Below are 55,129 nucleotides of genomic sequence, written 5' to 3' on the forward strand. Positions count from 1 at the left end.
CCCACCACACAGAATTCCAAGAAGCCATCAAAATACTAAAAAAAAACAAAAAAACCAACCCTCCACTGGCAATTTTAAACACATAAAATAAAACAATTGCAAATATTTACCTTCCACCACAGGATATAAACAAGCTGTCATCTTTTAAATGAAAGACAAGCATAATTTGAGTTAGTATGACACCCTGCAAACTATTAAACCCCAACCTCCCCCAGACCTATTACCTGATAACTCTAGCCCCTGGCTGGCTTCTTGGAATTCTGTGACCCACAGAATGACTGGGTCTACACAGGAACTCAAACTGGCAAGACACAAAGCCACTGCATGAAATATTGAAATCACATTTCGGGCATGTGGGTTTTTTATCTGATGTGATTTAACAAGGAAATCTAAAGGAAAACTGATATGGTAAGGTGCAAAGCAAATCGGAAATACCACAGCACAGGTGAGGATCATCTTTAAAGCCTTTTTTTCCTCTCCAAAGTCATGGGAAATGGAATTCTTTTCTTTTAATGATAGGATAGTCTTCCAAGAGCAATACAGAATTTATCAGCAGAGGGGTTACAAACCCAATCAGCTCACCTATGGTCATCATCACAATGGAGTTGGAAAGTTTAATATCATTTATGGGGAGGTCTGCAAAGCACTTATTACTGATATTCATCTCACTATAGTTAAATCTTAGAAGAGGAAAAGGCAAACAGCCAATGCAGACTACAATCCACCCAGCGATACTGATGTACACATCATATATGCGTTTGCAGTCACTGAACTTGAAGGGGTACACAAGAAACAAAAATCGTCTTACGCTGATGCAAACCATGAAGTAGATGCTTGCATACATATTTACATACTTAAGGTATTAACAAAATATACAGACGCCTCCTCCAAAGGGCCATGTTCTAGACACGTAATAGAAAATCCTTAGAGGCAGGGATAAAACTTGTGTTAAATCAGCAATGGCTAGATTGATCATAAATATCACAGCCCTTTTAGTTTCTTTCATGTAGCCATAAAAGACCCACAGAGCTCAAACGTTCCCTATTAATCCAGGGACCAGAATAAAAGTGTATGTAATTACATAGTAACACTTAACGTCAGTATTGTTGTAACAGATTGAGTTGTCAATTGTCTCGTTTGTTTTCATTTAGCACAGATGCGAACTCTAATGAGACGTTTAGGTTATCAATGGAATTTTCAGCTACCTTCACATTTCTTAGAAAGAACGATTAAAAAATATTGGAGAAGATGCAAATTTAACACATTTATTTGTCTTGTTCCTTTGCATCCCCTTGCTTTCCTGTCCAGCATTATTTTGCTCTTCACAGTGTGTTTTTTTTGTCTACTTTGTGTTCATTTAACTATGTAAGATTGTTGCTTACAAGGCTTGAAAACATTATTCCTCTGAATCTTCTTGCTGACCAGGTTGTTCCGAGGTACAAACTGCATTTGACATTTCCTTCAGCCTTAACTTTTACGTTAAGGTTTCAGTTTTTATGTTTTCTATTCTGATTTTGGAATCATGTTCGTTCCTTTACCTGCGACCCGTTTCTTCCTTCGGCCTGTCCCGCCGGCGACTCCCGCGACCCGCCCTCCTCCACGGGCATGGACAGCGTGAGGCCGTCAGGCTCGTCGGGCTCTCAGGTTTCGGGCTCCGGCATGTCGAACAAAGCCTGGGCCAAAGGGGTGTCCTCCTCGGAACTGTCGCTAATGTAACGCTTTCTACGGCAGGGGGCCAAGAACTTAGGAGCCAAAAGAAATTTCGAAGGCCTCAAGGGGGTGGTGAAGGCGTCCATGTTCCCCTCTTGGCGTTTTTCCACGAGCTGTGAACCACATGTTCTCGAAAATGAGATGCTTTAAAAGGCCCCAAAACTTCCGGGGGGCTGCGCTGCCGCCGCCCAAACATCCCCATTGGTGCACCTTTCCCTTCTGGGACGGCCTAAGCCCGTTCCGCTTGTGAGTGGGGGCGCCCCACTCCTCCCCGTAGCCTCGCTGGGCCAATCCCAGCTCTTGGTGTGAAACACCCGCCGATTGGTGGAGGGGTCGCACCGACCGCTTCCGGTCATGTGACCATCTGGGGCCCAATCCTGCTCTCGGGGCGAAACCCTCTCCCATTGGTGGGGAGCGGTCAGGGGGCCATTCTTGGAGGGCAATCACACCATCCGCTTCTGGTCAGGTGCCCCATCTTGACCAGGAAGTCATAACTTGAGGAGGGACCGGATGTCAGGTGACCGGATGGTACAGGGCTTCCGGTGATAGAGGTGGGTAGGGTGGGGTTTATGGTCACATGGACATTTGATTGAAGGTAGGCCCTTTGTACTACTGTTATAGACCGTTCTGCTCCTGTTCCCTCAGCCTGCCTTTGTCTTCCTCTGTTCCTGTCCCATTGCCCTGGTGCTGCTCCCCACCCTCTGGTGCCTGCGTCCACCCCTCCGTATACCACTCTAGGTGGCTTTCTTCTCCTCCACTCCACCTGGGTACTATCTGGGGCACTAAGAGCACAAGAGCTCCTAGTTTCATGGGTGCTGGAACAATTTGTACAGTGTAGCTGTAGCTGTCCGTGAAACAAGTAAGTCTCTACTGAGCACATGTGCCCTATGATTTTTTTCTCAGAGGCTTATAACTTGGCTAAATATGGTTGAATTTTCATAGGGATAGCAAAAGGCACATCCCTGATATTAGGATGACTCCCCAGCCAAATTTCACGTCCCTTCTCCAAAGAATGGATGTGCTAGAGCTTTTCGATGAAATGGTTGAGATTTTTTTTTTTACATGGACAAATCAATGAATTTTCCCTAATTTCATCATTAGAAACAGCTGAACCATTTCAGCTGAAATTTTCCAAAAATATTCAATCTAAGACAGACACCCAGCACTGAAAACTTCAACTTGAATGGTTAAAGTTTACCAAAATTAAAAGCAACTGAAAATGGAGTCATATACTAGAAAGTACTGGGCAACTTTAACTATAGGAAGTCCTGTTAGCTCCAACTGTAAGTATTTGGTGAAAACTTAATTTGGCTTACAGTGGGCTCACATTTCTCTGGCTATGCAGGGTTAGTCCTGGGCAGGATTTGGGGGAGAGTCCTCCAAAATAAATGCAGGGTCTTGCAGGAAGTGGAGATGATGATTCATTAGGTGGCACTCTTCCAGCTGAGTCCATGTTGGCTTTAGGGCACACCATACTATTAGAAGTATGCAGTGTTTTGAGTAAGATATGAACCAATTTCTAACTTTTTGAGGCTGGTGGGGTTGGGGAAACTCAAGCAACAGCATTCACAATAATAGGTCTGAGTGTATTGGTTTTGACGGGAGGGTGGGATTGGCCAAATTTGAGTTTGGGTAATTATATTCTATCTACTATCTCAAGTCCCTCTGCAGTTTTGAGTGGATATGGTATTTGTTTTCATTTTCTGCCCTGAACTGTTATGCATTTTGCTATGTTAAACATCTGCTGTGTTCCATCCCAGAGTCATGAGTGAAAGAGATTCCTCTGTACAGTAGATCATTTATAAAGAGCTTGGGCATCCTTCAGAGTGAAAAGAACTATGTAAATGAAGGATGATACTTACTACATTTCTTTAAAACTACCTTAGCAAGAACATTACCAGGAAGAAATTGTGTGCCACTTTGACTTCCATGTGAAAAAACAACTTCAGTAATTTCTTATGGTTACAAATCTGATTAAATAAATTACCTCTTCACTCATTAATTAAGGAGCTTTAATTAAACTAACTTTCTTGGACATCAGCAATAATGTGCTCTTTGTGTTAGGTTTGGAAACCACATGATGCTGAAGAATTCTATCTTGCCTGATTAGCACATTCTAGTCACATTTTAAATAACCTTGCTATTGAACTGTTGACAAAATGGACAAGCTTGGTAAAGTAGCTGAATGGCCTCTCTGAACATTGTTCCAAAAGTTTACAAGCAAACACAAAACGAAGAGGAACAAGACGCTAACAGAGATCAATACCATATGTGCCCATAATCATATATCAGAAAACTACGTTTGTCTGTAGGATCATGGTCAATAAAAGGGCTGGTTTTCATGGGGGCAAACTCAATAGTTTTTACCCGATGACCTTTAACAGGAATATCTGTTAACTACTGGGGATGCATGCTGCCTTTATCCTGTTTTCTGTTCCTGGTTGCAGTTAATTGTAGCGCAGGGTCAAACAACTCATTACTCGTGCCTCACTCCACTCATGAAAGGTATTTTCTCTAACAAAGACTGAAAATCTCTTCCACTGGCACCTGAACTAAACTGAAACATTAGGAGGTTTGTCTCTTCTAATGAGTATCCACATGCCTTCACATAGAAGATTTCCTTCCCCACAATCCTCTCCTTTTTCCTGTGGTCTACATTATAATACCGAATGTATAGACTCAAATCATGGTCCCATATACAAAGCAGGAAATGGGCTTTCAAGGTTTGGGATGAAGGTGTCTTTTGATCCAGGGGCACAGCCTCTGTGCCACCTCGGGGGCAGCCTCAAGGCTTCGCTGGCAGCTGCGGTCCCACTGTGCTGTCAGTACTGTATCTTTGGACAATGGATTTGAATGGTTGCTTTTCCTGGCATGTCCTTCTCTCACTATGAATCTTCTCCTGTTGTAGAAGATGCCCCCACAGAGTAGTGCTCGATGTTACAGAATCCCCCGGCACAGTCTTTCCCCATTCAGACTGATTCATATGAAATGATTTTGTCAGTATGTGTAACATAGTATGTGTTTGTATCCCAAAAGCAAATTCTAAAAATTGTCTAACGATATTTTGGCTCTACAAGGAGACTTGTTCTCTGAATGCCCAGGTGCATTACAGATAAATGGGACATACATTTCTAATCAGAATGACTTTAAAGAGATTATTCCTTCCCCAAACATCTTGCCACACCATAGCTAAAATTCGGAGTCCATTTTCCTTGGTTGGATGAAAGAAATGTAAATAAAAAAGTTGACAAGTGTGCCCTGAGGTTCTCAGCTTACACAGGCTCCTGCAACAGGTGCCTAGGGATTGTGCATGCTCTAGACAAGATTATTCATTGTTTTGTTTTTGTTTAGAAACATCATCTCAGACTGCCCTCAGCATCTGAGAACATTCATCCCTTTATGATTGGGTAGATCAGTCAGGAATAGCCTTTTCTAGGTCTCTGTGAAGAATCTTAAAGATCCCTACTGTATGTTCTTCTGTCCTGAATATTAACTTAACTTATCTCTTTCTTTCTCTGTGTGCATGTGTTTAGTATTCTTTTCTTCTAGATATTGATTCTAATTGCTTCTTAAAAGATAATATAATTTGTACTGTTATTTGCTACTTCTGCACACTTCTTTTTTATGAGTTTGCTCTGATAAGGGCTTTTAGAAACTCTCTAGTAAGGAATGAGTCTGTACCATTTTTTAAAGTTTAATTACAGTGCATGCTTTTCAAAGTCTGATGAAGTTACTAGATACTAAACAATCCCAGATGGTTTCCCATTAACCAGAGGCCTCTGGTAGAACCATGCATAAACAAAGAAGTCAACATGTATGATTGTTTGCTCCTTTCTCTTTCCAGATACTAGTGAGAAGTAACAACCTCTCTGATAAGATCATAGTTTTATCCGGTAAAATTGAGGAAATCTCTTTACCTGAGAACGTCGATGTGGTTATTTCTGAACCAATGGGTTACATGCTGTTCAATGAGAGGATGCTGGAAAGTTATCTCCATTCCAAAAAATGGTTGAAGTCAAATGGTGAGTGTGCCAACACGGTTGCCCAGTGATGGATTAGGAAAGATAACAGTTTTCAGAGAAAGGAGACAAGACGGACCCTTCAGACAGTGGCCCTGGACAGTGCTGGTTTGTGTCTTGTTTTACCATCACCACCTCCTATAGGCTCTAAGAGAATGAGAGTTGAGTTTTCTCCCTTCATTTGAATGTATTGGAAGCACCACTGTTACTGTTTCATGTTGTGATTTGCCAGTGAGCTCAGCTATTTCAGCACTTTAACTGCATGTGCCGAGGTGTTGCCCTTGGCTGCCTCTTGTGTCTTTGAATTTAATGTGCCACAATATGCATTATGGGTTGCCTCTCAGTTCAAATTTAATAATGCAAAAATATGATGGCAATCTAAACTAAAATGCAAGGCAGGAGAGGAAATATAAGATAAGGTCAGACCTAGAGCTGGTCAAGAAATGGGAAACATCATGAAAAATTTGTCCTTTTTTCTTTGAAAGAAATTTAAAATGTTTTCACCAGCTCTAGTCAGACCCCACCCAAGTCCAGGGCTTCTTGGTAACCCGCTCTTCTCTAGTGATGTGTCCAACCCATCCAGCAACAACTGATATCCACAGGTCAATTCAGTGGGTTCTGTGTTTCAGTCTATTATTGGTTGGAGAAGTTTTGAAGGATGCTTCTAAGTCTGGGGGCCTACTGAGAAATTTCCTTGTAGGCAAGTCTGAGTACCTCCTGTTGCCATAAGTTACATTTCACTAGGTAAATTCCTGAAAACAAACCAAAAGATCTCTAATATAGATTTTGTTAAAAAGAGAGAGACTTTCTCATATAACACCAATGTGAAAGATGGGGTGTAGAAGTTGAAGACTTGTTTTTACCATGTTAAACTACATAGTGAAGCATGGGCTAATGGGCTGAGCACAGGACTGGGAACTTCTAAGTGTTAATCTTGATTCTGCTACCAATTTGGTCTATGGCCTTACAAAAGTCACATAGGCTATTGTTTTAAAAAATGTCCATTAATTTAGTGCCCCTGGTTTTGGATGCCCATCTACAAACTCTTAGGGTAGATCTATACTGCAGTGTAAGCTCAGAGTTTGTGGACTTGAGTCCACAGACCCAGGGCTTGAGTGTCTACACTCATTGATGACCCTAGGTTTACATTTCACTTACATCTCCAAACTTGTGGCTCCAGTGTCCACACAGCAGTACGCAGACCCAAGTCAGAGCACCATGTCCCACGGTTCCTGGCACCCTCCACAGCTGTGGCCACTCTAGCCCTCAGTTCATGGTACAATGTGGGAAAACTTGACTGTCTACCCCACATGTAACAGGAAATTGTTGCAGCCTGCCAAATTCCCAACATAACCAGCCATGCTGTCTTTTGGGTCTGCATACTCCCAGCAACCAGAGCCCGCAACGTGGAGGAGTCACCATTCGAAGAGCTTCTCTTGTTTGTGCTTTCACTCACATTTCAGCAAATGGACAGAGCATCCATGAGATTCTGGTGGACATTCCGGCAGCGGTTTCTGACCTACTGAAGGCACCTGACAGAGAAGGAGGAGGATACACATATGGAATACTCGAACTAGCGGATGCTGCTTGTGACTCTCAGCATAGCTGCTGATACCCCCTATGTAGATCGGTACTTCTGGAACAGGGCCACAAGCACAGACTGGTGGGACCACATTGTCATGCAGACCTGGGGTGACTAGCAGTGTGTCCAGAACTTTTGCATGAAGAAAGCTACATTTCTGGAGCTTTGTGAACAACTTACCCTGACCCTCCAGTGTCAGGAAACACAAATGAGGGTGGCCACATTAGTCCAGAAGCAGGTTGCTGTAGCTGTCTGGAAGCTGATTGCCCCAGACAGCTACAGATCTGTTGCTAACCAATTCGGCATTGGAAAGTCAACTGTTGTTAAAGTGATGGCAGAGGTTTCTGAGGCAATCAGATTTGCTCAAAAGTGATGGGCGTAAACAATGTCCCTGAAGTAATTGCTGGTTTTCCAGAATGGGATTTCCAGACTCTACGAGGGCCATTGAAGGGACTTGTGTCCCCACAGTTTGTCCTCCTCAAAGAGCACATGAGTGTGTAAACCACAAAGTGTACTACTTCATTGTCATGCAGGCCCCTGTGAACCACAGATGCTGATTTATGGCTGCCAATGTTGGATGCACTGGAAAAGTTCATCACGCTAGGGTTTTTTGGCAACTGGGAGTCTACATTCATGTCTACAGGTTGGGACACTATTGTTACCAAACGGCATTGTCATAGATAGTTACTGTCCCCACTGTTATTCTGGGGGACCCTGTGTACCCCCTTTTGAACTGTCTTATGAAACCATATCTTGATCTCCGAGGCCCTTGCAAAAGAAGGTTTATTTATGATCTGAGCAGCTGCAGAATGGTGGTTGAATGTGCGTTTGGCAGATTGAAATCCCGCTGGTACTGTTTGAAACCCATTTGGATTCCAGTGTCATCCGTGCTATCCGCATCATTGTGGCTTGCAGTGCTCTCCACGGCCCTCGTGAAGCCAAAGGTGAGCCATTTGCCTCTGAATGAAGCTAGGCTAGTAATGGATTGCAGAACCAGAAAGTGCATCTATCACATCTGTGACAGGTAACCCAGGTAACACAAGTCAGGAATGCTCTATGCTCCCACGTTATGGATTTGCATGGGAGAATAGTGTCCTTAATGAATGTGCTTGTACAATGGTTAAAGTAAATGAAGTACAGCCACATCATGTAATGAAATGGGGCTGTGGGGGCAGGGATTGATTGCCATGGATTGTACTTATGAATGATATAACTGCTTATGAAATGGGGGAGGGGCATGTGGCAAGAACTGTAGATTTACATACAGTATAGATTTATAGTATGGCTTGATGTAGATAAATATATTGAGAAATAGGCTTTGGATACAACTTACCAGTTGTCCCTTATCATGTGTTTGTCTTTATTATGTGAAATACACATTATATGATGTGATGCAGTAATGGTTATAAAATGTCTTAATAAAAGAAAAGCCTTTATTTTTTAGCATAAATTAGAAAAAAAAAACAACATGTTAAATCATTGCCAGGCTGGCCACCTGTCATTACCACACCAAAACACCGGTGGTAAACCAGCATCAAAACCAATAATAAAACACATTGCATAAATCAAACATTCAACAGTGAAACAGTGCTAACAAATAAACCCCCTACTGTTGTGTGTCCCCTGGCACCCTCTTCTCCTTTCCCTTCCTTCCACATTTAGCGCTCTCCAGGCACCACTGCAGGGGAGGGAGTGTCTGCATGGGAGTGGGGGTCTTCATGGGGTGGAGGACTGCATGGGTTAGATTTGCTCTGTTCAGCTTCTTTTATGTCCCAATTGCCCGGGCCTCCCAACCATGGGATTGTTCAAAATTGTTCAAAATTGATTGTTCTGGTCTACAGCATATGGTTCTGTGATGGGGACTCAGGACATGGGGCAGGTGCAGCAGGAGCCTGTACGGTGGTGGCCATAAGCGTAAGCAGCCTCTCAAACAGGTCTTTCTGCTGGGCTCTATCATCTCCCTCTGGTGATGTTCCTGCTACAGAAACTGCGCTGCAGACCTCTCCCAGTGTGCTGAAATTCTGTCGTCTTGCTCTGCAGACTGGCTGCTTGCCAGGAGTCCTTCATCCTCTGGTACTGCACCCACTTTTTGGCACTGTCCAGAATGTCCATTATAAGTTCATCACGGACACACTTCTGCTTGGACTGGTCTGTTACAGTTCTGCATCCCAACGACCTACAACAGTGGGCCCATACTGCTGAAGTGGAAGAAGCAGCAGAGGTTGAAAGGCCAAAAAATGCATTACTATTTCAGTGCTTCACAACGGGTTCAATGCATCTGTAGGCAAAAGTGCCTTGTGGAATTACCAAGGCCAAAATATGATACTTTGAAACAGTGAGCTTTAGTATATTCTGAGTGGAATGGTTCAGCTCGCAGGAACTCTGTGGACACAGCTGTTAATCACAGTGAAAAAACTGCACCAGCAATGGTGAGTTACTATTTACAATTGTTTTTTGTTTAAAAATTGCAGACCTGCTTAGTCCTTGGGGGTGAGGGAGATATGCCACAGAGGTTATCAGGCTTATGATGACAGAACTGCACATCTACAAGTGGAGTGACCTGCAGAAGAGGGCCTGGAAAATATGCCCTTCCCTGAAATTTGACTACTTATTTAGAGTTTCTACTACAGGAAAAGTTTGTGACTGTTAGTGCCCAAGTCTGCATCAAAATTTATGGAGGAATCAGTAGGATTCTGCATTGGCATTCAAATGAATGACTGCCTCCCCATGTCTGCTGATGCAGGCTGCTCTAAACACATCTACCCTGGGACTACATGCAAATGCACAGGGACTCTCCAAGAACTAAACAGCCAATCCCCACCCCCAGGAACATTTCTGGACTACATAAAACCCCCTGGCTGTACTTTGGACATAGATTTCATCACCTATGGACTATATTTAACTTTGCCCACTCCTAGCCCAGGCAATTTTCTCTTTTACAGGTGGCTCTGAATGTTATGCAATGCTGATTAGCATGGCACGGTATACTAAAAGGGAAGGCAATATGAACCTCTTACTTTTAACACCCCAGCACATCTCTGTAAGAACGTGCAAGTTTCTAGTAAAAAGACCATTTTAAATGCTTGTTTTACTATTGTTTGCACGTCTCAGTCTCCATTTTGAATTCCAGCTGGTGATTGGGGGGAGAGGTGATGTCAATGCATTGGCATGCAATCCACCATTAGCAGATAGATGCTGTTGTCCGCAACTTGTAATACATTTTTCATTGGGTCATAAACCAGAAAACCTTCCAAGCCCTATATTAGTAACAACAAACACGGATCCAGAAACTTACCAGGCTGAGGGGTTCCTGCCTCTTGTGTTTCTGCTGCCAGTTCTGTGGCAGGTTCCTTCTCGAAGTGGGCATCAGAAAGGTCCTCTGAGTAGGAGCACAGAATGTGCTGCAGCTGCTCTGGCAGCAAAGCTTCCTTGGGGGCCAACTTGAGCACAAAAGTCACTTTGGCAGCCTCATCTGGCACCTGCTAGCTCCTCTCTGGTTCTAGAGTGGATTCAAAGGTCACAAGGTCACTGTCCTGGCTGATCAGGTTGTCGTGAAGCGCTGGTGGCTCAGTGCTCAGCACAGTACCCTGCACCCTGTCAAACTCCTTGTAAAAGGGGCATGATGACAGCGAATTCCCATCGCTCTTTGCTGCTTAATCCGCTCCCTGCACTGGTCACTGGTCCAGTGAATCCCCAACACTGCAAGCTTCTTTGATATTTCTTGGTACATGTTGTCATTCCTGGAACTCTTGCTAAAGTCAAACTGTTTGCTCACCTTGCACTAGAGATTAACCAGAACCTGGCTGTATTCCCATGACTAGCTAGCAAAGTGATTGGCAAAGGACTTCTTCATGTTGGTGGCCATTACAAATGAAGGAGAAGATACACTATGCTTGCAGCTCAGTAGTCAATAAAATAATAAAATGGAACAGTTAAATGCTGAGCAGTTGTACTTGAACTAAGGGGTGGCTTCCCTTTCCTGAGAGGTGATTGGCCAGTCTGGGAATAGAAAGGACAAAGGACACCCTTCTATGGGATTGTGAGAGAGTGTTTTCAGACTCCCGAGTCTGGGGGGTCTGGGCCTGGGCCTGGGCCTGATCTGCGTCCACACTGCAATAGATGGAGTTTGGACCAAAGTGCCCACAGGGCCTGGGCTCCAACCCTCCACCACTGTGGGGTCGTGAGAGCTGGGCCCAGCCCTGAGTCAAACAGAATTGTGTGCAGATGGAAGATGGGGTTGGGCTTGAGCCTGAATCTGAGCCTGGGCTTTCATTGCAGTGTAGACGTACCCACAGAGATTGGTTTGCAGAAGTGTTGATGATTTGCAGGTCCTATTGTCTTGAGTTAGAGTTGTGGGTGCTTAGCACCTTTGAAAATTGGGCCCTTGGAAACTCAAGTTGGTCCCTTAAAGATATAGACCTTAATTTATCTGTATCTGTTTCCCCATCTGTATAATGGAAATATTTATTCATTTATATCTCTCTCACATGTGAATGGTTAGAATTAATTATTATTTGCATTGTTATTGTAGCGGTGTGCGTCCCAGGATATTAGAGAGACAGGGTGAGTGAGGTAATATTATTGGACCAGTTTCTGCTGGTGAAAGAGAGACACTTTACAGAGCTCAGATTCACCAACAGAAGTTGGTCCAATAAAAGATATTATCTGACCCACCTTGTCTCTCCAGAATTAATTATTGTTTATAGAGCACATTGCAAATGTAAAATGCTATATAAGTGGTAAGTATGTAGTAGCAGAAGCTGCAGCAGCATGGTCTCATGAACAATTTTAAAAACCTTTTGTCCCCATCCCCAGGTTTTACTCTGCAGAACTGTTAGTAGTCTCAAAGCAGCAAATCTTAAAAGGGACATTTATTTACTGAGTGGGTGTGTGATTCTTTTTGAAATTCCTGTGGTCTCTTGCTACATGTTGTATTTGCAAAAAGGAAACTGTTTGCTCTTTCATCTGTGCACCACATTTTTCACCAGTTAAAACAGATGTTGGGAGAAACACGTTCCAGTCAAAAAATGACTGCTGTTTGACCCCTGCTCCCCACTAACACACAAATTACAGTGTGAAAAATCTTTCTTTATTATTGTTTTGAAATCTTGTGAACCAGCCTAATCCACTGCCCACTGAAATCAGTAGAAGAACACCCATTGACTTCAGTGTCTGTTGGATTCGGTCCCTAATTAATATAGGTCTAGAAGTCAGGACCCCTGTATCTGCTCCTGGTTCTGCTAATAATTTGCAGTGAGAGGTATGTAAACCTCTCAATGTCTGTTTCACCATCTGTAAAATGGATATAATACTTACCTTTGCATGTTTGAGGTTTACTTTATTAATGTTTTGTAAAGCGTTTTGGGATCTCTGGATTCAAGGTCCCATGTAATTATTATGTCAATCTGCTAATGCTAGACCCCTTGAGGATTACCTACTCTGCAGTTTGTCTTATGGTGTTGACATATTTTCTGTGATATTATCTGTGGAAAGTGTTATGTGTATCTTGTCAGCTATAAATAAGCATGTTTCTCCAATTGTGGGAACTGGTGAAAAGGTATTTTAGAGTAACAGCTAGCAATTTACTTAATTCAAAGAAAGATAAAATTATTTAAGTGTCTAATATAGGGACATAAAGTTTATAAGGCTTTATCATTCTTGGCTGGCTTCTGAAATATCCTGACCCACTTCATAAGTGGGTATTTTTTGTTATTGATTGCTTTAACATATAATTGCATTTCAGTAAACTACATAATGTTGCCTGTAATGAGATTAGATGTTAATCTGTTTGAAGTGCAAAATAATTATTGCTGCTGGTGTTATATATACATGTTTCTATAGGACTTAACAGACATTTGATCTTTGCTGCTGTATATTATCTTTTGTTTACTAGGAATGATGTTTCCAACATTTAGTGACATTCATTTGGCTCCTTTTTCTGATGAACAGCTCTACATGGAACACTACTCCAGAGCCAATTTTTGGTAATGATTGTTACAGTTTTTTAAAAAATGTTTTGCTCAGTAAAAGTTTTAAAATGAAACGCATTCTTGGAATCTGAATGAAGCTGAGCAAAGCACATGGCAGAAAATTCTTCTAATTTTCCGTGCTCACTTCTTTTAACCTGACACGCAGCTATACTGTGTGAACATATCAGATCTTGAAAGAGGAGTAGGATTTAGCTGGGTCAGAGCTAGGATGTCAGACCACTTCCACTGAGCTACCAAGTGCTGCAGAAAAAAATGTTTGAGTCCATAGTTAGTACTTGCATTTCTGTGTCAGTAACAAGCCAATGCCCCAGTATGGTGCTTGGGGGATGTTGAATCAAATCAGATTCCTGATCATACACAGGTGCCAAAGATCCAGTGGCGCTTTTCATAGAGAAAGGGTATTAACTTCCATATCATGGTCAAATTCCAAGTCAATAATTACATTCTGCCTACCTAAATTCTTCCTGCAGCTTCAGCTAGAAACAGCAGTCTTCATTTCTTGCCCAAAATTGCTGTTAATGTTGGGACGCACTGTTAAACAGCTTCTGTGTTTGACATCAGAAGTGGCTCCATTTCAGCAATGGGCAAGTAGTCTCTACACATTGCTCACATACCTCATGTGGTGGTAAATGGGACTCAATTATTAACAAAATTCTTGGATCCTTGGATAAAGATGTGCTATGAAAATATAAAGATTAATTATCAGTAATCTTTTTTGGAGACCACAGATACATCCTCACTTCCAACCATTCCTTAGGTTTGTAAAAGAGAAAGTGACAGAAGTTGTAAAGGTTAAGTCATTTGCTTTAAATCAGTTCTCTAATCGCCTGGATTTAGCAATAATCTTTCCCTATAGATACATTATTACATAATTATCCATTAGGGAATTTCTTCTACCTTCCTCTGAAGTATTCCTTATGGAAAGGTCTTGTACAGTTTAACAGGGATTAAACCAATAGGGTTCCATAGAAATCGTCTGTAAATCATGTAAAATTTAATAGAGACTTTTGGGTCAGATCCTCTGCTCATGAAATCACCACCTGCTGATTTACACCACCTGAGAATGTGGCCTATATCCTTTCTTTACATATCTCAGGCCATCCTATAAAATACCACAATAGGGATATAGTTCTAATCTTCTAAGAAACTCCATAGGATGGTTCAAAAATTGTTCTCTATTTATATTCTCTTGTTCTCTGGTAAAATTCTATAAGACATTTTTATAATGTACCATGTGGTACTGGCCAACGTCAGAGACTGGATTAGATGGACCAGTTGTCTGATCTGGTATGGCAACTTCTATGCTTATATGAAATGCTCCATCTGCTTCAGAAACAAGGGTTGCTTGTCAATGTTTCTATTCAGTGTAGAAGCCTAATGCTCTGTGTCTAAAACACTGTGTTTTAGTTGAAAATGTAGGGCCAGAATCTGCTCTCAGTTACACTGATGTAAATCTCGAGGTGCTACAGACTTACATCACTGTAACTCAGAGTAGGGTCTAGCTTACAGCTTTATATGTGAGAAAATTGTAATTCGTTTTATGTATCTAGAGTCTAGAGAAAATAGAAACAACTTCAGGTGGGTTTTTCATAGATTCCAAAGCAATTGTGATCATCTAGTCTGACCTCTTGTATAACACAGGCTACAGAACTTCGTTTCAAATTAGAGCATGTCTTGATTTAAAAATTGTCAGAACTGGAGAATCCATCATGCCCCTTGATAAATTGTTCCAGTGATTAATTACACTCAGTGTTAAAAAATTTAGTCCGTATTTCCCATCTGAATTTTGTACAGCTTCAACTTCCAGCCGTTGGATCTTGTTATACCTTTGTATACTAGACGGAAGAGACCATTTTTAAATAATTGTTCCCCATGTAGGAACTTATAAACTGTGATCAAGTCAACCTTTAGTTTTCTCTTTATGATAATAAAAAGATTGAGCTCCTTGATCCTATCACTAAAAGGCATGTTTTCTAATCCTTTAATCATTTTCATGGCTCTTCTCTGACCCCTCTCGAATTTATCAAGAATTTTCTTGAATTGTGGGCACCAGCACTGGACATAAGATTCCAGCAGCAGTTACACCAGTTCCAAATACAGTGTTAAAATAACCTCACTCTTCCTACTCGAGATTCCCCTGTTCATGCATTCAGGGATTACATAAACTCTTTTGGTTACAGCATTGCACTGGGATCTTACATTCTGCTGACTATCCCTTATAACCCCCAAATCTTTTTCAGGGTCACTGCTTCCCAGGATAGAGTCCTGTATCTTGCAAATATGGCCTAATTTTTTTTGTTCCTAGATGTTTATGTTTATATTTAGCTGCATTAAAATGCATATTGTTTGCTTCTTCCCCAGATTACTCTGTATCAGTGACCTATCCTCTTCAGTATTTATCACTCCCCCAATTTTTGTGTCATCTGCAAATTTTGTCAGTAATGACTTTGTTCTCTTCCAAGCCATTGACAAAAATATTGGATAGGTTAGGGCCCTGTACGACCTCCATAGAAACACACCTGCTCAATGACAAATTCCCCATTTACAGTTACATTTTGAGACCTATCAGTTAGCCAGTTTTTAATCCATGTAATATGTGCCATGTTAATTTTGTGTCGGTCTAGTTTTTTATTAAAAAAATGTCATGTGGTACCAAGTCAAATGCCTTAGAGAAGTCAAAGTATATTACATCAACACCGTTACCTTTATCATTCAAACTTGTAATCTCATCAAAAATGTTTTCAAACCCCATCTATCATTTCAGTTTCTCCCACTTAAAGATTATCTTCTGCTCTTTTTGTTTGTACTCAAGAGTAAAAAAAGATTATATTAAACTACAAATTGGGTGGAATGGGGTCCAGTATTTTGTTTTTGTTCCGTGTGCCAGTTTCCTTGGAAAGCTGTAGTAGAAACTCAGGGATTGATGAATAGGGATTGTTATTGCTTAGTAAGGGAAATGGATGCCGAATTAGCAGTCAGTCTGAAATAGAAACATATCAGCTTTTTCACAGGGCTCTCTAAGACTCGATGTTGCTACCAGTATCCAAGCATTTCACTTTGAGGGAGGGAATGTAAGATCTCTACTTGACAGCTTACAAGTGAGGAATATGAATGTGAGTGATGTACACACAAATATTCTGTCTGTATATATCTTTACATATTCAGTGTGTATATAGTATCTGAATTAATGGCAAAAAAATCTACTTATCCTTGCCATTAATAAATGCCACAAGTTCTTAACTGCTTATATTCTGGTGACATTCTTTACATACAGTTTCTTAACATAAATATCCAACCTGCATTTAAGAGCACCTGCAAAATGACATCTAGATCTAGTACATACATTGTGTCATAGAACATTATACACTGAAACAAATATTCAGGTGAATACTCAGAACCATTCACTATAAGGTTGCTAAAAGAGTGAGAAAAGTGGAAAAATCTAATTGTTCAGATGTGGAAGTCCTTCACAGATAACTGGCTCTGGAAACTTATTTCGCTTTCCCCATTATTATTTGTTTGTTTGTTTATTTATTTTTTTATTATTTTTATTACCGTAGCGTCCAGGTCAGGATTAGAACCTCATTGTGCTGGAAGCTCTACAAACATGAACTAAGAGTCTCTGCCCCAAAGAGCTTACAGTCTTTGTAACAGGATCCTTTTTCCAGGGTTTCAACAGCTCATTTTACTATCCTTTTCTTATTTTTGGTAAATAAGCTTTGTACCAATTTGTCATGAAAATGAGGGGATAATAACACTGGATAAACTCTCAATATATTTTTCATGAGCTTACATAGATAAATCAATGCACCTGCAATACTGGGGTTTTTCTAGTTCTGGAAGTCTCCAGAGCAGAAGTCTTCATATCCTAAGTTGTCCTAAATCATGCAGTGGTTTTTCAGTGTGGATGGATATCCAGAGAGGATTGCTCATGCAAGGTATGCAGCAACTCCTGGAGTGTCTGAGCATTTTGCAGGACCAGGTGTTTAACTGAAATACCAACAAATTAACTTCACTTGTACCCTGAGCCAAAAATTGAAACCAAGGTCTCTAGAGGTGAAAGTGTAATTTTTGCTACTGCTCCATTTAAGCCCCAGGGCCTTTCTCTTTGTACTAACGTACTGATATACCCATACCCATGACTGTCCCAGAGCTGAGCACAGTGTCCCTGGCAAATTTAGGCAGAGTGCTGTCTGTCTGCTTTTTTTTAGTCATTTAAATTGTGCCAGCTTGTGCTGTTTAGTGCTAGCTAGCACCTGTATAAGCAGAAAATTCCATGTCTCAGAACTCCCTTTTCACTCAACAGAAAATCTGCTTCCTATATAGCTAATAATGTCAGAAGAGGGTATTGCTGCATAGCTTAAGAAGCAGATGTTACATATTTTTGTTTCCATTTGCTGTAAGCAACAAAAGGGTAAAAGAAATGGCTGGAACTACGGTTTGAGTTGGCTGTCATGAAAACATCAAGTCTGTGAAATGGTCCAAAAACCTGATCACAGAATCTTGGTGTATGTCATATCACTAGTTACTAGGAGTTTGCATAGTTTGTTTATTAATGAAGGGATAGAAGGATGAAATAGTTAACACAAAAACAGGATTATTCCTATCCAAAGCCAATAATGGCCATGAGCCCATGAGGCACTGGCGGGTTTTGTTTTTTCTGACTTAAAGGTTAGTTTACCCTGATGCTTGACAGATGCAAATTAACTTGTGTTGTGTCAAAGTCAAGGATGGCACACTTTCCTGGAAAGGATAATTGTTTGCAACATATTTTACAATAGGAAACCATTCTTTATGTTGTAAAAAGCTTTCTGAAGCTAGGTCTGAAACATAAATATGCAAGTAGTTAAAACAGTCTGTTCTTTGCCTTTGGCATACTTTGTGACTACCCCCAAATGAGAGACAGACTTTCTTCTCTAGTCCAGCTAATCCATTTCATTGAAGGGATTTTCCATTGAATGATACTGCACAGATTTAATTTTAAGGGGGAGTGGTCCAGTGTTTAATACCAACCACTGACGTATACAAAAATTCTTATATTCCTTCCATATGAATGGGGAAGGTTGCAATTGTTTAACTGATCTTTCTGCCCCTTACATTTTTTCACCAACAGATAAGAGGTTCTCTAGTTATGCAGCAGTAATCGTGCTGAAAAGCGTAGATGATCTCTTCTGCTGCGTTTATTATTAAGGGGAGAAGTAAAGTACTCCCTTTAAGCATCTTTCACTTAGAAATGATCATGATGAACTCTCCCTTTACATAGGACACAATTCACACTGTAGCAGATTAAATAATTATTTAAATTAAGAATTTAAAGCAAAATTAATACATCTTAAAGGAGCACTGTCAATCTATTTTAAGCATACAAATTTTATTTTGGAAAAAAAAAAACCTAAAAAAATCCAAACAATATTTTAAATACTTATATGATGTCTTTGTTTAAAACCTTAAATTCCTGTTTTAATTTATTCTCCTAAGGTGTTTCCAGAGGCTGCAATAGGCTTGAGGCCTTGATTTTGCACCTGGATGATGATTTCATCATTAGGAATTTGCCTAAGTTGCAGACATCTTTTTGTTTACATTGCCAAGGAATTGCTGAATCTGCCTAGACTTTAATGAGTGTCATTAACCTTTTTCAGCTCTCCACTGGATTGATAAGAGGGTCAAACCTCAGATTCTGGGTAGTTGTTGGAGGCAGGTATTTTTAATTTCAAAGGAGATTTTACAGGTGGGCTGGATTTGCTGTCATTGAGGGCATGGAACAGTTTGGTAGTGGAGCATTTAACTCGTCTCTGTTGAAAAAAATTTCTATTCACTTAGGGTGAGATCCTCACACCCATTCTCCCCCTTTATGCCTGGTAAAAGGGCCAGTGCCATGAATAGGGACCCTAAAAGCCTTCAGTTTAGCTAGGGGTCAGTTCCTCTCAGCACAGGCACTGTGAAGACAACCATAAGCTGCAGTCAGAGGACACCCTGGAAAGCATAGGGGACATGGTGAGGGCTGCAGGGGTGTGTCAGGGTGGGGCTGCACCCTGCAGTGCTGTAGAGTTTTTGGGCAGCGCTGTTATAAGTTGTTCCAGGAGTTTCTGCAGTTCCTAGAGCAGCCCAGGATTGGGAGGACACACGGGTAGCGTAAAGCCACTTTAGTTCCCCCTCCCCTGGTCTATGGATTCTGTGCTGTGCCATTAAGAGGTGAAGTACGGAGCTATTCCTGATGCTGAGAGGTCTCTCGCCAGTTCATTTGAGGGCATCAGATTCCTCGCCCTGGAAGAATGCACAAGAGAGTCTAACCGGCAGTGGATTTCACTGATGCTGTGGGAGATAACCTGTAATGTGCGTATGGGTGTGTGGGGGTGAAGAGTGGGATTGTGAGGGAGGTGATTTGAGCTCTCCGCAAATTCTAGGAAGAGATTTAAGTATTCCGCCACACTTCACATTCTGTTTGGAGATAAAATTGTGCCTGGGTCCTCTGGGTGTCAAAGCCCAGAGAGACTTCTTCCACTAAATATCTTACTACAGAATTACTGTCTCTAGGTACCAGCAGTGTTTTTATGGGGTCAATCTGTCCAGTCTCCGCAGTGCAGCGGTGGATGAGTACTTCCGACAACCTATTGTAGTAAGTATTTTCTCTCTCTTGCCTACCTCATCCCCTCCATAACGTTTTGCAGGTACAATACCCTGTCTAGGAAAGCTCTAACCATAGCTGTATATTGTCATTTGGTTTGTGTACAGAACTTTGGCTTCTAGTGACTAGTTCTTTTAGAACATAGTTACCGTATGTACTATGCCCGGCTTCCTCTTTGTCATGAATAACAGAAGTCCAGAGTTGAATGTCCCTGTGGGAACTACTTCATATGTAGGATGCCAAACTGTCATGATTGTTCCTCACGGCATCGTGTCTCTTTCTGTCTTATCTGGATTTACTGATATGGAAGCCAAAGAGAGAGATTGTTCAGAGGCGATGCGTTACATGCCTCCCTCTTGGGGGGAAAAATAGAGGAAAACTCTGGAACAGAAAGTGCAATGAGTTTACACTTACAGTTTCTGCCCGATTCTCCCCTCAAGGGGTAAGGGGGCAATGCAGTTTCTAGGCCATCCCCATGAAAAGCCCAGATATTTTTTTGGCTTACCTGTCCCTTTTCTCTCCACACTACTTCCTGGGCAGCCTCTCTCCCTTAGAAGTACTTCTGTCCCCTTCACCTGCACCTTAATAGTATTTAGCTAGAAGAGATGTTAGCATGCAGATGGAACAGAGTTGTTATGTTAGGGTGAGTGCCTGAGAAAACAACTTTTCAAAGCAAAGTTGCAATTCAAAGAACTCCAGGTGATACTCTGCAAATTGTCATGTGGGTTATAGGACTGATTGCACTTGGTTTTAGCTTTGAAAATTAATATTTTTGAGTTCTCTGTAACCTAAACTGCCTCTCTGTTTCTCCAGGGGTCACCACTTATGCCCATGTCGCTCTGTTCTGTGCTCAGAACTCTGTACCCAGTTTGGGATAATATACTTGAAAAGCATAACATGAATATCAGTACAATAAATTCATGTGACCTAATGTAGAGACGCAGAGCTTTCCCAGCTGCAGGCATAAGCTCAGCATTAGCTGCTCACCTCTTGTGTGCCCTATTTAAAGAGGGAGCCTAGCTTGTCCCTCTACCTTTCAATTTGATTGCGCTCAAACCATTGCCCTCACAGTTCTACCTTTACAAGCTGCTGCTGATTTTTTAAACAAACGTGCGTGGGTTTTGTTACAGAATTAAAAGAAGACTAGATTCGAAGCTCTTCTGTTTTATTAACTTTCTTGTGTTTGGTTTCTTGGCTACTTATCATAAAATCACTCACATCTTGCAATTTCTAGTTTCTTTTCCTGGGTTTTAGGGATATTGGTGCCTTTCCAAAAGCATAAAACCTGTAAATTCCATGGTTTCTCTGTTCTGAACAAGTCCCTTCCTTGTCCACTGCATTAAATAGCCGTCTCTCCAACTGCGACCTTCACAGGGTCAAATCCCTAAAAGATGCATGGCAGCTTTCAACTGGAATTTACATAATATCTTTGTTTCTCCCTTCCCTTCTCTACCACACAAATTAAAACAAATAAAATAAAAAATCAAGCTTGTAGCCAGGTTTCCATATAAAGACAACCATTCTTTTTTTTAAATATATGTAACTATTTCTATTTACTGGCTGCCTCAGAATGAGCCTCTTCAATTCTGTTCTCCCTTTGGCATGAGTCCTAACTCCATTTGGATGAAAAATAGCAAAAAGTAAAAAAATGCATTTTTCATTTAAGTTTTGAGCTTTTCAATTGGCCACCAGTCCTGGTTCAGGCCCTTTGTGAGCTCTCTGCAGCTATTCAACCTAACATTCCAACATGTGCACCGTGTTGGTTTTATCAAACTTTGTGGCAGTCCACTACAGAATGAAGCCAATCTGTAGAGGTAAAGCACGTCCTATGTAAAATATATATAAAGATGTGTGCTTGGTTTGTAAGCCTTTGTTTTCTTAATTTATGCCCTTCCATTAAGATCAAAAATAGAGTGTATAATTAAAAACCATACACAATTGTTAAAAAGAAAAAAAAAAAACCACCCTGAGATACGCCTTATCCCCACACGCAGACTTCACTTCCCAGTGGGATTCAGTTTTTAAATAGTGTATCATCACAAGCAGCATTTGTGCTAAGATTTTGGCATCAGCTGGGATCTTGTGATCCCTGGAGGGTCTGGATTAGTGGATGTGCAGAAAGAGGTGGGGAAAAGATTTCAATTACTGATGTACTGACTGCTCCTAGCCTGGTTACTGTTGGGGCATTCTGCATAATTAATTTCGCTTCACATGTAATTGTAGTTCACTCTTCCGCATATCTCCCGAATTCTCTAATTTGGCAAAAATTGTACATGTGATGATGGAGGCCATATTTGACTGTTTGTTTAAAAAGAGAGACAATTTTTTAAAAAATAAAATGAAAAGCATTCTTGTGTGATTTATCAGTGTCTTTTTTTCCAAAGTTTAAAAAAGTAAGCGTTGTAACATAAGTGAGGTATCAAATGCATTAATTCCAGATAATAGTAATACAAACTCTAATAGAATGTTTTTAAAAGCTGTTAAGGAGAATGTGTCGTTAAAATAAATAAAGGTATCATCTTCTTTGTCAGATACCTAGTTTACAAGGTGGCAAGTCAGAAGCATAACTTTGTGACTTTTTCTCTCAGGACACTTTTGATATCAGAATTTTGATGGCTCGGACAGTGAAGTACACTGTTAACTTTACAGAAGCTGAAGAGGAAGATTTGCATAGGTTAGTATACATCAGTGTTATATTCTTACTAAGTTTTTTAATTCTTGGTGCTTTTAGAAGAAGCTGATGGCTCTGGCTGGAGCTGTGGCCAGAATAGGCAGGATCCATGGAACATTACTTGCGTGGCTCTAGTGATGTACCAAAATTGTCACCTGCAGTGCCCACTTATCCAGTACAATAGCGGTACATATAGAACATCTGGGGTACAAAATTAGTTCAGTTACTGGAATTGAAACAGCAGGATTTTCATTTAAGGTAGTTTATTGGGAAAGAAGCTAAGAAAAGTCCCTCAAAAGGGGAGGGAAAATAATAGCTGGGGTGTTTATTTTCTTCAGGAAGAAGGACCATTCTGCAGGGTTTAGGATGACATGTACTGATATTTAGGAACATTCAAGTCCCTCAGATATGCCAAGATTCAGGCCATTGGGGAGATTATTATTCATGACGCACATCCCTATTACATAGGAAAAATGAGAGTTCTGTGGCACTTTAAAGACTAACAAATTTACTTTTAGCATGCATAAGCTTTCATGAGACTCAGCTCACTTCATCAGATGCAGAGGTAGAAATGAGAAACATAGGATCATCATATACATATACAAGTGCAAAGAGAACAATGGGGGAGGTGGATGAAAGCTGGGTACTTGAGGTCTAATGACAGTCATTGAGTAGGAGGTGAGAATGGGTGAACAAAGCAATTTAACTCTTGTAATGAGAGAGCCATTCCAAATCTCTGTTTAAACCCAGTTTGAATGTGTCAAGTTTGCAGATCATTTCTAACTCAGCAGTTTCTCTTTGAAGTCTGTTTTTGGAGTTTTTTTGGAGAAGTACAGCAACTTTCAAGTCAGTGACAGTGTGCCCTGGGAGACTGAAGTGTTCTCCTACTGGTTTATGGAGGTTATTATTATTTATGTCTGATTTGTGTCCATTTATCCTTTTGCGTCGTGATAGTCAAGTTTGGCCAATGTACATGGCAGAGGGGCATTGCTGGCACATGATGGCATATATAACGTTAGTGAATGTACAGGTGAATGAGCCCCTTATGGTGTGATTGATGTGGTTAGGACCAGTGATGTTGTCACTAGAGTCGATGTGTGGGCAGAGCTGACAACGGGGTTTGTTGCAGGGATAGGTTCCTGGGTTGGATTTTTTGTAGGGTGTATGGTTGCTGGTGAGTATTTGCTTCAGGTGGGGGGTAAGCCAGGATGGGTCTGTCGCCCACTGCCTGAGTGAGAGACGGATCATGTGCTAGGATAGGTTGTAGATCTTTAATGATGTGTTGGAGAGATTTTAGCTGGGGACTGTAGGTGATGACCAGTGGGATACTGTTGTTTCCTTTGTTGGGTCTGTCCTGTAGTAGGTGACTTCTGGGTACCCGTCTGGCTCCGTCAATTTGTTTCTTCATTTCTCCAGGTGGGTATTGTAGTTTTAGGAATGTTTCATAGAGATCCTGTAGGTGTTTGTCTCTGTCTGAGGGATCAGAGAAAATCCGGTTGTATCTTAAGGCTTGGCTGTAGACAATGGATCGTGTAATGTGTCCAGGTTGAAAGCTGGAGGCATGAAGATACATATTGCGGTCAGTTGGTTTTCGGTATAGGGTGGTATTAATGTGACCATGCTTTATTTGTATTGTAGTGTCCAGGAAGTAGATTTCTTGTGTGGACTGGTCCAGGCTGAGGTTGATGGTGGGATGGAAGAAATCCATTTTTTGAAGAAAATCCTACAAAAAATCCAACCCAGGAACCTATCCCTAAACAAACCCCGTTGTCAGCTCTGCCCACACATCAACTCTAGTGACAACATCACTGGTCTTAACCACATCAATCACACCATAAGGGGCTCATTCACCTGTACATTCACTAACGTTATATATGCCATCATGTGCCAGCAATGCCCCTCTGCCATGTACATTGGCCAAACTTGACTATCACGACGCAAAAGGATAAATGGACACAAATCAGACATAAACAATAATAACCTCCATAAACCAGTAGGAGAACACTTCAGTCTCCCAGGGCACACTGTCACTGACTTGAAAGTTGCTGTACTTCTCCAAAAAAACCTCCAAAAACAGACTTCAAAGAGAAACTGCTGAGTTGGAAATGATCTGCAAACTTGACACATTCAAACTGGGTTTAAACAGAGATTTGGAATGGCTCTCTCATTACAAGAGTTAAATTGCTTTGCTCACCCGTTCTCACCTCCTACTCAATGACTGTCATTAGACCTCAAGTACCCAGCTTTCATCCACCTCCCCCATTGTTCTCTTTGCACTTGTATATGTATATGATGATCCTATGTTTCTCATTTCTACCTCTGCATCTGATGAAGTGAGCTGAGTCTCATAGAATCATAGAATCATAGAATATTAGAGTTGGAAGGGACCTCAGGAGGTCATCTAGTCCAACCCCCTGCTCAAAGCAGGACTAACCTCTGCTATATCATCCCAACCAGGGCTTTGTCAAGCCGCAGCTTAAAAACCTCTAAGGATGGAGACTCCACCACCTCCCTAGGTAACCCATTCCAGTGCTTCACCACCCTCCTAGTAAAAAACTTTTTCCTAATGTCCAACCTAGACCTCCCTCCCTGCAACTTGAGACCGTTGCTCCTTGTTCTGTCATCTGCCACCACCGAGAACAGCCTAGCCCCATCCTCCCTAGAACCCCCTTTCAGGTAGTTAAAGGCCGCTATCAAATCCCCCCTCACTCTTCTCTTTTGCAGACTAAACAAGCCCAGTTCCCTCAGCCTCTCCTCATAAGTCCTGTGCTCCAGCCCCCTAATCATTTTTGTTGCCCTCCGCTGGACTCTCTCCAACTTGTCCACATCCTTTTTGTATTGGGGGGCCCAAAACTGGACACAATATTCTAAATGCGGCCTCACCAATGCCGAATAGAGGGGAATAATCACTTCCCGTGACCTGCTAGCAATGCCCCTCCTAATGCAGCCCAATATGCCATTGGCCTTCTTGACAACCAGGGCACACTGCTGACTCATATCCAGCTTTTTATCCACTGTTACCCCCAGGTCCTTTTCTGCAGAGCTGCTGCCCAGCTCCTCGGTCCCCAGTCTATAGCTGTGCATGGGATTCTTTCTTCCTAAGTGGAGGACTCTGCACTTTTCTTTGTTGAACCTCATTAGATTTCTTTTGGCCCAATCCTCCAGTTTGTTTAGGTCACTCTGTATCCTATCCCTACCTTGCAGGGTATCTACCACTCCCCCCAGCTTAGTGTCGTCCGCAAACTTGCTGAGGGTGCAATCTACCCCATCCTCCAGATCATTAATAAAGATGTTGAACAAAACCGGCCCCAGGACCGACCCCTGGGGAACTCCGCTTGTGACCGGTTGCCAGCTAGACATGGAGCCATTGATCACTACTCGTTGAGCCCTATGCTCTAGCCAGTTCACTATCCATTTTATAGTCCATTCATCCAACCCATACTTCTTTAACTTGCTGATAAGAATACTGTGAGAAACCATATCAAAAGCTTTGCTAAAGTCAAGGTATATCACATCCACCGCCTTCCCCACATCCACAGAGCCAGTCACCTCATCATAGAAAGCAATCAGGTTGGTCAGGCATGACTTTCCCTTGGTGAATCCGTGTTGACTGTTCCTGATCACCTTCCTCTCTTCCAAGTGCCTTAAAATGGATTCCTTAAGGACCTGCTCCATGATCTTTCCAGGGATTGAGGTGAGGCTGACCGGTCTGTAGTTCCCCGGATCCTCTTTCCTTCCTTTTTTGAAGATGGGCACTATATTTGCTTTTTTCCAGTCCTCAGGGACCTCCCCCTGTTGCCACGAGCTTTCAAAGATAATAGCCAATGGCTCTGAAATCACCTCAGCCAACTCCCTCAGCACCCTCGGGTGCATTGCATCCGGCCCCATGGACTTGTGAATGTCCAATCCTTCTAAATAGCCTTGAACCTGTTCCTTCAGCACTGCGGGATGTTTGCCTCCTTCCCATTCTGTGCCACCCAGTACAGCAGTCTGGGAGCTGATCTTGTCTGTGAAGACAGAGGCAAAAAAGGCATTGAGTACCTCAGCCTTCTCCACATCCTCCGTCACTAGGTCGCCTCCCTCTTTCTTTAAGGGGCCTACACTTTCCCGAATCTTCCTCTTGTTGGCAACATGCCTGTAGAAACCCTTTTTGTTCCCCTTCACGTCCCTTGCTAGCTGCAACTCCAATTGCGCTTTGGCCTTCCTCATTTCATTCCTGCACGTTCGAGCAGTGTTTATATAATCCTCCCTAGTCATCTGACCAAGCTTCCACTTCTTGTAAGCTTCTTTTTTGCGTTTAAGTTCACCAAGGACATCTTTGTTAAGCCAAGCTGGACGCCTACCATATTTGCTATTCTTTCTGCACATCGGGATGGTTTGCTCTTGTGCCCTCAATAAGGTCTCCTTAAAATACAGCCAGCTCTCTTGGGTTCCTTTCCCCCTCATATTAGCCTCCCAGGGAATCCTGCCCATCAGTTCCCTGAGGGAATCAAAGTCCGCTTTTCTGAAGTCCATGGTCCGTATCCTGCTGTTCCCCTTTCTTCCTTTCATCAGGATCCTGAACTCGACCATCTCATGGTCACTGCTGCCTAGGTTGCCACCCACTTCTACTTCCCCTACCAAATCTTCCCTGTTTGTGAGCAGCAGGTCAAGAGAAGCACGGCCCCTAGTTGGTTGCTCCAGCACTTGCACCAGGAAATTGTCAGCGACACTCTCCAAAAACTTCCTGGATTGTTTGTGCTCTGCTGTATTGCTCTTCCAGCAGATGTCAGGGTGATTGAAGTCTCCCATGAGAATCAGGCCCTGTGAACTGGAAACTTTCCCCAGTTGAGTAAAGAAAGCCTCATCTACCTCATCCTCCTGGTCTGGTGGTCTGTAACAGACACCCACCATGACAGCACGCTTATTGTTCTTGCTTCTAAGCTTAACCCAGAGACACTCAACTGACTTATCTCCAGTTTCATACTGGAGCTCAGAGCAGTCATAGTGCTCTCTTACATACAGTGCAACTCCTCCCCCCTTCGCCCCTGCCTGTCCTTCCTGAACAGTTTATACCCATCCATGACAGCGCTCCAATCGTGAGAGTTATTCCACCAAGTCTCAGTTATTCCAATCATGTCGTAGTTTCTTGACTGTGCCAGGACTTCCAGTTCCTCTTGCTTGTTTCCCAGGCTTCTTGCATTTGTGTACAGGCACTTGAGATAAGTAGCCGACTGGCCTACTTTCACAGTATGAATCGGGAGGCCTCCCCTGCTGCCCCCTCCTCCTTCTGCTTCCTTGCGGTGTCCCTCTTCCCCACTAACCTTCGGGCTTAGGTCCCCGTCCCCCGTCAAAACTAGTTTAAAGCCCTCCTCACTAGGTTAGCCAGCCTGTCTGCGAAGATACTCTTCCCTGTCTTCGTTAGATGAATCCCGTCTCTTCCTAGTAGTCCTTCTTCCTGAAACAACATCCCATGATCGAAGAATCCAAAGCCCTCTCTTCGACACCACCTGCGTAACCACGCATTTACTTCCACAATGCGACGGTCCCTACCTGGGCCTTTTCCCTGAACAGGGAGGATGGATGAGAACACCACTTGCGCTTCAAACTCCTTTATCTCTTTTCCCAGAGCCACATAGTCTGCAGTGATCCGCTCAAGATCATTCTTGGCAGTGTCATTGGTGCCCACGTGGAGAAGCAGGAAGGGGTAGCAGTCTGAGGACTTGATAAGTTTTGGCAGTCTCTCCGTCACATCCCGAATCCTAGCTCCAGGCAAGCAGCACACTTCTCTAGTTTCCCGGTCCGGACGGCAGATGGATGACTCATGAAAGCTTATGCCTGCTAAAATTAAATGTGTTAGTCTTTAAAGTGCCACAGAACTCTTGTTGTTTTTGTCTTATACAGACTAACACGGCTACCCCTTGGAACTCTATTACATAGGGCTTCTCATCTTCAAAGCACTTTACAGATATTCATTAATCCTTCCAATATGCAGGGGATGGAGGTAAAAACACGGCTTGGAAAGGTTTTCTTGGGCAACAGGATAACTTTGGAGCTAATACCAAATCTGAATGGGAAAAGTATGCTGTGCAGAGATTGCCACCACTTGTGCAGAATTATGTGGCGATTTTGTTTGTACAGACAGTTGCTGTGGTATGTAGCTTGCTTGAGATTTGTATTTCAAATATGTATGGTTAAGAGGTTTTTTTCTGAATTCTCCTATTCCTGATGTTCTTTTTGTTTTGTTTTTAATATGCAGTGGAAATTATGAGACTGAGTGTGTTGCCAGCTCACTCAGCATCTTAACAATGCAGAGCCTTTTGTTTGGCAAGCCTAAGAAAATCACTGCAATTTTGTACTAGATTTTATTATTATCCTGACTCAAGAATGTATTTTCTCTCTCTTTTAATAAGGTTTTTGAAAAATAGTTTTGTACAGCAATGTTTAAGTGATAACAGTCATTGCTAAAGGTTGGTGGTGTAGAAACAACATTCATAACAGCTCCATTATTTTCTGCAGTACCTCCAGCAACAAGAAGAATCATGCCATATAGACAAAATGCTGGGTGAATGAGGGGGCCAGGGAAGGTAGTTACTATTAGTTTTAGATTATTCACTGTAAAGGGCATTAGCGGAGCAGCCTTTGTATATATTTTCATTCCTATAAAGAGAGAGAGAAATTAGGTCAAGCAAGTTCATTATAGAAAGACATTATCTGTATAATGATATACCTTGACTTTAGCAAAGCTTTTGATACGGTCTCTCACAGTATTCTTATCAGCAAGTTAAAGAAGTATGGGTTGGATGAATGGACTATAAAATGGATAGAGAACTGGCTAGAGCATAGGGCTCAACGAGTAGTGATCAATGGCTCCATGTCTAGCTGGCAGGCGGTCACAAGCGGAGTGCCCCAGGGGTCAGTGCTGGGGCCAGTTTTGTTCAACATCTTCATTAATGATCTGGAGGATGGGGTAGATTGCACCCTCAGCAAGTTTGCAGATGACACTAAGCTAGGGGGAGTAGTAGATACCCTGGAAGGCAGGGATAGGATACAGAAGGACCTAAGCAAACTGGAGGATTGGGCCAAAAGAAATCTGATGAGGTTCAAGTGCAGAGTCCTGCACTTTGGACGGAAGAATCCCATACACAGCTACAGACTGGGGACCGACGAGCTAGGCAGCAGTTCTGCAGAAAAGGATAAGTGGATACGAAGCTGGATATGAGTCAGCAGTGTGCCCTGATTGCCAAGAAGGCCAATAGCATATTGGGCTGCATGAGTAGGAGCATTGCCAGCAGATCGCGGGAAGTGATTGTTCCCCTCTATTCGGCATTGGTGAAGATGCATTTGGAGTATTGTGTCCAGTTTTGGGCCCCCCCACTACAAAAAGGATGTGGAGAAGTTGGAGAGAGTCCAGCGGATGGCAACAAAAATTATTAGGGGGCTGGAGCACAGGACTTATGAGGAGAGGCTGAGGAAACTAGGCTTGTTTAGTCTGCAGAAGTGAAGAATGAGTGGGGGATTTGATAGCAGCCTTTAACTACCTAAAAGGGGGTTCCAGGGAGGTTGGAGCTAGGCTGTTCTCAGTGGTGGTAGATGACAGAACAACGAGCAACGGTCTCAAGTTGCAGTGGGGGAGATCTAGGTTGGACATTAGGAAAAAGCTTTTCACTAGGAGGGTGGTGAAGCACTGGAATGGGTTACCTAGAGAGGTGATGGAATCTCCACCTTAGAGGTTTTTAAGCTGCGGCTTGACAAAACCCTCGCTGGGATTATTTAGCTGAGGTTAGTCCTGCTTTGAGCAGGGGGTTGGACTAGATGACCTCCTGAGGTCCCTTCCAACTCCATGATACTAGGGAGCAATTGTTTCTTTCTAGCGGTATCTGCAGGGGCCCTTTTCATCCTGGTGACAAACCAAGCCTCTCTGTGCTGTTTGCATACTGTGAAAGAGTCCAGTCCCTATTTGACTTGGTGGCATCGCCACAAACCCCGTCCTGCACGTCCCTCTCCTATATTAGAGTAACTTTCTGCTTTAAGTTGTTCAGCATAAAAAGGCTCAGCTGCACCTTATTAGTGTCTTAAGGGTGCCTCCTTGGCTGCCTCTAAACGTTTGGTTGAGGATTCCCCTGCCCCAAACTCTAGGCCATTGAGCAGCTTGGCAGCCCCTAGGTACACAACTGGAATGAAGTGTACCCTACTGAAACGGGAGAGTTTTAGGGTCTCTTCCAGTGAACAGCACAGGAACTTCATAGACACACATCTGCCAGGCTCTTTTGGGTGAAACTCAGACCTCCTATAACTTCAGTATGAGTTGCAGTCATTTGTATTTTATGGCACAATAGCATGGTCTAGGGAGAGAGAAGAATTGCTTCCTGTTTTCGCCTGGTTAGTATGCTGGCTTGCTTCAATGAGTCTCACAAGAAATATTTAAGTACAGTAGAACATCAGAATTATGAAAACCTCGGGAATGGAAGTTGTTCGTAACTCTGAAATGTTTGTAACCCTGAACAAAATGTTATGGTTGTTCTTTCAAAAGTTTACAACTGAACATTGACTTAATACAGCTTTGAAACTTCATTATGCAGAAGAAATATGCCGCTTTTAACCATCTTAATTTAAATGAAACAAGCACAGAAACAGTTTATTTACCTTGCCAAATCTTTTTTTTAAACTTAACCTTTATTTTTTTAGTAGTATATGTTTAACACAGCACTGTACTGTATTTGCTTCTTTTTTGTCTCTGCTGCTGATTGCATACTTCTGGTTCTAAATGAGGTGTTCGTAACTCTGAGGTTCTACCGTGTGCTACCCATACCTTCCTCTAAACTGGTGAACATCACTATTTTGATTGTTACCATTGTCTCCAAGTGCTAGTATTATGGATCTTATTCACAGGAATGGCAGAGATTTGAGTGCAACTACTGAGCTAATGATACGTCATTCCCAGAAGTACTGCCTCAATTAGTAATAATCCTGGAGGTGAAGTGAAGTATTGTTCTACTGCCTGTTGGCTCAGGAAAAGACTGTTTAAAAAAATTCCAACAATATTTTCTTACAGGAAATCTGACCCTAGTCTGACTAGAAGTTTTCCCACAGGAAAAGATAGATTTTGGTGGAGTTTTCCATTAGGAAAATTGAAACGTAATGTTTCAAGTCAACATTAACTTCTGCATCTGCCTGCACTGCTGAGGGCCTCTTGGGAGTTGTAGTTCTAGGTCTCCCTTGTCCCCATTCTTTTCTATGGGACCTGCTGTCCAACCAAACTATATCTCCCATGAGGCACCACAGTCTGTCTGTGCACTGAACTACCATTTTGCATCATGAGAGTCTGATGGCTCAGGCACATGCAGAGATTAATGCTGACTCAACTCAAAATGTAACATTTCAGTGGGGGAGTGATGACATTTTTAGTTTTAATTGAAAAGCCTAAATGAAGACTTTCAACATTTTTTAATTTAAATGTTTCAGAACATTTTGTTCTGCAGAAAGTTACGATATTTTGACTTTTTGTCTTGATTCAAGATGGGGAAAAGATATTGAAATATCTGAATTTTCTGCAGGATCAAAATTCCATTTTTTGATAAGCTTTATTTAGAACATTGGTTTTCAACCTTTTTTCATTTGTGGATCCCTAAAAAATTTCAAATGGAGGTGCAGACCCCAGTCTGAAAACCACTGATTTAGAAAGTTGTGTTCAAATTTCTTAGAAAAAATTCAACTTGTAGTCAGTGCTGACCCTGCTGTATGAAACTTTAGAAGAGATGAGAATGCATGTCTCATCTGTTCCCTCTTTGGTAGCTTTCTTTGTGGAACATAAAGTTCCCAATGAATCCATTTATATGCTTAAAGTCAAGCACATGCTTAAGTCTTTTTAGGACTGTTGCTTTTAATAGTGGGAGAAAGGCTTTATCATCTAGATTTTTAATGAAAGTTTTGAGAAACATGGCAGTGATTGAATTTGAAATAGTATTACAACTGTGCTAATTGTGTGGAAAAATAAAGCAGGTACATAGAATCTCTCTCAGCACCCCACCCCTTGTCTTCATTTTAAAAGTAGCACGGACCATTGCAGGTGTTATGTAATCCTCCTCGTATCAACTTCCTGTCATTATTCTGGATTTATTGCATCTGAGGAGTGAATTTCTGCAGCTGATGTTAAAAATTGAACAGACCTCATGTTTGTAAACCATATTTGAGCATCTCTTATATTAAAAAACAAACAACTCCTCACTCGAACTCCTCACTAGATTACTGTCCTCAAAAATGCAGTAGCACTGGTTTAAGCTGCAGAATGCCTGCAGAACTTTGAGATGCTGAACACTTGGATTTTTCATGGGTTTTCATTAGGAATTGGAGTTGCTCAGCTCTTCTGAAAATCAAGCCGTATGTTTCTATATGATATAAAAGAGTTATCCAGTGTAATTTTTTTACACTGATTTTTATCTGGGAGGTGCTTGAAAATTCAAGCACAAATTGTGACTGTACAGATATAAGTGTGGAAAACACCATCAGGCAGGTTTCAGTGGAATGTTTCTGTTGGAATTTTGTCTGTGTTTGTATGTTACCCTATCAACATTCTAGTTTTCTTCCTGCAGAGTGGAAATCCCCTTCGTTTTCCAGATGATGCAGTCTGGACTAATCCACGGCCTGGCCTTTTGGTTTGATGTGGCATTTGTGGGATCACTGTATGTATTTTTTTTTATCATTCCCATGAAACATTAAATGCAGAAAAAAATTGCCTCCTTATTCACGCAGGAAAGTGTGATCTTACTCTGATGTTGAACTTGTCATGTTATTCCCAGTAGGTAATGCCTTCCTGAGGTAGCAACCATGGGAATGACCACACAGGGCTGACATTATCACTCAGATGGCAGTATTCTTGTCTCCAGCAGTTTGTGGGTTAGGGTTATTCCATGTCACCTTATGTTCAGGAATTGTTATAGTTTGGGATTTTTAAGTATTTTTTCTGTTAGGTGCCATTCTCATAACTTTCTGCATAAAACCACTCCTTAATTACTGTCCTGTTTGAGTCTAATTGTTCAGTGTAATGGGGAAGGACAGGAACACGTGCTGTAATTGCTCACTGTGGGCTTGGGCTTGCTTGGGAGCCAGAGGCATCTCACAAGAGTAATTGGGACCTGCTGTGCTTGATGCTGCTACTTACTATTCTGGAAAGTAAGTGAGGGAGTTGCTCAGTGGAAAAGGAGTGTAAACTTAACATCAGAGAGAATGTCATCTCAACTCTAACAAAAAAGCATGTCCAATAGGGACGGGGGGAGAGTTTTTTCTTTTATATTAAATAACTTGGTAAGAATTGGACATGTCTTCATGAAACAAAGAATAATTGAAGACCCTCAAAAGCTAATAAGGTTTTAATTATTTGATTTTCTACTTTTTGTCTTTGATAAATACCCTTCATCAGCACCTGAGTAGCTCACTGAGTAAGGGTTTTACTCAGAACATGACATTCCCTTTTTTCTTTTTCTTTTTTTTTAAAGTAGTAGTTTACTTTAGAACTCGAATTTTACTAGCAAGTGGATTTGGAATAGAGCCTCGCTTTAGCCCCACGTGGCACAAAGCAGCAGAGGTTTCCTGTTATGTGGGAGCTGATTGAAACATATCAATTGAAAAAGCCATTTTGGTGTAGAATGCAGCTGACAAGAGTGGGACTGATCTCTGCACCAGCTAATCTATTAAATATCGAGTCATGTTTAAATTCCTGTTCTTAATATTCAGAGCTCTCAATGGGCTGGATTAGGGATATCTCACAGGCTGCCCCTTAGAGATGCAGGCCTTGTCTACACTACACAGGTGTGTCAACAAAAGCTGACAAAACAGTCGAGGTATACACACTGAAATGCTCCTCCCTCTGATATAAGTCCCCTGCTATGCTGACATAATAAAATCACCTCAATGAGAAGCGTAGGGATTATGTCCATGTAGTTAGAGCACTGACAGACACTGCATTGCTTACATCAGTTGTTGTCTGTTGTTCTTGTCAATTTCGTGCTCCAGCCTGGCAGCTACAGCCCAATTGCCCCCACCCCCGCCTTTCTGGAGAGCTGGGTGGCTGGACCCCGCCCACCGGTGGGAAGTTGGGGCAAGAAGCCCAATGGGGAGCTAGGGCGAGAAGTTGCACCCCACTCTCTGGGAGTGAGAAGCCCCAGGAGGCTTCCCCCACTCCCAGTGAGGAACGGGGAGATGGGGGTGGGCCTGCCGGGAGCCTACAGGGCAGGTGGAGCTGAGAGATCAGGCTCTCAGCTGCCTCTTAGGTTGGTGGACACGCACCACCGACCCAAGGAGGATAGTATGGACATCAGCCACCACAGTAATTAATGCAGTGACTGTAAGTCAACCTAACATAGGTCAACTTACCTTTGTAGTATAGACATAGCCTTATGAAAATCTCATTGGCAAGAGGCATGAAAACTGGAAACAGAACATTCTCAGTGGTGGTCCTCTTTAGTGGAACTCCTTGCCAAAGTAAAAAGGAAAGACCACTAACCTTACTGCTTTCAGGACAATTCCCATCTCTTTGCCATCATTTCTCTTAATTAGATCAAAAGAAACAGAGGGAAGATCATGGAGAAATGAACATTCTACTTTCTGGAAATAGAGAGAATAGAGAATACAGGTCCTAGAGATAGTGTCTGTTTTGAATCAACATTGGGTAGGTGCACAGATACCATGGTGACAAACACAGTATAGATTAGAATCATAGAGTTGGAAGGGACCTCAGGAGGTCATCTAGTCCAACCCCCTGATCAAAGCAGGACCAACCTCAACTAAATAATCCCAGCGAGGGTTTTGTCAAGCCGCAGCTTAAAAACCTCTAAAGATGGAGATTCCACCACCTCCCTAGGTAACCCATTCCAGTGCTTCACCACCCTCCTAGTGAAAAACTTTTTCCTAATGTCCAACCTAGACCTCCCCCACTGCAACTTGAGACCGTTACTCCTTGTTCTGTCACCTGCCACCACTGAGAACAGCCTAGCTCCATCCTCCCTGGAACCCCCTTTTAGGTAGTTAAAGGCTGCTATCAAATCCCCTCTCATTCTTCTCTTCTGCAGACTAAACAAGCCTAGTTCTCTCAGCCTCTCCTCATAAGTCTTGTGCTCCAGCCCCCTAATCATTTTTGTTGCCCTCCGCTAGACTCTCTCCAACTTCTCCACATCCTTTTTGTAGTGGGGGGCCCAAAACTGGACACAATACTCCAAATGCGGCCTCACCAATGCCGAATAGAGGGGAACAATCACTTCCCGCGATCTGCTGGCAATGCTCCTACTTATGCAGCCCGATATGCTATTAGCCTTATTGGCAAACAGGGCACACTTCTGACTCATATCCAGCTTCTTATCCACTGTAACTCCCAGGTCCTTTTCTGCAGAGCTGCTGCCCAGCTCGTCGGTCCCCAGTCCGTAACTGTGCATGGGATTCTTCCGTCCAAAGTGGAGGACTCTGCACTTGTCCTTGTTGAACCTCATTAGATTTCTTTTGGCCCAATCCTCCAGTTTGTTTAGGTCCTTCTGTATCCTATCCCTGCCTTCCAGGGTATCTACTACTCCCCCTAGTTTAGTGTCATCTGCAAACTTGCTGAGGGTGCAATCTACCCCATCCTCCAAATCATTGATGAAGATGTTGAACAAAACTGGCCCCAGCACTGACCCCTGGGGCACTCCGCTTGTGACCGCCTGCCAGCTAGACATGGAGCCATTGATCACTACTTGCTGAGCACTATGCTCTAGCCAGTTCTCTATCCATTTTATAGTCCATTCATCCAACCCATACTTCTTTAACTTGCTGATAAAAATACTGTGAGAGACCGTATCAAAAGCTTTGCTAAAGTCATGGTATATCATGTCCACCGCTTTCCCCAGAATAGACACTTGAGGGCTTGTCTGTCCTATGTAATTGCAAAGTTGTTACATTTGAAACCTCACCTTCATCATCACCTTCAACAAAATCAAATTGGGTCTGTCCAAGATCAGTCACTCTGCAAGTTCAACACATGTTTACTCTGGCTTTTTAACACGGGGAAGAGTGTCCACTAAACTAATAACAATTTATGAATGAAGGAAAAGGGATGGCAACTGAATTCCTTTTTAATTCAATCTTTCCTGCCCTTCCTCCTGTTACCACTGAGACAAACTACATCAATAATAATCTTTCCAATTCTCTCTTATGGAAAAAGAAAATGCTCTCTCCCTCTTTTTCTTTCAATATCCATTGCATGGCTTTCCAGTGAGCTGTTTTACAAAATGGTATTTCAGTGAGGAGAAAGGGAATGGGAAGAAAGCCCCTTAAGTTAGAAAGAAAGCACTTATCTGATATCAAAAGGCAACAGCTTCCTTCACAGCAGGACTATATGAAGTCCAGCTGTGATGTTACTTCTGGAGGAGAAGGTGGAGCCAGGCCTCAGGGCAGCTATCAAGTACTTTTTAATTCAGTTGCTGCCTGCAATCCTGCTTAGCATGTATGCCCATTTCCCATTCCCTTCAGATGCAGGATCGAGCCTTAATTTTATGGGTCTGTCATACTGGATACGAGAGGGGAAGAGGTGTGGAGGTAATTCAGTGACATTTATAAATCAGAAATGTAGCTCTTTGTACAGCTTATTCATAAGTGGTTTAAAGTGTAAAAGAGACTGTTATGGAACCTATCATTCATAAATTCCCTCCCAAAATTATGTTGCTTTCTAATAGAACAAATGAGAGGGAGCCTATGTATTGTATTTTGTTTTAGGGTAACTGTTTGGTTGTCAACTGCTCCAACGGAACCTTTAACTCACTGGTATCAAGTACGCTGCCTCCTTCAGACTCCCCTCTTTGCCAAAGAAGGGGAAACTCTCTCAGGGAAAGTCCTGTTTGTAGCGAATAAACGGTAAGTAGCAAAGCAACTCCAGGAGACTTCTCATTGTGGTGTGCCTCTGTTGCTGAGGTTCTCCAAAATGTAGCATCCATTAGGGTAATTAGTAGTATAGAGAGTGGAAGAGGGTAAAATCAGAGATAAATAAATATACAGAGTTTAGAAAGCTGTGGAAATGGAAAAATCAAGCTGCACGGGATTTGTTTGAGTGCTTCCCATCTCTACATCCAAGATTGCAGGGTATAAATTCACCCTTCATTGTGGTGCCCAGAGGAAACATGTCTTGCCAAAATGTAGAGGGAGTATTTCCAAGGGAGATTGTAAAAACTACTAGTTCAACATACCTCTGCCAAATGACTTGATTTATCAACCAATTTAAAGATCAGATTGACTTTCATGCCTATAAACATCTGTCTATCCACACAACCCCAAATTTAGCACAGCAAAATTGATTTTCATGGAAGGAAAAATGTTGTCAGAAGCAGCATTTTCTTTGGTTTGAAATGCACAGCTGTCCCAATTTGTTAATGGTTTTAGAGATTGTGCATTCATCACCCTCATTTTTTTAGTGTAACATTTTTTCTTTGCAGATTTTGAATGTTTGTATTTTTTCCATTAGTGAATCTTGTGTAGGGACGATAAAATGGAGGTGGTGCTATATCCTTGCAAATTTTTACTTCTGAAAAGGATTTCCTATGGAAGCACTTTTCCCTGTTTACGACACTACTCATATATTACTGAGACACAGCATTCCCTTTTTAGTGTGGCTAGTGAAGAGGATGGTTCTCTAAGAGGTACATTTTTGTCAGAACAGAGTTATTTAACTGTATTACTACCCTTTTGCTGTCAATGGGAGTTGAGACGCATCACCCCTATCCCTGCTATGAAAACATTCCCTAAAGAGACTGGTTTGCACAGCTGGTTCATTTCAATCTAGTACACCTCTGTGCCAGAGAGTTCTCAGAAGATCAAAGGTTGTAGAAGCACTCTCAAAGCACTTCATTCACACCTGCAACAACTGCCCAAAGTGGGACTTTTTCCGTTTCCAAGCTTTCAGGTTAGGAGTTCTTCTTAAAGGAGATAAATAACACAAGTCACAATACATCCCTTCAAAAGTAAAAGTGTCAGTTACTAAATGTGTAAAGAAAACCAGTGTGCTCCACAAAGTGACTGTATAGCCACTACTCTAATTACATAGTCCTATAGTCTTCCTTACAATTCTGCCTAGGCAAATATACTATAGTAACTTTTGGAAGTTCCAGTGTATTTTTGCTTTCTTTGATGGACTTCCTTTGCATCAGTGTTTGGCCCAGCTTCATTGGTAGTTTTGCTGGATTGAGGACTTCAGGACTCGATTTTATATTTATGTCAAAGACTAGTAGAAGCAAAATTGATACTTTGTGAATCCTTAGGATTGATTCTTTTTTATACAGTTTTTATACAGACCTGTCACTATGGTGTCTGAGTGCCTGGCAACATCCAATTGGTTTATACATGTGTGTGTCTAGCTATTTAGTGTGCATGTGGCATATGTACCACAAATCAGGGTGGATAAAAATCAGTGATTTTTAAAAAATACAATAAGATGCTTTTATTTACATTAAACACATTTTTCTTTTTGAAAATAAACTTATTTTAAATTGACATCCTATGTTAAGGCCAAAATTTACTATAATCTATTAAAGTCATGTGAACAATTTTAAAAAATGTTACATTAATGAGCTTCCCTCAAAATGTAATGAGTTAAAGGGTGCTTCGTTTTCAATTATATACAGAATCAGGGAGAAAACTTCTTAAATTTAGAAGTCCACTCAAGCTTTATATGTCACAATATCATGTACTGCATTAAGTCTCTGTATTGTTTTAATCTTTACAATAGAGCAAATGCTGGTATTTACATTTTTCCAAGTTTAAGTACTTCCAGTTTCTGTTATACAGAAGAGCTTTTGCCTTAACTACTTTTGATTTCACAGTAGCTTGCAGGTGCAGAGAGAATATTTTTTTTCTTCATTTGGACTGGTTCATTCAAAGTTGAGAAACTGATTGGAAGCCAAAAAAACAGGAGAGCTTGTTTTCTTCCAATCTGTGAATAAAAACCTGGTGGGAGAGGATGAGATCTATTAATTCTAAAATCTTGAAGGCCATGAGACGTGATTTGCAAAGATATTTAGGTGTCTACTTGAGTTTTTAAGCAGTATAGGCACTTATGAAAATACCATTAGCACCTATTTACATAGGTAGGTGCCTAAATAGCTTTGAAAATATGGCCTATGGTGATCAGAAACAATCTGTCAATTCACTAACTACAGTTAATTCTTCCTTTGTTTAATAAATCAGTTTGAAATGTGAATAACTTTCGATAAACTTAGTTTTGTTCTTATGTATCCAGCACATTTAAGGTTGTTTTATTTAACTAATGAAAAATAATTTTAAAATGTTGTTTTTGTACATTTTTAATAGGATTTAAAAGATACATTTGGATGGAAACTGGAATTTAGTACAAAAAATCATCGAGTAAATAAGAAATGTCTCATTCACTGTTTTCTAACACAATAACAATGTAAAAGTTAATAATGTGAATAAATGTATGTTAAACTATATAATTGCTTCAATAAATGTGTACAGGTTCAGTGTATCCTACTGGTTAGCAAAAATAAGTACCAACTTTAGTTTATTTGGTTGCAAGTCAACATGCTTTAATGGGTTACCAACAAATGAGAATGAACCTTTCTTTAGTAAAATAACTAAAAAGTACAAATGCAAATCGAAGTTTCCTGCTTGCTGATTTAAATCAATCTATCCTGCAGAAAATAAATATAAAACCATACGCAAATACCAACTGAACCATTATCAACTGACAGTAATAAAGAACTCCCCAACTACATAGAAATGTTGATCACTCCTCTAAAACTACTTCCCCTCAGAAAATGCATGAGTAAATTGATAATGAAGGACTTCAACGTGCTGTAGTGTCAATAAACTGTCCCTGGTGGACCAATGAGGATGCTCTGTCTACAATACCAACACATACAAATACTAAGACTGGTTGCTGAGGTTTTCAGCTGCACAGAGAAGTGGCCTTGAAGATGTATATGACCCATATGATACAGGACTTTATACATCATAAGCAACACATTGAATTGCATCAGGAAATGAAGTGGAAGCCAGTGAAGTCCAAGGAAAATGGATGTAATTTGTTCCATGGAGGGGAGAGCAGGCAACCACATTCTGCACTAGGCAAAGTTTCAGAATGTTCTGGAAAGATAGCATCCTGTACAATGTGTTGTAATAATCCATTGTGGAGGTTACCAAAGCACAGATAAATAGGTTTACATGCAGAAGGAATAGTCAAACCTTTTTGCCCAGCAAAGATGTATTAAGGGTTCATAGAGTCCAAGGCCAGAAGGGACCATTCTGATCATCTAGTCTGACCTCCTGTCAAACACAGGCCATAGAACTCTTCCAAAATAATTCCTAGAGCAGAGCTTTTAGAAAAATATCCACTCTTGATTTAAAAATTGTCATGATGGAGAACCCACCACAACCCTTGGTAAATTGTTTCAAAGGTGAATTGTTTACACCATTCAAAATGTATGCCTTATTTCCAGTCTGATCTTAAAACTTTACTCCTGATTTCCAATCTGAATACCCCCTGAGTGATGGGGCAGATGTCTTCCCTGCCATTCTTGCCACCATTTTATATCTGGTCTGTCACTGCACACAGTCGGTCTGGACTATTCACAGGGCACCATTTCTATCCAGTCTTTCTGCTCAGCTGGGCAACATTCTGAGGGCCCAATTTATCCTGTTTCTTCAAAGGAGTACAAATTGCACTCCCTGTATCAGCCAGGGCCCCTGTACCCAAGGAAGAAACTTGCCCCTGAGAGAGAACAAACAGTGTTTGTATGGCTGTCTTCCTGATGGTGTTCCACGAGAGTGAGTAGCTTTAAAGCAAAGTCATGGTCCCATAAAAACACAGCTGATAGAGGCTGTTCAGGGCATGAATTGAACTAGCACATCCTCGCCATATTCACCCCTCCTCCCCCCCATCTGGTTTCACTCACTTATGTCCTCACTAATGACCAACTGGGACTGCCTCTGGCAGGCCAATCAGCATGGCTGCTGGTTCCTCCGAGTCTCCCATAGATGGTCCTTTGTCCCCTGCTCAGGGCAACGGCCCTCTCTGGCAATCATTCTGTAGGCGCAAAAGTAGCTGCCAAAGAATGCAAATAGTGCAGAGGCAGTAGCAACTGAAAAAACCCCAACATCTTAACATCATTCCTGCAATTTTGGTTCTTGTCCTCAGCCTCCTGCTACAGAAAAAAAATCATTAAATATTGACTCAGACCAGGAGACAGAGGATGTAAATTAAGGTAAAAAATGGTTCACCCACTTGAATTAGTGCTGGAAACCCCAAAACTACTTTGAGATTTATGGAAAATATGAACTCTGTGAGGTTCTTCATACTGTGAGGTTCAGTATTAGCATTTATAATTGGGACACTAAAAACTAGAAAGTGTGCCTGGCATTTTACAGACAAATCAAATACAGGCTAAATGTGAACATGATGCAGGGAAAGAAATCAACAGTGTGGTGCGGGGGAATAGGAGGAAAGGAAGATGAGGGTTACAGTAATGTTCTTGATGGTTCTGCAACATGCATACAAATCTGTAGTACTGACAATAATAAAGACAGTATGCCCAGATCATTTCCTAGGTCTTAATGACAAGCTAGACTGGTGCTGCCTAGAGACAAATAGCAAGATTTTTATTCAGAAATCTGGACACAAATTGAGCTTTTGGACTGGCCACCAACAGTGTCATATCTGTGGCAAGAATGCACTTATCTTTATTGTTTATCTTATTTTTGTATAAATTCCATTTCCTAGCAACAAGTCCCTGCAGGAAATGCATTTCTAGGTGATTATTGCACTTGAGTGGCTAAAGTTATTTAATCATTTATTTTGTACCACCACTCAAAGTGTGGTACGCTCACCAAGAAATGCACTGGCTTGCGTATTTTAATTCTGAATTAATTACATGTATTGCATTTTTGACCAACAAAATTCATTGCTGAATGTCAACCTCAGTTACAGTGAATGGATATTATGCAGCCTCTTTTAGATGTTGGGTAACAAGCTCCTAAGTCATCCATGTACTTTTGTAAATTTTACCCATTGGCTATGAATAAGGAATGAATCTGATCAAGCATGTATGAAATCAGAAGTATTGATCTCCTTGCATATTCATTACAAGTACCAAATGCTTACAACTCAAACACTGGGTACTTTGATAACACCATTAATTGATTTAAGATGTTAACAGATATAATCGTAGATCAGTTATATTGTCTTTTTTGTACTTCTATTTTTTATACAGACAGAGTTACGACATTCAGATTGTGGCTGTGGTGGACCAGACAGGCTTTAAATCTGGTAACATCCTTGATTTAAAGAATCCATTTTTTAGGTAAGAAATGTTCTTGGCTAAAATATACTGCTATTATTAATATAGTAAAATTTAGGGTAGGGAATGTCTTGTCTCTCCGAATTGCATCATTTTTGCTAGCTATGTTTGTGATATTACAGGATATTTATTTTTACAAATACTAGGGAGAGACAACTACATGTTAGCATTTAGCCATCAGCATACACTTAGCAGCAATTGTGCTTCTTTTCTTTCTGATGAGGAAAAGGTAAGGTTTAAAAAACTCCATTGAAACGGGTGCAAAAAATAACTTCAATATACTCTCCAAAAATGAAGCCATAAAAATAAATATTATAGTCAATTCCCCCCCCCCACTCCCTACCCCTTGCTCGCGCGCGCACACACACACACAAAATTCTACTGAGACAAAAAATGTCTGCCCTGAAGTTAAGAGTCCTAATACTGTTTTTTGAGATCAGGAACACAACTAACAGACACTGGTATTTTCTTGTGTTTAATCTGAATACAGGTCTCCTCACATTTAGGCCGTATTACATGTACATTTTACTAAAGCACACAAGGGAAAACTATGTGCAAGCCCCTTAATGGTCTAGTGCTGTGGCTGAGTAGAACAGAAGTCTGTCACACAGGATGTGGAGATGAATTTCTTGGTGCTAATTTACCCTTAGAATTGGTTGTGCCGTTCACTCACAGGATTCATCGCAGTGAATCATGAGAAATCTACAACTACATAGAAATATACAGTGATGCATGGCACACGTTTGAGATTAGATGCTAGTGCCAAGCACCCACCTTCCTCTATAAAAACCATGTGGAAAGAATCGTTGCAGAAGCTTTGGGCACCAGCAATAACAAGATAAAAGGGACAGAGCTGGTGCGAGCATTCACCCTCCGCAACCAGTTCAGTGGGCTTTTGTTGGGCTGCTCACTGCTGCATAGTTCCCTTTGGGAAAAATTGCCAGCAGGAGAGCAGAACAGTCAGGAAGCAGGCCCGTCAATTCTCACAGAAGGCAGATATCTGTGGGAATAACAGCCTGTCTGTTCCTACAGGCAGCAGCAGTGCCAGCCGCAGAGCACCAGGCTCTGTCGCAGTTGGCCACACCCCTGCTGCAGTACTGCTGCTTAGGGCAACAGTAACTTACGACACGTGGAGTAGTTGACTTTTTTAGAACTGAGCTCATAGTAAGTGTGAAGTGAGGTGACTAGTAATGGAGGATGTTACTTTACACAGCTGCCTATCCTCTCCATGTGGTCATTTCTTCCTTCATGACCCTGTTCCCAAGGACTTCCTGTTCACTTTGGGGCATGCTGGCTGTCTGCTCCCCACTCCACAGGTCTTCAGGAGGGTTGCTTCCATAACTTGTAAGACTCTTTCGGAAGGTGGTTGTGGGATAATGATTGGTTTCTGAGGCAGTTGCCACCTTGCCTTTTCCTCCTTCTCACACATTCACACTGCAGCAGCAGGAGCATATGAATAGATGGACTAATAGAAATGGTGGAATTGATTTTTCTAGGGTCTTTTCAGAGGTTCACATGGGAAATTGTATTTCTTATTTCATTACATGTTTCCCACATTAATTAGTTGTTGGACTTAGACCTACATGATGACTCCTTTGTAAAGCTTTCAAGGCAGGCTGTCCCATGTGTGTGGTGAAATTGTAGGCATTTTCCCTTTCCTTTATACATGCCGCACATTAGAGATTGTCTTTTGAGAGTAGGTTGCTTTGTGTATAAATTAAAATGCAGTTCAATAAGTAAAGATTGTTTGGGCAAACCTGCAGTGATTCTAAGCAAGCCTCTATGGTGTAAAAATTGAGTTTCCTCAGACCTGCCATTTGACATGTACAGTATCCCTGTTGAAAAGCTCCAGAGGGGTAGCCGTGTTAGTCTGTACACAGCAAAAACAACAAGAGTCCTGTAGCACTTTAAAGACTAACAAATTTAATTTCTGCAGGCATAAGCTTTCGTGAGCTGTAACTCACTTCGTCAGATGCAAGAAATAGAAATCAAATGGCAGGTATATATATACATCCAAGTTTGAGGAACAACAATAGGGAAGTAGTTGAGGCCTATTCACAACCATTGATTAGGAGGGGAGAATGTGTGAACAGAGAATTACTTCTTGTAATGAATATCCCTGTTGAATGTATTGTCTGCCCATACCCGAAGAAACACAAGAGGCAATGGATGTGGTTTAATTAGGCTGCAATTTTATTCACCTAAAATGTCTGGGAGTATCCAGCAATAAACTGTACGGTGCAGGTCATCATCATTCCTTAATCATTTCCCCACAATCCTCCATTATACTGTTGCTGGGACTCTGCTGCCCTCCCCTTGCATGAGGTGAAAAGGGGTGATAACAGGTGGGGGAATGGGGTCTCCACTGTACCAGATGGAGAAGCCCCAAGCCCTCTCCCTCAGCTCCCTTCTGGGGCTTTAGAAAAAAGAGGGGATCTGCCTAAAAAGAAGCTTTGTCAGCTCCCTTAAGGGATGCTTTCCTTCAAGTCCTTTTCCAATCCATTTTATCTGGTAACTGTATCCCTTCCATACCAGTGGCTACACTGGACATCTGCCACAAGTTTTATGTGCTGAGCAGTGACATGATAGCCTAATCCCACTACTCCATCCCATCGGGTCCCAAACCTGCTGTAGGGAATGTGAAAAAAAACACCACCCTGCCTCAGCCAGTCGGGTAGTGAGGGAAAAATTCCTTCCCAGCTCCCAAAGAAAAGGGCAACTATTATAATGCCCACAGTAGATCCAGGGGAAACCTGGTCCTTTTGCAAATATTGTGGGTGGGTGCTGCCAGCATAATCCTGGTAAGAGAGGGTTTTTCCAGGACTGCATGGGCTATACTTACCCCCTTATACTCTTCTTGTGAGCAGGAAGGACATTGTCCTTCCCCTGACCTGGCCCAGCTGGTTCCTGCTCTTCTCCTCTTCCCATCCTCCATCCACTCTCCCTCTCTACTACCCATTTTGTGGTGGGGTGTCCTGAAAGTTGGCATGAACCCCTTTTCCTCTGGCAAGCCGGACAAGAACTCATGACAGGGCTGCTGCGGTGAGCACATTTGTGGATTGTTGACATACCTGTTTAAGAAATAAGAGCCTTTCATGAGACCAGAAATAGGGTTAGCTGGCTGTTGGCCTCTGTTTACCTTCCTGCAGCACCACCAATATTAGAAGGAGCAGCTCTTGGAATGATTAGATTCTATCAATCTAGGAGCAAATGAAGTTTGTGTTAACAGAGTTTTCAGGTTAGGTATCAAGACACTAAAAATTGTTCCCATTAAGTTTATGGCACTGCTCAACTGGTAGACATCAGTTAAAATATGCTCCAATTGGGTTCATTTGTGGAAACAATTTCTATTGTTTAAAGTGAGGTTCTGGTTTGAAAGTTGACTGTAAAAATGACATTGTGGGATTTCATGGTTGTTTTTCAGTTACTTTACATATGAAATGTGCTCAGTTTACATGTTTTAAAAAATATTTCCTAATGCCAATCCTGCAAACTTACCATGGGATCTGAAAGTCAGGCTGGAGCCTTTCCTTCTTGAACATGACCAATAGTTTAAAAAAATCAGTAAGGCCAAATTCTTCCATCATTGATGCTTGTGCATCCTCACTGTCTTGCACAGGCATAACTGATTGGCCTTCTAATTAGAACTTAGTAAACAGTTTTATTTGATGCACAAGAAGAAATAGAATCCATGTCACTCTCTCTCAGCTGTGTGGGCTCTCCAGGACTAATAGGAATAAAAAATTGTTAATACTTATTTTTACTTGGACTTTTCAGAGCAGGACCAGACTTTAAAGTATAATTTTCATATTTTTTTTAAAATACTGTCGTCCGTCCGTGTCTTCCCCCCCCCCCCCCCCCCCCCCCCCCCCCACACACACACACACACACACACACACACACACACACACACTTTATACAGGAAACCTTGCATGCTTGATACTGAAATCTTCTTCCACAGACCATTTAATTCTCTTCAGTGCATGAGCACGCAGTGTTCTAATTGGAAGTTTGTGCATCACTGTTATGTTGTTCATTGTTTGTGTTTCCCCCACCCCACCCCTAAGTAGAGCCCAGGGTTGGAGGGAAAAGAGAGGAGTATTAGAGCATTTTCTAAGCGTTTCATGGACAATTCTAACAAATTCAAATTTGAGTCTTTCCACCTTGACAAGTTCTTGAAAATGAAAAGTTGGGGAACTGAATTTTTAAACAAGGGCACCTCAGTGAGAATGCACAGGACAGCCCTAACTTATGCCACTGGTGTAAAATCCCTCAGGAACATACCTGTGGATGACTGGGCATAGCACAGCTCTGCTCCGCCCCACCATATCCCCACTTTTTCCCACCCCAGAATGTCACAGATGTGCATATACTTCCCCTTATGGCAGAACTGTGGAGAGTTCCTCTGCGCAGGGAGAGTTCTCCATTGCTTGTGTCTGGTTCTTTAAGGCCACTTAGTGCTGCTCACGCTCTGGCCCCTGTTGTCTCTAGAGACTTAGGTGTGAGCCACTCCATATGCAAGAACAGATATTTCTGAAAGCCTTTTGGCTCTGTAAAATGTTACCATTTTGATTTGGAGCATTTCTCCCTCCCTTTGCACACACAGGAAGGACACAGGACAATGGAGAACTAAACTCAAGAATTGTAAACAAGAAGAGCAAAAAAAACTTCCTATATGAATTCTGAAAATATATTGCATTTTAGCATATGCAACAGCCTTCTGGTGACTTCGTGTTTTATTTTATTTGTAATACAAACCGAGATCCAGATCCTCAGCTGGTGTAAATCACCCTGCTTCCACACTGATTTCAACAGCACTAGCCAGATTTACACAGGCTGAGGATCTGGCCCACAGTATTTCCTGCCTCATAGGGCTCTTATTACATCTGACATTCTGCCTTATATGTATTAAAGTGCTGTCATTTAACTACTCACTCCAGGCCTAATCAGAAAAGCCACATAGAAATTATTTCATTTGCTTAATTCAGTTAGAGTCGTCACACATCAAAGACTGTTTTATTCTAACTACTGTTTTCTCTCCTATCCATTTTTATTTTTAGGTATGCCTAGAATATATTGTTATATGGCAAATGAAAACAAGATTCCCACCAAGCCAACTAACCTATAAGCCTGAAAACCAATTCAGAATAATAGGCTTGCTGGTCCTTGTGTAAAGTCAGATTGTAACTGTACATATCTGTAATAAAAGATTTTATGCAAGCAGTGTGATATGGGAATGTTGCAGTTCCATACATTTTTAAAAACTGAAATGGAGCTTGGGCTCACATTTGCAAACTTGGATCACAGCACATTGTTTTGTTCTGAAATGCTTTGTTGATATATATACATTTTTATTGGGTTTTGTTTGGGTTTTCTGCAAAGTTGACATTTGTTGCTGTTTTAACAAAAACGTATTCTTAACGAAACAAACCTACCTCATGTTTATATATGTGATACATTGGAGAATCTTAAAAGCAGAACACAATATTCATATTTAAATTTCTTGGAGTTTCCTGCACAAGTTTCTTGATGGTTTCAATATGTTTGGAGCTCGTCTTATATGGACTTACTAATTCTGTTCTTTCTGAAACATGAAAACAAATTGATCCTTTACATACACCTTATAAATACTTTGTGATTACTCTGTAGATATAAAAGTGAAACACTACACACTTGTAAATTACTACTAACACAGTTTACAATAAAAAATTAAATATGGGATATAAGTGAGGTGTTTACTGTTTCTGTAGCTCAGTGGAAACTTGCGGATTGTCCAGTACTTCTAGGGAACTTGTTTTATTCCTGTCACAGCAGATCAAGAAGGAAACTTGTAGCCATACTACAGTTTCTAATGAGGTCTCTATCCAGACAATCTGACTCCACAATGATAACTGGAGCAATACATGGATTTCAAAGTGGATACTCTAGCATGGTCTAATACTAATATTAAATACTCTAGAGTGACTCTAAAATGTCCCACCACAGCCACACGCTGACCTCTCCCAGGCATTAGGCTGCATTTGTCCAGAAGACCTTGCCAGGCAGATCTTCTGGGGTCCATCAGGAAGCTGTTCTGGTTTCAGAAGTCTTTCTAAATGTTGACTGTCAGTTTGAAAAATTATTGAAGAATATTCTTCCCAAGTATGGAAATTGTTAGCTAACATTTTTAAACTTGCCGAAATCAAACATGGACTTTTGTTTGTCTGAGGACATGTAACTGTAAAAGTCAGTAAAGTTATACCCTGACAAAAAATGGTGTTTGCTTGTCTAAGAGGATTTTTCCATTGGCATTTAGCACTGCACGTTTAAATCTGATTTTGTAAAAATGTAGAATGAACAATAAGAAATCTAACAGAATAAAAAGAGGTTTCTGAAGCAATGTCTGATAATGGCCATCAGGATTGGTCATCTTTAATTTTTAGTTGATGGTTTGATCTTGTTTGTTTATTTTTAGGTGGAGATGGGCCTATGCCACAAACTTCATATCCAAAACTAATTTTCAGACAGCTACAGTTCAGGGTTTTCCACAATTAGGGGCTTTTGTCCCAGCCATTAAAAAAAGACGACATGTGAAATTTGAATCTGAATCTATGTTAAGATTTTTAACCAAAACATTCATGAATTCAAAATTCATAGCTGTTTGGACGTATGGTTTTAGTTTGAGCCCTTCTCTGTTAAAAAAGTGAATAAACAGTGAAAAATATTTTCTGAATGAAAAACCTAATATTGTGATTTCTGTTTGTTTAGTACAGTCACTTTACATGCTTTCACTTCCCCCCATAATCTTATCCCATTGAAAATAAAACATGATGAAAGGGGGAGGACAAAACAGGGATAGGAAGCAGTTTTCCCTCCTTTAACTCAGTGAAAAAAGGCTGATTAGCTGCTTACACAGAGTTTGTGGAAATTATTGCTTTGTATTCTATTGTAGTTGGTACCACAATATTGCTTTGTTATGTACTCTAACCAATTTAGAAGTATTTCATTGTAAGTCTTGTTGGGGGAATCAAGATGATGTGGTCAAACTGATATTCATATTTGTATTCTGTTCAGAAATTCTATTTATTCTCAGACTGCAACCAAAAATGGAAGAGATTAGTGTTAGATACATCACACGACACTATTCCCATTTAGGAATGTAATCCTGTATCTCTTAGTTTTGTTATAATCTTTTATGTTCTCTTCTTTCCTGCTATGAAGTTTAGGTAACTTCGTAGCATACACAATTTATCTTGAAGTGGTATAACGTACAAGCCTCAGTTTAGAAGACTGTGTCTATTACTATAAACATTAGAATACACTTGTAACATATTTTTAAAATGTGTCAGTGAAAAGCTCTGACTGATGCAAAAAGCAAACATTATGGTAAAAAGTGATAAAATATTATATCATTATATACATCAGTGCTCCTCTCAAAGGAGAACTGTAGCTTAGGGAAGCTGAAACAAGTATGGAGAGGATGGCTGGGGAGTCTGGAGGAAGCAAAGAAAATGTAGTGGGCTGCCTGAGACTTGCATAGATTTGGCTGCCTGTGAAATATTATGTTTCTTTAATAACGAAGAGGCTATTTTCAAACTTATAAAAATGACAGATTGCCATACATCCCACATGCATGAGAAAAAGCACCACAGGGTGACATGCTATCACAGCTAGGAGTTGTGAATTTTCATTCTCTGCAGGATCTAGTCATTTTGATGGCTCTGCTCTAAGAAGGAACACAGGAAAGAGATACTTCTTAATGGCTTATTGTTCCACGGCTCTTGGTTATTTTCTCTTCAGCCTAGAAGCAGAGATGCATTAGAAGAGTTGATAATACTAACAAATGGACAATGATTCATGATAAATTTCATTTTAAATAGCTTACATTCTATCTGTATGTGTCCTTCATCTCAATGAATAAATAGAATATTTGAATCCATAAGAATACTATAAAAATTCAACATGATTGATGCTACTGTGACTGCCAGGGGATATAATCATTTGCTGCACACTATAAAGTATGCCAGTCTCTGAAATCTTCCCTTGTGATAACCTTCAGCACACACAATGTTTCTGGGCATCATGACCAATCTTGATGCATCTGGCTCTGAGTGCACTGGAACTACATAGTGGCGCTAGTATTTATTTTCTTGGCTTGATTTCCAAGAGTTATGCTCTTCTCTCAAGTTACAAACGATGGCAGTTGCAGGTGCAAAAGCACAAACAGCGTTTACATTCTGCATGCTTCCCCTTCATTCAGCCATATGTGGTATGTGGCTAGAATTCTTTTCTCCTTCCCCAAATATATATTTTTGCTAGTTTGCTCTGAGACACAAGTTTAAGGTTACAGTCAGCCTTGAAGAGGCAGAGCTGTGGAACAAGGCATTGGGGAGGGAGGAGCAGGAGCTGATCAATGGAACTGAGTGCAATCATCTCATAAGAGACACGAGGTGCTTTAAACTTGGGCCCTAAAACACCAAATCTGTTTTTCTAGCCAAAGTAATATAGGTCAAGAGTTTAATATCCAAAGCTATTTGGTTCTGCCCAACTGCTCATTCCCTATGGTTTCATCAAAACTTACTCACATTCAGCAACACAGTGAAAAAATTACACTCTGCCCCCCTCGCCCCCCCAAAGACACCAATGTAAATGGACAAATAACAGTGAATTAAAGAATGAGAATTTAAAGATTTCATTCCTTTCGCTAATGGCTCTGTCTCTCAGCTCAGCCAGCCAAGGAGCTGGCATGTGGTGCGCTGTACAGATGGAATAGCAGTACTACAAGCATAATACAGCTTGCGGGAAGATGTCTAAGGCTACGTCTATGCTGCACACCAGTGACGGTGGCAGGTAGGGTATCTGGAGCTACACGCCACATTGAAAAACAAGCTGTGTCCACAGTGGTGTGTAACTACACATGTCAAGGAAACAGCTCTGGCAGAGCTGGGCCCTTCCCTGCTGTCTCCTTCCTTCAGAGCCTTTCCTTGTTGCTGGAGTCTTGCCCTAAGGCAGGGGAAGGTTCCAGTGGTGGAGAGCTGGCAGAGTCTTTCCCTGCAGCAGGGAAGGCTGAGGCAATGGGGAGGCAGTGGGACACTGCACTGCTAAAAATAGCAGTGTAGGGGCCCGTTTAGTCATGAAGAGGGCCATGTAGCATATATACGCGGATAAATACGCACAGGCTTCAAGTGTGTCTTTAGTCGCCTAAGCTGTGCCTCATCGTCTACAGTGCCATTTTTACCCATGCTAGAGGGGCTAGCAGTGTATGTACACTACATGCCACTTAGTGCAGAGTAGAAGTACCTTGAGTTTATATCCCTTAGCTACCCAGCCTATAACTAGACTTGTGGTGGGTCAGGATCACCCACAGTTGTTGCATGGAAAAACGAAAGGGACCATTGTTCACTGCCACTGGAACTAACGATGAACAATTCTCTTTCTTAATAGACTTGATGTTTGAACGAGAACCAGTCTTCTCACTTACCCTGAGGCTAAATAACTATCCAATACATTAACCTTCTCTGTAGTTAGTTTATGCTGGACAGCATATGTGGTACCACCTACTGCTAGTTCTTGTGAAGGCATTCCAAGAGATCTTATGCTTATTCCACTAACTTTCAGTGGAGGATAAAATGGAGGCATTTAGAGCTGTTACTAGTTTTCAGCACTGTGGTTGGTTTTCTAGGGTTAGCAGCCAGAGCTAACAGGATGCATGTCATTTGACATACATTAACCTGGTAACGCTGGCAGTATGAGCAGTAATAAAAGATAATAGCTGCACAGCCTCTAACACAAGTTTGGTTCATGAATCAGAATAAAGTTCAAAGGGTATGTGGGAGGATGAGGTTTGCAAATAAAACCCTAAATTCCAAAATCACAACAGGGTCAAATTATTCCTTTTAATAGCATGCAAAATAGGTCATGCACATGTGCAGTGTCTCGGTGGACTTACCTATAGTGGGATGGCGTCATTCTTCAGGTCTTGCTATACTTTAGCAAGATCCTTTTTGAAATGTTAAAAGAATTTTAATTGCACAGCCAGCCCAAGAGATCTGGCAGGAAAATGCCGCTAAATAAGCCAAACTTGTGGATCAGAAAGGAGCCATGGTTGTTCTTATGAAGACAATACAAGCGAAAGAATAGTTATCATTAATGCGCCTGTCCTCACCTACAGGATTCACCTGCAATTCTGGATGTCAGAAGTTCCTGGAAATCATCCCATGTACACTGAAGCTGGCAGATAATATGCAAGAATCCCTCTCTTTTACACCCAAAATGGAGACTTCTGTGACAAGAACAAATGGCCTTGTGTTTACTGTTTGAGGTGTCCTGTGGAAAATTTTATTTATAATTTACCAAAGTTGTCAAGTAGAATAAAGACATTAAAATCAGGGTAGACTGAATTGCATATAACAGCAAATGAGGAATATCAAGGTGGCTGGTAGTCCAGAGTACTGCTCTTAAAGGCCTGAACTATGTTTTTCTAGGTGACTATTTGACACGTATGACTTACTGAATTTCCCCAAGCCTTTGCAATTTGTAAACATTGTGGAATTGATTCTTCTCTCATTTACACAGTATAAATCAAGACATCAAGGGAGTAACATGAATGTAACTCGGTAGCAGTTCCCAATGAGACTAGCTGTCCCAATGTAACTAGCACTAATTGCTACTAAAAGGTCGGAAAAATGTTTGTTAAATAGTTTTCTTTCCCATTAATTTTTCAGAGTCTGAAGATTTGGTGGAATCACTGTAGTGAATTGTAAATGATTCATGAAATGAAAAATCCCAACCCATTCAATCCACCAAGCAATTACAGGACACCACTGCTTTGTAATTAGAATTGTGTGAACAGTAGTTTTTGCATAAACAAATGGAAAGATTTAGTGAAATTATTTTTCAATGCAAAATTTGCAATATTTGACTGACTGTTGCTGTAAAGGTTCATTTTTCCTACAGTACCTAAAAAAAGAAATAGATACAGGCCTTTGGTGCAGTGTAGCTGGATCAGCAGTGAGACACAAATGGCCTTGACTAGCTGTATGTATAGCACAGAGGTGTCTTTTGTGTGTACTGTGATGGGGCTAAGGTATGGCATATAATTGTAGATGAGTGAATAATCCACAAATCTCTTTCATTACTACCTTTGTTGAGACTCATCAGAAGTATAATTTTAGCAGGCAAGATACTTAATTTGGGAAGCTTTCTGAATTAATTATTAAGAAAATAAGAAATGAAATAGTAGTTGCTTTCGGTCTGTCCAAAGCCAGTTGGAGCACTAAAGAGGTTCTCTACGATGCCAAACAACTCAGGAAGCATGGATTTCCTAATTTTTCTCACTTCCTAATACAAATTAAAAGGGCTGACTTTTATAACCATTATGAAAATATTAGTTGGTACCTCAATATTACAGTAGAACCTCAGCGAGGTTCCTGTGGTTGGTCATAACTCTGAAATGTTTGTAACTCTGAGCAAACCATTAGCTTGTCTGTGATGTCACATTCCAGCAGTCAGCAGGTCACAGGCCATAACAAGTGGAGAAATATGAGGAGGGCATATGAGAGGTGAGGGCAAAGCACCAGCAAGTGTACATGTACCAACTACAATAGAATCTCAGAGTTACAAACACCAGAGTTACAAACTGATCAGTCAGGCAAACACACTTCATTCGGAATCAAAGTATGCAATCAGGCAGCAGCAGAGACCAAAAAAATAAAAAAGCAAATACAGTACAGTACTGTGCGAAACATAAACTACTAAAAAAAAAGACAAAGGAAAAGCAGCATATTTCTTCTTCACAGTAAAGTTGCAAAGCTGTAGTAAGTCAGTGTTCAGTTCTAAAGGAGATGCACCCTGGTTGTGGGGGAGATTTATTGGAAGAGATGTAAATGCAGACCCCAGGACACTAAGGAAAATGCACGTTATTTGGGGAAGAGGGACAGACCCTTCAAATCCTGAAGGTAAGTTTAAGATTGCTTAAATCAACTGTAACTACAAGAGGGAGGAAGACCTTGTGGTTAAGACACTGGACTGGGACTGAGGAGATTATAGAGTTCAGTCCCTGGCATGGACTTCCTGAGTGACCTTAGGCAAATCATTTCATATCTCCGTGGCTCAGTTCCCCATCTCTAAATGAGGATAATGAGAGGTGGTATGAGGGTAAGTACAGAAAATGTTATTGAGATGTTCAGTCATGGGGGGCCATATAAGAAGGTAGGTCAATTTTACCATAGCTAACCAGGCTGCTAGC

General features: G+C 41.3%; 1 protein-coding gene and 1 pseudogene across 1 annotated transcript; one reads left to right on the forward strand and one right to left on the reverse strand.

Annotated features, from left to right (window-relative positions):
- Positions 1 to 224: 224 nt before the first annotated feature.
- On the reverse strand, positions 225 to 1,147 carry LOC137166687 (probable G-protein coupled receptor 174; annotated as a pseudogene).
- Positions 1,148 to 1,605: 458 nt separating this feature from the next.
- Positions 1,606 to 48,623, forward strand: LOC137166689 (histone-arginine methyltransferase CARM1-like). Its single transcript, XM_067568536.1, has 10 exons — positions 1,606 to 1,712; positions 2,653 to 2,752; positions 5,555 to 5,732; positions 13,205 to 13,295; positions 19,836 to 19,917; positions 22,515 to 22,600; positions 33,169 to 33,258; positions 37,316 to 37,453; positions 42,817 to 42,906; positions 47,964 to 48,623. The coding sequence occupies exons 1-10, from the start codon at positions 1,606 to 1,608 to the stop codon at positions 47,971 to 47,973; spliced, it is 972 nt and encodes a 323-aa protein (XP_067424637.1). The 3' UTR covers positions 47,974 to 48,623.
- Positions 48,624 to 55,129: the final 6,506 nt, after the last annotated feature.

Source organism: Emydura macquarii, unplaced genomic scaffold (assembly GCF_026122565.2).
Source record: "Emydura macquarii macquarii isolate MOO-44397 ecotype Brisbane River unplaced genomic scaffold, CSIRO-AGI_Emac_v2 contig_2897, whole genome shotgun sequence".
Lineage (NCBI taxonomy): Eukaryota > Metazoa > Chordata > Testudines > Chelidae > Emydura > Emydura macquarii.

Bases quoted from the DNA above. Each gene is read 5' to 3' on its own strand.
- LOC137166689 (XM_067568536.1), top strand. From the start codon at position 1,606: ATGGACAGCGTGAGGCCGTCAGGCTCGTCGGGCTCTCAGGTTTCGGGC. The intron at 1,713-2,652 runs GTAACGCTTTCT...GAATTTTCATAG, and splicing joins TCCTCGGAACTGTCGCTAAT to GGATAGCAAAAGGCACATCC. The intron at 2,753-5,554 runs GTTGAGATTTTT...TTCTCTTTCCAG, and splicing joins TAGAGCTTTTCGATGAAATG to ATACTAGTGAGAAGTAACAA.